At 43.4% G+C, this 66,214-nt stretch overlaps 2 protein-coding genes, 1 long non-coding RNA gene and 1 pseudogene across 4 annotated transcripts; 3 read left to right on the top strand and 1 right to left on the bottom strand.

Moving 5' to 3' along the window:
- The first annotated feature begins 5,519 nt into the window (after positions 1-5,519).
- On the top strand, positions 5,520-8,438 carry LOC134760239 (uncharacterized). The gene is made up of 3 exons (XR_010137296.1): positions 5,520-5,654; positions 8,078-8,203; positions 8,328-8,438. It is a non-coding gene; the product is annotated as an uncharacterized LOC134760239 (long non-coding RNA).
- Positions 8,439-15,718: 7,280 nt separating this feature from the next.
- On the top strand, positions 15,719-23,210 carry LOC129050246 (E3 ubiquitin-protein ligase HERC2-like). 2 transcript variants are annotated; one of them, XR_010137295.1, is made up of 4 exons: positions 15,719-20,159; positions 20,247-20,376; positions 21,743-21,921; positions 22,970-23,210. XR_010137295.1 is itself a non-coding variant. In XM_054532021.2 (3 exons), the coding sequence occupies exons 1-3, from the start codon at positions 20,212-20,214 to the stop codon at positions 23,046-23,048; spliced, it is 423 nt and encodes a 140-aa protein (XP_054387996.1). In that variant the 5' UTR covers positions 20,166-20,211; the 3' UTR covers positions 23,049-23,210. The 2 variants fall into 2 exon arrangements, 1 of the variants encoding a protein (XP_054387996.1); XM_054532021.2 differs by lacking the exon at positions 15,719-20,159 and having other exon boundaries at positions 20,166-20,376.
- Positions 23,211-27,133: 3,923 nt separating this feature from the next.
- On the top strand, positions 27,134-31,063 carry LOC129050531 (uncharacterized; annotated as a pseudogene).
- A 3,667-nt stretch (positions 31,064-34,730) lies between these two features.
- Positions 34,731-52,712, bottom strand: LOC129050245 (golgin subfamily A member 6-like protein 26). Its single transcript, XM_063716328.1, has 10 exons — positions 52,578-52,712; positions 51,384-51,560; positions 47,792-47,932; positions 40,869-40,997; positions 39,545-39,638; positions 39,343-39,449; positions 37,912-37,970; positions 37,440-37,581; positions 35,661-36,800; positions 34,731-35,003 (listed from the first exon to the last, which is right to left on the bottom strand). The coding sequence occupies exons 1-10, from the start codon at positions 52,710-52,712 to the stop codon at positions 34,941-34,943; spliced, it is 2,187 nt and encodes a 728-aa protein (XP_063572398.1). The 3' UTR covers positions 34,731-34,940.
- Positions 52,713-66,214: the final 13,502 nt, after the last annotated feature.

Genomic DNA, 66,214 nt, shown 5'->3' with positions numbered 1-66,214 from the left:
TACCTACCTCGGCCTCCCAAAATGCTGGGATTATAGGTGTGAGCCACTGTGCCTGGCCACATTAATCTTTTCCTAGCATTTTTAATTGGCAAAAATTGTATATATTTATAGTGTATAACATGATGTTTTGAAATATGTATATATTGTGGAATGGCTAAATGGAACTAATTAACATATATATTACTTCATTGGTGCCCTATTTCTTTTTTTTTTTTTTTGAGACAGTGGTTCAAGAAATTCTCCCACCTTAGCCTCCTGAGTAGCTGGGAGTACAGGCATGTGGCACCATGCTGGGCTAATTTTTGTATTTTTAATAGAGATGGGGTTTCACCATGTTGGCAAGGCTGGTCTTGAACTCCTGACCTCAAGTGATCTACCTGCCTTGGCCTCCCAAAGTGCTGAGATTACAGGTGTGAGCCACCATGCCTGCCCCCCATTTCCTTTTAATTAGATACTAGACTGTTTAAACACCATATATTTGTACACTTAAGTTGAGTTCTTGCAGTTGTGCTTCTAGAAGAATTTTTCAAAAGGATGTGCTTAAATATATTATTATTAAAAATAATGGTTCAGTTCTTTTACCAGCCCATCAGTCATCAGTGGAGACAAACTGACTTCTTTCCCTGCACTGTGAGGTGTGGAGGAGGTGAGGTCCAGGCTTTGTTCATGAATATTTAGAGCTCAGAGTTAGACAAATTTCACATTTACATTTTTGAAGCTGATTTTAAAATTGGTGTGGTGATTAGAGATGTCTCATCACACAGCACCTTACTCAGCAGCCTGAATGCAATGATGTTAATGAAGAAGATGCATTTGCCTTTATTCTTGAAGACAGTGCAAAATGGATTTGGAAAACACCTTTTACTTTTAGCCAAAGAAAAAAAAAACCGTAAACAAACTTGTTTGCCTGTGTTATTGCATTTCTCTTCTTGATTGCCCTTAATGTATGAATTATTTTTAATTTTCTATGAAAAATCGGAGAAGCAGAAAGAAGGAGTGACTTGCCCAGCCAGGTTGAGTCAATGGGTGTGTTGGTTCTAACGTTAGATTTACAACTTTTCTCTCCTCAGGTGCAAGAGTATAAGCTTATTAAAAAGAGAAAGGGTCCCTACTAAGTGGTAAAGGGGAAAGCCCTGCTTATTGTCTGCTTAGTTCAAGGTCTTTTTTTTTTTTTTTTGAGACAGAGTCTCATTCTGTCACCCAGGCTGGAGTGCCGTAGCCAAATCTTGGCTCACTGCAACCTCCGCCTCCCAGGTTTAAGCGATTCTTGTGCCTCCACCTCCTAAGTAGCTGGAATTACAGGTGCCTGCTACCATGCCTGGCTAATTTTTGTATTTTTAGTAAAGACAGGGTTTCTCCATGTTGGCTGGGCTGGTCTCGAACTCCCAACCTCAGATGATCTACCTACCTTGGCCTCCCAAAGTGCTGAGATTACAGGTGTGAGCCACCGTGCTTGGCCTTGTTCAAGGTTTTCATAGTCAGTTGAGGAAGGTTTGGGGACAAGTGTAATCCAGGGCTCTACACACATGCCAGAAAAGCAGCATCTTTCATGCTCCGGTGGAAGATTATTGTCCATTTGATATGGAGAACTGGCAACTCTCAGGAGCAAATGAGAAGGCAACCAGAGCTACTGTCAAAATAATTCTCTTTTTCTGAACTGACCTTTAAAATCAAAGAATAAATGCATGCAACCCAGGAACCATGATTTACTAGAATAGGGATTTATGTTGAAGCTTCCCCTTAGAGTACCAGGCAGTGGTACTAGGTGTTTACCATGTGTCAAACCATGGGTTAGATGCTCATAATCACATTTATTCTTCAAGAAAACCCTAAGGAAGGTCTCTTATTCCTGTCTTATGCATGAACAAACTGACCCTTAGAAAGTGTAAAGAGCATACAGTAGTATGTTGTTCAGCTAGTAAACAGTGCAGCTAGGATCTGGTGCCAGGTCTGCTTGATATCAGAGTCATTCTCTAAATGACTTTGCCCTTTGCCTCCCCTAAACCTCCTACTATACCTGGGACCAGATCAGGGTATGCAGGCTCAGGTATGGTCTTGTTTGAAGAGCTAGAATAAATCCTTCTCCAGCCCAGCCTAGCTCCACATCTCAATCCTTGAAGCCTATGGCATATCAATTTACTTAGAGTCAGAAACTGGCCTTTCTCCTTTAAACTACAGGTATATGAAGGAGGGCTCTTCAGTCAGTGCCAGGTTGCTGTGAATATGCAGGCAGATGTCTCTCTTCTGGAATTTAGGCTCCCCCTGAAACAACAGGGCAGGCACTTTTATGGGAAGCCCTGGGCAGCCCAGGCCCAAGAAGAAGTTTATGTCCCTGGAAATGGAGAGAAGACTGAATAGTGCCACAGAAAGAAAGTACAAGTGAATCTCCCCAGTTCACCAGCTAGTTCCTCCCAGGGCCAGGGTTGAGGCAAAAGACCACATGATGATGATCCTGCAGCAGGTGATTCTCACAGTGGGCTTCCTGGACCTGCAGCATCAGCATCTCCTGGGAACTAACTAGAGATACAGATTCTCAGGCTCCACCGCAGACCTACTGAGTCAGAAACCCCAGGGTGTGGCTCATCCTCCAGGAGATGATGGTACGCACTCCACTTTGAGAACCATCGCCTCTTTAAGCCGGTGTCTTTGGATAGCAGCTGGAGCCATATTGCCATCACTATTCTTGCCATATCTGTGTTATTCCTGCACTGTTATTTACTAAAGGATTTTTCTTTAAGGGGGCGTTTACTCAACTTAAATAAACATATTCACAAAAAGAATTTAATAACTACCATAAGTGGAAATCTATCCCTTGTCACAAATAGAGCACAATCACAAAATTCATACAGTGAGAACAAACCAGTGGAGTAAGTCACTTCAAGTTTCTACCAGCTCTGACATTCGTTCAGTTTATTTTCAATTCCCTCTGAATTTTCTTGAATGTTATAAGCATTTTTATAAGGCAAGTTTCCTTTACATCTTTGAGTCACTTATGACTCTTTGGGTACTCTTACTCTGCAGAAAAACAAACATCTCTCTCTCTTTTTTATTTGTTTGTTTGTTTTAGAGGCAGGTCTCACTAAGTTGCCCAGGCTAGACTCAAACTCCTGGGCTCAAGCGATCCTCCAACCTCAGCTTCCCAAGTAGCTGGAACTACAGGCATATGCCACCATGCCTGGCTAATTTTTAAAATATTTTGTAGAGATGGCATCTCACTATGTTGCCCAGGCTGGTCTCCAACTGGTGGGCCCAAGCCATCCTCCCACCCCAGCCTCTGGAGTAGCTGGGAGTGCAGGCATGTGCCACCATGCCTGGCTCAAACACCTATTTTTTAAAAAATTTTATTTGTTTGATCTTACACACAGTCATTCAGAGAGACGTTCACATTTGAATCCATAAGATAAAAGACACTTTCTACTCCAGAGGAGACACTTTATAATGGGATTCAGCTTAATCCAGTTGATTAAATTCTTGGGAAGCAAATAGGTGTTTCTCATACTCGGGTGCCCATGGAAAGACATAGTCCTGCTGGAACTGTAAATGTGCATGAGCACTTAGCAGTGAGATTGTCTTACAATCTCTGTAAGAACAGAAGGGAGATTTTAGGCTGCTTTTGGGGAGCCTGCCATTTTCTGTACACTGGCAGAATTTCAGTACATTTGCTCAAGATACAGAAAGGCACTCTGCCTCATTTCTTTTGCTTTTTGCTATCTCTAAACTGTGATAAAACAGAAGAGGAAAATTAATTGTCTCTCCCCAAATTATAAACACCTGTATATGCCCTGTTTTCATTTAGAAGTCTATTTCTATTTAGAACAAAGATTTTTTTTTTTTCTGACTCAAGGAGCTGTAATCTCATTTTGTACTTGTTTTGGGGAAAATAAAATACACACATAAAACCCACAAGGAAAGCATTACCAAAATTTAATTATATTAGTCATCAAATCTGTGTGATGTGTGTGAATGGATTTTAAAGTGTTTTGGATAATCAAGAAAATTAGTCCATTGGTCTCTAAGGTACTGGGGGTGCTTGGATGGACTTTCCTAGTCCCATCTGTAATCGTCAATGTGAGACACTTGAGATCAATCTGGAGCAAGTACCTAGATTGCCATTGCCATCTGATATCGTTGACTTTCTGGCAGATATTGGCACCCAAGTAACATTTTATTGACTCCATTTGGATTTTCATTCTTGCGGTTTTGACCTTGCTTTTTATAATGCTTACCAGTCCGTCCTTCTGCACTCAGCTTACATCCAAGCCGTGTCTTGTAGAAAGCTGTCTAGTGGTTTATAAAATCAGATTCTTCTCGACAATCAGGACTTTAAATGTATTTTCAGACCTTTAGACCAACTGGCAGACGCAGAGCGCTTGGCTTTGGCCATTTTTTTCTTTCGTAAAGAGCTCATTCTAGTTTTGAAAAATTACCTTTTTTTAAAAAAGTTTAACTTAACAGACACTTATGTAGTGACAGGAAACTTGGAATCAGATCTTTCAGGAAATAGAAGCATCATTTTGTGACTTGCTTTTTAAATTTATAGCACTCATCTATTTGCAATGTTCACTTTCCTCAGAAACTCTACAAATTAGATGTAGTAGAATCAAGAATAAGTCTTCATTCCTTCTGTTTGAAGGCTTGTGAGACGAGGGCTGGGGAGTGACATAGGGGGATGGATTTTGTTCCTTTTTGTATTGACAATGCTTAATTCCCCATTTGGAAAGCTTATTGGTATTGCAGGTGCCTGTGGCATCCCAAGGGAGAAGAGTAAAATGTGGTACTGTGTATGCAAATCACAAAATGTTATGAAAGAAATATTCAACCCAGCAACCACCCAGCGCAAGGGTAGTTCTCAAAAACATGATGTTGAGTGAAAAAAGTGGAAAACAGAACAAGATTTAAAACACATTATCATTCATTAAGCTAAAAACAGATACACAAAAAAACATTACGTAAGATGGTTGCATATTTAAGGACATATCAACAACAAATCAAAATAGGTGTGTTGCGGGGATTGGAATGGGAGCGTCAATAAGGGAAGAAGAGAGATTATATGGAAATGAGGGAAGGGCCTTGCACAGTGCTCTGGTGACAATGAGGAGAAAAGACAATGAACCGAGGAGAATGAATAACTCACCTGCACCTGGGCTGGAAACAGTTCTTAAGAGGAGACTATTGTCATTTTTTAGTTAGAAGTGCTGAGAGTACCACAGTTGGTACTAATTGTCATTCTCAATTTTGGCCACGCATTTTAGTCATCTGAGAAGAACCTGAGAATCTTTTTTAAAAGGTGCTGTTTTCCTGGATCCCGGCCACAGGACTTCTGACTTAATTGGACCATGAAGGAACCTGGGCATTAGAGTGTATTAAAAGCTCCCATGTGGTTCTGCTATAGAGCCAGGGTTGAGAGCCACTGAGTTAAATTTCTTAAAGAGGAAAAAAAAAGTATGTGGCAAGTGGTAACTCTGCCAAGTAAAAATGAATGCAATATTCAGACTTTCCTTTTCTAACACTTTAGGTTATCAGCTCAATTCTGCTGAATGTGTGGATATCCGCTTGAAGAGGGTAGTTCCTGACCATTATTGTCACTACTACCCTGAAAATGTAAAACCAAAACCAAAACTGAAGGAATGCAGCGTGGATCCCTGCCCATCAAGGTTTGTGTCATTGTCCACACCCTCTTTACTTCAAAAAGAAACAAATCAGCTTCACCTGAGACTGATCAATCTTTGCAGGGCAATACATTTCCATTTCCTGACTTTGTCTCCTGGCGGCAGGTGCCTACGTTCACATTTGTAACTATGGTGCATAGAAGTTAGGACACATTCATTAGGAATGAAAGTCTAGCTTTCTCTTGTCATGGGCTATGTGTTCCTAAGTTTTTTTATAATGAACCTTTTTGAACATCTCCTGCTCTCTTCATCAAGTAAAATGTCTAGTCCATCTGCCAATCATAAATATCTTTCACTCACCATTTTAGCTTTTAAACTGGGTCACCCATTATCATGTTTTGGCTTTTGAAGTATTCCTATTAAATTCAGTATAAGTAATGCATTGTGCAAGGAAGTAAAATTTTAATGCCAAAGCAAAAAAAGCTATGCGCAAACTATCCTATTGCGTAATTTAGTACCTGCTGACTTGGATTGCCTGGGGAAGTTTCCTGGCTTACTACAATACCTTAAAATAACAGAACAATATCAAGTCCCAGAATCCTCCAGATACCTGCCAGCTGGCTTAGGAAGAAGTGTGCAAGTGGAAAAGGAAGCGTTCTCAGTGGATTTCATTTCCTGTTACTAAACTGCCCATTTCCTGTAAGCCTGGTTGAACGTAATTATGAATAGAGACCTTTCAGAGGACAAATTCTGTGAAATAAAGTGGTTTTCTGAAGATCCTACTAATACGACAGTGTGTTAATATCACTAATATATTAAGAGAGTAATTATTATAAAAAGGAATAAATTTATTGAAATTGCAAGATACTTTTTTCCTTTGATTAATATACTGCTAGTTTAGTTTTCTATATTTTCAAATAGAACTGGGGAATTTGTGTCATAGATATTCTTGACAAAGAGATGGTGGCTGAATTTTTGGGAATGGTTGATAACACTTGATATTTTTAGTTTCCAATTTGGAAGAGCTCTGTCTTTTGGGATGTCAAATATTATATTCATCAATTAATGAATGTGTGAATTTATTATAGAAATGATATTCTCACAATGATTTCATTTGTAGTGATGGATTTAAAGAGATAATGCCCTATGACCACTTCCAACCTCTTCCTCAGCGAGTGATATGTTTCCTTTTCCTTTTTGCAATTTAAGTAGTTTGCAAGGAACTGTAGCATCTGTAGCAATAGCCTAAAATGTATGAGGGTTAGATATTAGACACTTTATAGAGCTAAGGGAAAACAGACTTCAACTCAATAATAGGAAAAATCTTTCTAAGAATTAGATGGAATTGACTGCCTCAAAAGATGATGTTTCCCATCGCTGGAGCTATCAAGCGTATCTTGGACAACTGAGTATTATAGCAGGAGCTCAAGTGTTGCAATTAATCAGAAATTTTAATCCCCTTTTATCACGAAAAGAGGAGTATGGTCCTTCCTGACTCTGAGGTTCTGTGATTCTCTAATAATATTGTCCATTAGTATTTTACAGTTTAGAGGCAGTTTGAAGATGCAGCCACACTGTATATTTTAATTGATTTAATTTTCACAGTGGTCTGATGAAGGGTAAATAGGGAAGGTATATTATTCCCAGTTGACAAAAACCCCAGATGTGAGGAGCTAAGTACCTTGTGACTAAAATTTGTGTGTGGCAGTTAAGAATAAAGTCTTGGCCGGGCGTGGTGGCACATGCCTGTAATCCCAGCACTTTGGGAGGCTAAGGCGGATGGATCACTTGAGGTCAGGAGTTCAAGACCAGCCTGGCCAACATGGCGAAACCCCGTCTCTACTAAAATGTACAAAAATTAGCCGGGCGTGGTGGCAGGTGCCTGTAATCCCAGCTACTTGGGAGGCTGAAGCAGGAGAATAGCTTGAACCCAGGAGGCAGAGGTTGCAGTGAGCCAAGATCTTGCCACTGCACTCCAGCCTGGGCGACAGAAAGAGACTCCATCTTAAAAAAAATAAATTAATTAAAATTAAAAAAAAGGCCGGGCATGGTGGCTCATGCCTGTAATCCCAGCACTTTGGGAGGCTGAGGCACGCGGATCATGAGGTCAGGAGTTCTAGATGAGCTTGGCCAACATGGTGAAACCCTGTCTATACTAAAAATACAAAAATTAGCCTGGCATGGTGGCACGCCTGTAATCCCAGCTAGTAGGGAGGCTGAGGCAGAATTGCTTGAACCCGGGAGGCAGAGGTTGCAGTGAGCCAAGATTGCACCATTGCACTCCAGCATGGGTTACAGAGCAAGACTCTGTCTCAAAAAAAAAAAAAAAGTGTAAAGTCTTATGACTCCCAGTCCCAGGCTCATTCAGCTGAACCACACCTGATACCTTAAGGCCATACTTTTTGCCACCATCTTTGCAAACTTCAAACAAACAACAAATAAATAATATAATTTTGTTTGCTTTTGAGCTGGGAACATAATCCTTGGACTGCATGTTCCGTGTCCTGTGGAGGAGGGATTTGGAGACGGAGCTTTGTGTGTGTGGAGGAATCCATGCATGGAGAGATATTGCAGGCAGAAGAATGAAAGTGCATGTACGTACCCAAACCCAAGGTTATGCAAACTTGTAATCTGTTTGATTGCCCCAAGTGGATTGCTATGGAGGGGTCTCAGGTAAGATTTGAGAATGCCACTTTTAATTAATTCTCATATTTTAAGGGGTATTTTCTATATGCCCACCATGGTACTAGACAGCACGGAGACAAAAAAAAGTGGTAAAAGAGCATGGTTCCTACTCCAAAGAGCTTAGGAAGACAGTTGGAGGACAAGGTAAGAAAGACCAGAAGCATCAAGGTACGCAAGAATAATTAATATTAAGGACATTAATAATAATATTTCCATGTAATTATCAGCATAATTAATATTAAGTACCGTAAAGAACAAATCTGTAAAGAACAAATGTTGAAGCAGAGTCAATCAGGAAGTATTTGTTGCCCTTGTGTTGCCTAATCCATCTTTGAATAATTTAAACAAGCAAGAATTAAAATTTAAATTGTTTAAATTCTTTGAAGAATGTAAACAAACAAGAACCTGAGAAACATCACTGGGTTAGGGTTAGTGTTAGGGAGATGGCCAAACAGAGATGGCTGAGCAAAGGCAGTAATGACAAGAAGTGACTCAAAGTTGAAGATTTGAAGAGATGACCCATGTTACTAAGAACTGAGAGATGAAGTTGGAAATGCTGACACGACATGAAAGTGTGTGTCCTTGATCCAGTAGCTACTAAGAACCTTCATAATTTTTGTGGAGACATAATATATTTTAAGTAATTGAGGCAAGATAGCCTAACATTGGGAAAGACCAGAGATGGGCAGCCTATTTAGAAATCATCCGTGGGGTCAAGTTGTATGAAAAAAGAAAAGAGAAGAAGGAAAACACTCCAGAGGTATAACAAGGTTCATGTCAAATTAGCGTAGTTTTCACTTTCTAAAGAGATGACTGAGTAAGCCTCCAGAACAAATAAAATGCAGCTGGATTAGTCAAAGATGAAAAATGCAGACATTGATATTTAATAATTTAATCTTAATCCTTTAATTTTCTAGAGAGTGAGGTGTAGTTGACTCAAGTTTCTCCAGCTTTCTTAAGTGATTTCCACACTTAAGTTCAACATATACATGCATTAATATATCTATTCATGTATTTATTCAATGCGTCAGCTACCGTGCTAAGAAGTAAATACAACTTGCTCCTACCACCCAAAAGCTTAGAATCTAGTTGCACAGACATGCATGCAAACAACGTTGTGATACAGTATTGTATTGTGCATGAGTAGCGTCATGTGCCTAGTACTTCAGAGACACAAGGTGGAATGATTCACTCCACCTGAAGGTGTCAGGAAAGCTTCAGAAAGGAGGTAGCACTTGAACTTGAAGGACAAGTGAGTGTCAGGTGAAGACCATATCAATCTTTTTCTGATATCCCCAGACTAAACATCATCACCCTGTAGAACTTTATTCAAACTTGCTAGGGAAGAAGTTATCAATTAATTTTTGGTCACATACTCCCTAAAAAGAAGATTAGAGAATTATGCATTTCTTCACATATATTTAGGTTGACATTTGAAATTTCCTATCACAAGTTTAAATAATTACAAAGAATACCATTTCAACATGTTGTGAATGTTGACATTTTAAAATAAGAGTGTTGCAGCATTCAAAAAAATCTGTCTAGTGGAATTTAAATGCCATGATAATTTCTGTCTTTGCCATCTTTCATTTAAAAAATACCGGGGTGACCTCTTCTTTAACAATTTGGATGTTGTGCATATTTCTCCCTTTGAACTCACATTTACAATCAACTCTCCCCACAGAATTTTATTCTAATATAACGTATTTTTATGCTTTAAAGTCTTTTTTATTACACTATTTTACTTCTCTCCAAGAAAATATATATGATCATTGAAATTAATTTATTTTACTTTCCTGTGGCCATAAGGCCCTAAGTATTTAAAATATTCCTCTGAATTGAGTAAATTTTAATACACAGTCAAAATAACATATATATATATATTTCAAAGTTTGGTAAATAAGAATAACACATAAAAATTGCATTTTCATTTGAATACACACTTAGTTCATCATGTACATGCATTAATATATCTTGATAGAAGATAAGTGGAGCTTAAAAACTAGTCCATATATTCATCATCAGAATGAGCCATGTGTTCAGCAATGATTTTATTGTTAATTTTTACTATTGATTTCTTATTTTGTTTTGTTTGGCTTTGCATGTGTACACTGGGAAAGCTTGTTCACATAAATCAATAGACCGGGATGGAAGGATTTTATTTAAGCAAGGTCGTTTTGTTCTTTGAACTCTTGAGTTATGTGCCAAAATTCATGTGATGGTCTAGCATCAAAAATTATTTTTAAGGATCTTTCTGCTGGCAATTTAAGTCCTCTTTCTATTTTGTTGAAAGCAAAAAATATCATCTCAGCTGCAAAAGGATTTGTTATTGAGACATTAGGGACTTTCACTTTTTCAGCCCCCAATCAACATTATTTGTACAACTGCAGAGCTTGTTTTCAGCTTTCTGAAGTCCTAGCCATATGTTTTATGTTGGCTTTAGAGCTTTTATATCACCCTCCATCCCCATAAATACCATGACTTCATCATTATGCATATTATCAGAGTAGAGGATGTTAACTAGCTCTTCTCATTCACCATACTTCACCCTTAATACTTTTCACTTTTTTCAAAAATCAAATATATTCTCAGTGATGTGGATTTTCCATCATCGAGGACATATGCAGCTCCGCAGAGGAGTTCTGGAACCATTGTAAACACTGACAGTGCCATTGGGGAAGTGTCTAGCTTCCCAGAAGGGTGGTTTAAAAGGAGAGGATACTCCTTTGGATTAACCAGTTGTAGTATAGTTATATCTTGTACTGTTTTCTTTCTCTTTGGGTGAATTTTTTTCTTTCATGGCTAAAACAGCCACTCAAGATTATATATATCTCAAATTGATAAACTTGGGGGTAGGTGAGTCAATTTTCCAAAAACGGTAATCTCAAGCTTCACTGAACTCATTAAAGTATTTGTTCAGTGGTTTCAAGAGTGGCATCATGAACTAGAGAGATTTCCCAATATTCTGCCTGATGTGCATACACTGAGAAAAGTCTCCATATCCTCGAAACATATCTTTGAAACTTGTCCCTAGCAATACACAGGTACAAAGTGCTTAGACAGTCAGAAAATACTTTTCAAGCTTCTTAAAGCAGTGGCTTGGCCATGGCTTTGGCAATAGATGGCTCTGGGAGGGAATTCCACTCTGCCTGTTAGGAACTGTGTGACCTTGAGCAAGATCCTTAGATGGTGGGCCGTTTGCTTATCTGTTCAATAAGCCTGAAGCTACTGACCTGGAAGTGGGTCAGGAGGATTCATGAGATAACAAATGAAGGAGGTGCCTGTCCCATAGCAGGTAACCAAAGGCAACCAAGAACTCTCAGCCCCTCCCTGGGGTGGATCCAGAATGGGTGGGGTCTGAAGTTTGTACAGATTGGAGGGGACTCCTCAAAAACAAGAATATAAAACACAAATATTGAGTATTGAAGGGAATGTTTATTTAGAATCAGAAAGGAAATTATAAGAAATTACGAATTTTAGAAAGATGACAACAACCACATTGTGAACTCTGGACTTAATATTAATATTTAATAATGATATATTAAATGATGTATTAGTTATGTTAATGATGTATTAATACGGGTTCATCATTTGTAACAATGGCACCACACTAAGGCAAGATGTTAATAATAGGGAAAATCATAGGGGGAAAAGGGGGTGAAGGGGAATATTGGGGCTCTCTGTACTGTCTGCTCAATATTTCTGTAAACCCAATATGGTCCTCAAAAAATATAGTCTATCAATTTTTTTAAATGCATACATATATATACTCCCCAACATGCAGATTATATTAGCCCATTCTCACACTGCTATAAAGATACTACCAGAGACTGGTTAATTTATAAATGAAAGAGGTTTAATTGACTCACAGTTCCACATGTCTGGGGAGGCCTCAGGAAACTTACAATGATGGTGGAGGGTGAAATAGAAGCAAGTACCTTCTTCACAAGGCAGTAGGAGAGGGAGAGAGAGCATGAAGGGGGAAGAGCCCTTTATAAAACCATCAGATCTTAGGAGAACTCACTCACTATCATGAGACCAGGAGGGGGAAAACTGCCCCCATGATCCAATCACCCTCTACCAGGCCCCTCCCATGACAAGTGGGGATTATGGGAATTACAATTCAAGATGAGATTTGGGTGGGGACACAGAGCCAAACCATAACACAGATAAATTTGAAAAGCTATTCTAGATTTTTATATGACATGAAAACATTCCACTCATAGGCAAGAGTAACTTTCAAATCATAAACAAATAATCCAAGAAAAAAATGCTGACAACACAAACTTCACAAAAATTCAGGAAAAAATAGCATAATGTTTTTATTAACTTTAACTGTGGCAGTTATAGATGTATCGGGATACATCGATAGTATTTTTTTCTGTAGTGTTTGGCTGAATACTCTTTGATGGCCTCGTTATATGAGAGCAGTTTTGCAAGACTGACTTTTATAGATGGAATAGAAAAATAATCCTCTGGCATAATTCATCAGAATTGTATTATATTTTTATTGACAGTTCAGAAAGGTTTCATTCATCTTCAAAAATTATTTTGGGTAGGGTCATGTAAACTTTTAATCAAACTTGAGAAAACTTCTAACAAGTTTCTTTGATATTTGAGCAGTAAGATTTCAAGGCATTTGTAATTTTCTTGAACTACGATCTCACCTTAAATACTTTTTGAATTGAGAAGTGGAACAAAGTTGTACAAAAGAGGGGCCCTGAAATACAAGCATCACAGAAAATTAGCCTCTGTACCCTTCCTTACATAATATTTGTCTAAAAGTCTTTTGTGTTTAATATTTATGTAGTTCATGGCTCTCCTTTGCATATGATACAATAATGCCTTTGTGGTTGTCTTAAAAGAAATGCATTGGCTTCTCTTTTCTTCTTTGAAGTGCATGGTGACTTGTGGCTGAGGGTTACGGTACCGGGTTGTTGTGTGTATTAACCACTGTGGAGAGCATGTTGGGGGCTGCGATCCACAACTGAAGTTACACGTCAAAGAAGAATGTGTCATTTCCATCCCGTGTTATAAACCAAAAGGTAAGTCTGTGGTGCATTGTAAATTCAAATCAAATGGTATTTCCAGCTCCCATTCCAATATTGTAGCATTTCCCTTTCAACTTACTACTTTCTTATAAAAATTGTTTTATTGACAGATTGCAATAGACCTTCCCATCTAGATAAAGAAGTTAGATATATGTGAATTATTCATCTGGAGGGAAAACTGAGCTCCTGTTGATTCAGTACAGATGGAGTAGCTCCTATTTAGTTTTATACTAACATTTCTTGGTGGACATAAGAAAATTAAATGCAGTCCCTCCCTTGAAGAAAAAGAATGGCGGGGGGGAGATTGAAAAAGGAGGGGAAGGAAAAGTAGAAGGAGGAAAAGACAGAAGAGCAAGAAAAGGAGGAAGAAGTAGAGGAGGAGGAGGAAATTATTCTTTTCCCAAGATTCTCGTTCTTCTTTATAGCTACCTTTCCACTGGAGTGTAAGATTTTTGAGGGAGGAATGATGTCATCTTTATCATGTGTACTAATGCATGGAATGAATGAAAACTTCCAGTTCCCAGTGGGGATCTATGGATGCATTTATAATCTCTCCAGTAGTTCACATTTCTTCCACATGAAAGAGCAGAAATGGGTAGCATCCATGGATAGGAGGATTTGGCATCATCTCTCTGATATATGATCTTCTCTGTACATAATTATTTCCATGTTATTTAATGTTAACCATCCTCATGAAAAGTATCTTCCATCTTGAAATGGGAGAAAAGATTATTCCCAACTATTAGTAAGAAGGACTCCTCCTTAGTACTTGACAGAGGATGGTAAAACTCTCTTGTTATTTCTGGGTTCATTATTCATACAAATAGCCTCTTAGTCATTCAACAAATATTTTTGAGTATGTCTATCTTGCAGAAAAATCACTAGTTGCCATGACAGGTACAAACATTGACTACGTAACTCCATCAGTGAAGTCTTTTTTCGTTCCTTCTGCATTTATGATACTTTCATAGCCACTTTCATAGTGTCCATAGTTTCCTTGAAGCACCCTAAAGTTATTTTTATTTCTCACTTCATAGATAGATTATTCCCTTCTTCACATCAAGGAGGCTTCAAAGGACAGAAAGGGGCAACAGTTTGTTCCTCCATGCCAGATGTAATTGGTAATCATCTCCCTCAACAACTACAACAATAGTAAAAGTTTGAGTAAACTATAACACAGATTCTTTCATCCCCCCCAACTTTCTTAACTTTCATGTTATTTGCCTTTCTCTATTAATTTTTGCATTCCATGGGCAAAAATAAAATGTGACCAAAGATAGCAAGCTGATATGGTTGAAGTAAGAGCTTCAAAGTATCAACAACAGAAATTGGTATTGATTTATAAAAGGCATTTTTATGTTAACTTTGACAGCAGATTCAACTGTATCATGTGATCATTTTGGTTGCATTTTAATAATGTACTAATTTTTAAAAAATACAGCAGAAATGTTTAATTCATTCCAGCAGCCACCTAATGTATTGTACTAAGGAACTCAACTTGCATTTGAAAAATATGACCTCTTTATAAATGAAATCTTCAGCCAATATGATCATCTATCCAACTCCTTAATGATTAATAGTAATTAAGCTCATTCTTTATGTTCTCTTTTTCTTAGAAAAAAGTCCAGTGGAAGCGAAATTGCCTTGGCTGAAACAAGCACAAGAACTAGAAGAGTCCAGAATAGCAACAGAAGAACCAACGTGCTTCTGGGACCTTTTGTGGGAGTAATCAGGGCATAACCAGTTAACATGATATATGTAATTTTTGTACTCATTGGAGTACAGTGATACATTTAATATCCAAATGACCCGGATTTACAGACTCTAGAGAGCTTGAGCTGGCTAGAATTTTTCTTTATTTCACAATTCAGCAGTCCTCCTTTGGCAGTTTCTCTGAGCAGCACAGAAAAGACAGTGTTACTTAACTCAAAGCAGATCCAGTGGTCTGCTACCCTTAAGAGATTGGGGATAATTTCTAGGTTTTAACACATGTGATTTGACCATGAACCGTCATAGTATCATACAAATAATCATTCCATGGGTAAGTCATGGTCAGTCTCTATCAAATCAGTTAAGTTGAAATGCATTAGTCGCCTGAGTGATCGTAGGGAAATGGAAAGAACAAGGTACTAAGAGTATTGGAGCTTAGAACCACCCCTGCTAACTACATGACGTTAGACAAGTCTAATTTTTCTGTGTCTCATTCTCCTTACCTATAAAAGGAGCAGGTTGGGCTTGATCTCTCCAGGGTTCATTCCAACTTAAAAATCCAATAACTACCATCTGCATGTGATTTGATGGATCTGGATTGTAACAGTGCCAGTGGAAATTAAGAATCAAGAGGAAATCAAAGAAGCATTCTGGAGGTAGTTATATAGGGACAAAAAGAGAGCAAGAAATCAAAGGTGCTCTGAGATTTCTAGTCCAGGAATCTGTAAGAAAAACAGCACCAATGATAGACTCAAGTAATTGAACAGAACGGCTGGTTCTATGTCAAACATGTTAAGTCTTTCGTGCTGACAGGCTATCTATGAAGAGAGCAATTCCCAGAGCATCAGGGGAAAAGGGGTCTCAGCAGTAATCTGGCCACTTTCCCTCTCGGAGCAGGCATTTCTTCTTCAACACCTTCAGCAATGAGCAGAGTTCACTGCATTAAGAGACACCTCATTCTTGTGTTGAGCAACACAAGTTATTTGCAAGATCTTTTTCTTCTGATGAGACAGAATAGACCTCCCAATTTGTGTTCTCTGAAGCAGAAAAAAATACATCTATGCCCCATCCCATGTGACAAATTTTCACAAATATGAAGAAAGCTGCCATGGATCCCGAGAGCTTTGTCTTTCCCAAGTTCATCATTCTTAGCCTTTTCAGCAGTCTTCATGCACTGTTGTTTTTAGATCCTTTCACAACCTCCTGTGCTTTTCAGAACCCACTCTCATTTGTCAATCTCCCTTTTAACTGTGGTCCAGCCCAGTGGTGAGCCCCAGGGCAGTGTGGGTTACTTCTCTTTGAGAAGGCACATGTGGCAAAGTGATGTGGGCCAACATAGCTGACACATCACACTCATGACAGGCACAGACTTCTCCACGGGGACCACTGTCAGTGCTGGCTGTGACCACAGAAGAAACTGTGGACCATGTGAGGGTGAATGGCTTCACAGTATTTGAGTAAAAAGAGAAGAGTATTGGGCTCCTGAAAGAAGCTTGGAGATTTAGAGGAAGAGGGGGAATCAAAAGAGGAAGATGGTGAGGAAGTAAAGTAGTGAAGAGAGGGAGGAGTATGATCCAGGGAAGCTTATTATTCCAGAGACCAAAGGAGGAAGGAGTTTAAGGAGGCAAGCAGCAGATAGGATTCAAATCTCACAGAAAGACAAGGAAAATCCATGAGGAAAGAGAAAAGTCTGCTTTGATTAACAAGAAAGACTTTTTCAGTGAATTTTAGAGTAGTAGCATTCAAAGGGTAGAGAATAAAACATTGTGGATATTTCAGAAATAAATTTCCAAAAAAGAAGGAAATGGAGCAATGGGTATTTGAGTACTAAAGAAGGAGCAAAGATTGGTAGTCAAGCTGATGGAAAAGTGTATATGTATGTGTTTGTTGTTTTTCATTTTGAAGTTAGGGCAGTCTTAAACAAATTAAAAAGATAGGGTTTTGCACAAGTCAGTTAGTATCTGTAGACCTTCCAACTGTACAAGGAAAGCATGAGGCTAAATGCTGCTGGAACCTTCTCACATCTCTGATCACCTACAATCCTGTAAGGGAAGGAGTCTATAGAAAGAAAAGGGTTTGAGACACTTGAGAGAGAGTGTGTGTAGTTGTCACAGAAGGCAGGTCACAGAGTCCTCTGACTAGAATGATGGGTCCTACCAAGATCTTTTGTTTTCAAAACACAGTTAGATGACAGTTGATAGTCCTTCTATATGTCCTCTTTCCGTTAATAGGATTGCAGTCCATCCAGTTCCCCAGACTAGAAGTGTGGAGTCTTTCTTGGCTCATTCTCATTCTTCTCTGATGTGTAATTAGCCACTGAGTTGTGCCCACTATATTTACTAAAATCTTTCTTGGTTCCAGCTCCTCCTCTCCATCCAAACTACCATCCTTGTACAGGTCCTGAAATCAATTCCTAGGACACCTACAACAGCTTTCTAATTTGCTCCTGAATTGCTTCCCTCAAATCCACCCCTACACAACACAGCCACCAGAGCAGTCTATCTAGGTAGGGCACAAGTCTAATTCTTTTTGTTTTTTTTTGAAACAGAGTCTCACTCTGTTGCCCAGGCTGGCGTGCAGTGGTGTGATCTCTGCTCACTGCAACCTCCGCCTTCTGGGTTCAAGCGATTCTCCTGCCTCAGCCTCCTGAATAGCTGGATTACAGGCATGTGCCACCACGTCAGGCTAATTTTTTGTATTTTTAGTAGAGACGGGGTTTCACCATGTTAGCCAGGATGGTCTCGATCTCCTGAGCTCATGATCCACCCACTTCGGCCCCACAAAGTGCTGGGATTACAGGTGTGAGCCACCGCACCTGGCCAAGTCTAATTCTTTCTTTGCAGTGTTCAGAATATCCAAATGTCTCCCCATCACTCAAAGATTTGTGTGGGTTCATACGTCCAATGGGACTTGGCAGGGTATTACTTTTCCTGGTCCCCAGCCTCATGTCTGGCCACCTCCTTTTTTTTTTTTTGCCTTGAGTGGGATGCTCCAGGTACACTGACTTTCAGGCTGTTTCTTGCCCACAGCAAGCTGCCTCTTGCTTCCTCTTTAATCACACTCCCCTCTTAATTGGGAGTGGCCCCACCTGTTAAGTCTTTTTCTGCAACTTTATTTCTAATCATAGAAAATTGCAAACTATTTAAAAGAGGAGAAAACAGTGTAATGAACCCCCATGTCATGTCCATAATCCAGTATCAACAATTATCAACCCAGGGCCACTCTTGTTTCATTGAAACCATCACCACTGCCACTACCCCCTGAGCATTTTTGAAGCAAACACAGACAGCACATCATTTCATTCATAATTATGTATCTCTAAAAGAAGTCTTTAAAAAAATAATCAAAATACCATTTTTGAAATGCTATCCTGAATACTTCTATGCTATTCTAATATTTCTATCCTGAAGTGTTTGATCATCATCTTTTGTCTTTGTAATAAAACCCTCTAACTTAATGACAGGAACTACAGTTTTCTTGACATAGTAATTTTTCCCTTTTATTACAATGGTTTCTGTGTAACAACCCGTCATGTCCGTCTTCCAGCCCCTCCCCTTTTTGCCCTGCTTCTAGAATATACAGAACTGAGTGTAGTGTTTAGTTGCAGTAATGAACTGAGCAGAGGTCTGAAGTGTGCTTCTCTAGTCCTCTGTAGCACTCATTTATCACCATACCTGTGGCATCCTGGCATTTGCGTGGGTGCAGCCCAGGTGTTTGCTGCCCCTCCTGGTTTTCAGTGATGTTTCTGTTCTGGTCGGTGCTGTGGGGCGTGGCCTCGTGTATGTCTTAGGCTGTCAAGGTGTCCCAGCGTATGGTTTTGCATTTGCCTCTCCGGGGTCCTGAGGGTTCTGTAGGTTTCACAGACTCTAGGTGAGTGTCGGTGGTCATTTCCTGACCTGTGATATCTATACCTAGATGAGTGGTGTGCTTTTGATTTCACTTCTACTCCCAGGGCAAGGCCGGGTCTCTGATTTCTCGTGGGGCCTCTTGCTACCCAGAGCCTGGGACGGGCAGTGTGTTGCCCCCTGGCTGTGGTTGGCTGGCAGGCAGGTGATCCTGAGTGGCTCCCAGCCTTCTGCAGGAAGCTCGGGTTCAGTGGGTCGTTGTGTGCATTCCCGTGTGGGAGGTTGTGCTGAAGCCTGGCGGCTTGGCTCTGCTTTCAGAGCCCGGAGCCTCTTGATTCCTGCTGTGCGTGCCCATGTGAATTTCGGTTTTGCACTTGAGGAGTTTCCTTGTGTACTCTCAGCTCCACAATCTAATATTTAGCAGATTTTTTTTTTTTTTAAGACAGGGTGTCACTTTGTCACCCTAGCTGGAATGCAGTGGTGCAGTCTTGGCCTGCCAGGTTCAAGTGATTCTCCTGCCTCAGCCTCTCAAGTAGCTGGGACTACAGGTGTGTACCATCACACCTGGCTGATTTTTTTATAGAGATGGGGTTTCATCATGTTGGCCAGGCTGGTCTTGAACTCCTGATCTCAAGTAATCTTCCCACCTTGGCCTCCCAAAGTGCTGGGATTACAGGCATGAGCCACCGCCTGTGGCAGCTTTTGTGGTTACATTGTAGCCATTATTTGTGTTTGGTGCAGATGGTTGGGGTGGGGTGGAGGTTGCTGTTGCTAGTTGTTTAGCTCTTCTGCTGATCTTGAGCTTTTCCATATATGTGTTCATAGTGGGGTTACAAAAATTCCTCTAGAAAATACTTCAACTATTGTGGGTAAGAGTTTTTTTAGTCCAGTTTTTAAAAATACATAAGCTGAGAAGTTATTTTGTCTATTTAAATAATACTTCAAATTGAGTTTTATTCGGTGTTTAGTAAGACTTTGAAATTCACTCATTTTTAGGGGTTCTAAGTGAAAATTGTTTTTCTCCTTTCAGTTGCATGCTGCCATTAGTCACCAGGTTGACCCGGAATTCCTTGGTTTAGGTCTGGGCAGCGTCCTCCTGAACAGCCTGAAGCAGACGGTGGTGACCCTGGCCAGCAGCACAGGCGTGCTGAGCACCGTGCATTCAGCCTCCCAGGCCATGCTGCAGAGCGGCCGGTCCGTGCTGCTGCCCACCGCTGAGAAGCAGGCCCGGGCGCTCTCTGCTCTCCTGCCCTGCGCAGGTGGGCTCGGGGAAGGAACAGGAGACGGCATGGGTCAGGGTGCTGGGAGGGGATGGCGTTTCACTCAAATTGGCACACACTTTCTAGTTCAGTTTCAGGCAATGAAGTGAACATAAGTCCAGGTCGTCGATTCATGATTGATCTTCTGGTGGGCAGCTTGATGGCTGCTGGAGGGTTGGAGTCAGCCTTACACGCAGCCATTACTGCGGAGATCCAGGTATGGCCTTGGAGGCACACGTGACCTGGTGGTGCGCTGAGATCGGAAATACCACACTCACACATGTGAAGAATAACTGAAAACAGTAAAACACTCAACTTTTATCATATCCAAGTATTTTCTTAAATTAAAATTCTTTTATGTGCTAATTTTAAAAATTATTGAGATGATTTAATTGTGATAAAATACTGCATGTTGCCTGTTTCAGTGAAGTTAACAGATAACCTGTTACTCAGGTAGACCATTCCCGTCACTCGGAAAGATCCCTGTGCTCTTGGCACTTGCAGCCAGGATACTCCCCTGCCCTCAGATGAGATGCATTTCGCCTGCTCTGAGTGTCGCAGCAGTATAACTGTATAGTATGCACTCGTTCCTGCCTGGCCTTGGAGAATGATTTTCAGATTCACTCACTGATGTGTCTATTGTGACTTCGTTTTTATTATTGGGAAGTTTTCCATTTTCTGGGTGTAGTACTCTTTGTTAGTTCATTCTCCTATTGAAGGATATTAAATTGTTTTTGGTTTTTGTTTTCTTTTTTTTTTTTTGAGACAGGGTCTTGCTCTGTCACCCAGGCTATATACAGTGACCTGATCTTGGCTCACTGCAGCCTTGTCCTCCTAGGCTCACAGGATCCTCCCACCTCAGCCTCCTATGTTGCAGGGACCACAGGCATGTCACCATGCCGGGCTAGTTTTTTGATTTTTTTTTGTAGAGACAAGGTGTTACTGTGTTGCACAGGCTGGTCTCCAACTCCTGGGCTCGGGATCCCCCCACCTTGGCCTCCCAAAGTGTTGGGATTACAAGTGTGAGCCACCACACACAGGCTTTCTTGTTTTTGGCCGTGTAGAGCTGCCACGATTGTGCTGTGAACAAGTACTTTAGTGGACATATGTCCTCCCTTTGGGTAAATACTTGGAGTGGAATTTGTTAGGTCCTGGGGTCAGTGTGTATTCATAGTTTCCCAAAGTGGCTCTGCCATTTACATTTGAACCACGACTTCTGTGTGTGAGAATTCTAGCTCCTCCTTGTCCTTACAGAGCAGCTGGATGCTGCGTGTGTGGGGCAGATCACATTGGGTTTTGTGAGAGCCAGTAGCAGGGTTAAGGATTTTAGGGACTTCACGGAAGGAGGCTGGAGAGCATCAGCAGAGGCAGCCTGGACCTTGGATCTGTAAAAAGAAGACACTGTTTGAAACTGCACAACTGAGTTGGGGTTTCCAACAGGGCAGGTGGAGGCCTGTGGGTAGGTGTGTGCGGCAGCCACAGAGGCTGGGATAGCTTGGCACTGGGGTCAGGGCTCAGCCAGCCTGTGTCTTCACACCTGGTAATGAGATCACTTGTAAACAATTTCTGTTTATGAATTACAGGATATTGAAGCCAAAAAACAAGCACAGAAGGAAAAAGAAATTGATGAACAGGAAGCAAATGCCTCAGCATTTCATAGAAGCAGGACTCCATTGGATAAAGACCTTATTAATACGGGGATCTGTGAGTCTTCTGGCAAACAGTGTTTGCCTCTGGTTCAGCTCATACAACAGCGTCTTAGGTAAATCGTATTAGCTGTATTGTATTGTGTTTTATTTATTTACTTTTTTTTGTATTTTTGAGACAGAGTTTTGCTCTTGTTGCCCAGGCCGGAGTGCGGTGGCACGATCTTGACTCACCGCAACCTCCGCCTCCCAGGTTCAAGTAATTCTCCTGCCTCAGCCTCTCGAGCAGCTGGGATTACTGGCGTGCACCACCACGCCCCACTAATTTTGTAGTTTTAGTAGAGATGGGGTTTCTTCATGTTGGTCAGGCTGGTCTTGAACTCCCGACCTCAGGAGATCCACCCACCTTGGCCTCCCAAAATGTTCAGATTACAGGCATTAGCCACCACGCCTGGCCTATTTATTTTACTTACTAGCGTTTTTTTTTTTTTTTTTTGTGATGGAGTCTCTCTCTATCGTCCAGGCTGGAGTGCAGTGTCAATGATCTTGGCTCACTGCAACCTCCACCTCCTGGGTTCAAGCTATTCTCCTGCCTCAGCCTCCCAAGTAGCTGGGACTAGAGGTGTCTGCAACCACACCTGACCGATTTTTGTGTTTTTAGTAGAGATGGGGTTTTACCATATTGGTCAGGCTGGTCTCAAACTCCTGACCTCAGGTGATCCACCTGCCTTGGCCTCTCCAAATGTTGGGATTACAGGCGTTAGCCACTGTGCCTGGCCTGTATTGAATTTTAATAGGTGATTATTGGTTTTCATATTAAGATAGTGAAATCCAGCACGAGGATCTCAAAACTTTGTTTGGTGATTGAAGGAATATTCTGAAAATTACCTAGTATGGATTTTAGGGTAAAGAGCAGACCCTTTTAAATATAGGTGAGAGGAGAAGTTGGAGGGCGAGGGCATGATGATGTTCAAAAGTTTTTCCAGAACAGAAATTGGGTGTGCAGTAAACCTGTAAAAAGATTCTTGCTAATAAGCAGGTGGATGTAAATGAAAATCATCATGGAAGGTTATTTTTAAAACTGGTTGTATCATTGCCTCACTTCATATATTACAGAGTTATACATACTACTTTGTAACATAACTTTTCTTTTCAAAACCAAAGTCAATGTGAAAGAATGGTGAGCATTGTTTTGGAAGGCCCGACTAGGAGGAGGTGGGAAGAAGTCAGACTCAGCCTGTGAACAGAGACTAACTTTGGCAGAAGCCAAAACAGTCAGACAGTGTTGTCTAAAAATGATCATTCAAGAAGAGTGAAAAAACAAGGTGATTTGTGAGAGAGATTTATTAGAAAATGAAACACATTTGTACCTCTGTTTAATAAAAATCTGCTTTTTGTCACATCATGCTCCTGGTTTTTTCTTTCTACACATAGAGAAAGCAGAGCCCTGGCAGGTTGGATCAGGCAGCTGAGCACAGAGCAGGGAGCCCTGGGCAGTGGCCACAGCTCTCAGCTGGCCTGTTCATGGGGGGCATGGTGCATCTGCGGCGTGTGGTGGGCCTGCGGCGTGGGATGCGTCTGCGGCGTGGGGTGGGCCTGTGTCATGGGGTGGGCCTGTGTCGTGGGGTGGGCCTGTGTCATGGGGTGGGCCTGTGGCATGGGGTGGGCCTGCGGCGTGCAGTGGGCCTGTGTCATGGGGTGCATCTGTGGCGTGCGGTGGGCCTGTGGCGTGCGGTGGGCCTGCTGTCCACAGCCAGAAAAACTAACTTAGTGGACACACAGTGAAATTTTGAAACAGGAAGTTTTAGAGCTAGTTTCTATCATGGAATTTAGCAAATGCTATTTTGCAAAATATTTTTCTGATGTTTGTTTTGTTTTTCTAATCTGATAATGCATATTTCACACATTCTGGCCTTTAAGCAATGGAAACTAGAGAACTAAACTTAATACAGTTTGTGTTAATGGAAAGAGCTGGAGATCTGTTCTCAGAAAATTTCAGTTGCAACAGCTTGTTCACATAGGTGAACTTCCAACACAGTAACTATAGGAGTAAGAATAAAAGCTGTGTTTACTTTCACAGAGTTCAGAAGACATGAGAAAATGGATGTTAAAAACCTTGTAATTAAAATGTAAAGTTACGTGCAAAGTTTTAAAGTGAGCATTTTCCAGGAAGAGGTGATTTTCTAAGTTCTTGAATGCCTCTCCCTTTTGTGAGGAGGCTGCGTCATGGGCTGTTGGTGTCTTTGGGAGGGGGTGAGTGCAGGGTTCCTGTTGTGGGTCCTTTGTTCTCACGAGGGCAGCGCCCGTTTCCCATCTCCTGCCTGCCCAGACTGTTCCCGTGCGCAGAGAGACTGGCCTGTTTCAGCTGCAGCGGTGTAGCCTGCGTTGGCTAGTCTGGCCGGCACTCACACCGTTTGCTGATCAGCACTTGAAGTGTGTCCGTCGTAGCTGAGACACTGAATATTTCATCTAATTTTTATTAATTAAAATGCAGGTTTAAAAACTTGATTCCATTATTAGAAAGCATTTAAGAATGTCACTTGGCCACGTGAATCTACTTTGTCAACTATATATTTTATGAGTCTAAGTGCAGATCAGATATTTTCAATGCAAATTTCACTGCAAATTGAAATGTGCTACATATGTAAGCTATGCTGATGGTTTTTGAGGACTTAATATGAAATAACCTATGTAAAATATCTCAATCATTTTTCTTATATTTCATGTTGAAATGGTAATATTTTCAATCTGTTGGGATAAGTATGACACATTATTAAAATTATTTTTATTTTTGAGATGGAGTCTTGCTCTGTTGCCCAGGCCAGAGTGCAGTGGTGCAATCTTGGCTCACTGCAACCTCCGCCTCTTGGGTTCAAGTAATTCTTCTGCTTCAGCCTCCCGAGCAGCTGGGACTATGGATGTACACCACCACGCCCGGCTAATTTTTGAATTTTTGTAGAGACAAGAGTTTTACCACGTTGGCCAGGCTGGTGTCGAACTCCTGATCTCAAGTAATCTGCCCACCTTGGCCTCCCAAAGTGCTGGGATTACAGGCATGAGCCACTGCACCCGGCCATTATTACAATTAATTTTATGTGTGTGTGTGTGTGTGTGTGTGTGTGTGTGTGTGTGTGTGTGTGTTTACTTTTATTAATGTGACTAAGAACAATTTTTTTTTCCCCCTGAGATGGAGACTCACTCTGTTGCCTGGACTGGAGTGCAGTGGCACATTCTCAGCTCACTGCAGCCTCTGCCTCCCAGGTTCAAATGATTCTTCTGCCTCAACCTCCTGAGTGGCTGGGACTACAGATGCATGCCACCATACCTGGCTAATTTGTGTATTTTTAGTAGAGATGGGGTTTCACGATGTTGGCCGGGATGGTCTTGAACTCCCAACCTCAGGTAATCTGCCCGCCTCAGCCTCCCAAAGTGTTGGGATTACAGGCATGAGCCACCGCACCTGGCCATGTTTATTAATACGAATAAGAACATTTTGAATTGCACCTGTGGCTCCACTGGTGTCCTGGGCAGGTGGCTCTGTGGTGTCCACACAGGTTGTCTGCTGTGTCTTCATCTTCGCTGCATGTGACTTTTTGGTTCCTGTGGCACGTGGAGTCCTGTATGGGACATTGGTTCTACAGTAGATTTATAATAAGGATGTACCTACTAAAAAATACAAAATAAAAAGAATAGAAACAAACATAGAAATAAGTATCACCTCACAAAAATTTTGGAAAGTAGAAAAAGGAAGATACATTCACAGATTTTCAGTAGCCGATATCCAGGCTGTCTTCATAAGCATGGATAACGTGTCCCTCTCCTGCATGGATAGACACCGTTTTCTCACCTTAAGTGTTTGTGATTGAAGGATTCTTGATGTGTTGACTTGGAGGATGCAGTTGTTGAGCAGTAGTTTATCTAAAGATTGTAAGAAACTTTTGGAAACATTTCATGTCCTTTTTTCCCTTGGAAAACATGGGTTGAAGAAATCGCCGCTTGCCAAAAATAAGCCGTGAAACGGATTTCAGAGTAACTAGTTACATGCTGGCGAGGAGCCACGGAATACCATTTACATTTGAAAATAGAGGGCTGTGAAGTTTTTATAAGTAGTGAACCCCGTCAGAATTACACATTTTGATTATGGCTCTAAATTTTATATTAAATAAAAATTTTATCGTATTTATTACCGTCTTTTGCTCCTTCAGGTGTAGCATACATGCTAGATTCTAGACCTGTTTCTTGTGTTACAGTGGTGTTACCCAGGCAGGTTATCAGGTAGTGAAGGTGCTGTCTGGTGGTGGTGGTGAGCCCAGTGAGGGCACATCCTTGCTGTGTGTGATGAGGGCCCATGGGTTGCTGTGGGATTCCCACACCCTGGCTCCTCAGTCTCCTGCTTCTGTCCTTACTCACACTGCTGGTGGTTTTCTGGTGCGAGCCACGGGGGCAAGTGGGATTGACAAGCCTGCTGTCACATGAGGAACCTGAGTTAAAGTGGAGCTGAAAGCATGTCCTCGCTCTTGATGTTGTGCAGAGAACCACTTGTGCTTCTGGCCCAATGGGGCGGGTGGAACCAGGCCCTGGTTTTGCTCTCCTCCCCTCCATGTTCCCCTGTCCTGTCTGATTTTCTTTCACACTGACATAAGAGTTACTTTCCCTCGGCCTCCCAAAGTGCTGGTATTACAGGCATTAGCCACTACGCCTGGCCAGCATCCTTTCAAGTACTGGGGTACACCCGAGCTCCCAGCTTCTAGCTAGGAGTCATTTGGTCCCTCTTTATCCCAAAGGACCTGCCACCATCATTGGTTCCCAAAGCCCAGCAGGGTCCAGGCTCTTCAGCCTCCAACCACTTTGCATTTCTTTTCTGCTTTTCGTTCATGGAGATAAAGATTAACTTATTTTTCAGCCTGGGCATGTCTTTTTTATGTACTTTATTTTTTATCTTATTTTTTTTGAGATGGAGTCTCACTCTGTCACCCTGGCTGGAATGCAGTGGCGGGATCTCATTTCACTGCAACCTCTGCCTCGCGGGTTCAATTGATTCTCCTGCCTCAGCCTCCTGAGTAGCTGGGACTACAGGTGTGCACCACTATGCCCAGCTAATTTTTATATTTTTAGTAGAGACAGGGTGTTGCCATATTGGCCAGGCTGGTCTCGAACTCCTGGCTTCAAGTGATCCTCCTACCTCAGCCTCCCAGAGTGCTGTTATTACAGGATTACAGGCGTGACCACCGCGTGCGGCCTTTATTTACTTTGTATATCTCATCTATTACTGCTGCAGTTTGCAGAAGAGAGGATGCCCTCAAACCTAACTTCTCCAGACCATCCCAAATGGGAAGTCTGCTCCACGTCAACAGTGTTGTTGCTTTTAAAGACTATATGTCAACATGCCAGATTATAGCAAAAGGATGTCGAGGGCGCAATAGGAAAGCAAGCCTGAGAGTCCTGGAGAGAAGGTGGCAGAGCTGCGTTTCGAAGGTGGTTCCTTCTTCAGACCCTGCCCTTCCTGCCTTGTTCCTCCAGTTGCGAGATTTGCTGTTGGAGCTCCTCCACGGGCGAAGAGGTGAGGCTGGACTGAGAGGGAGATGGAGAAGCTGCCAGAGGTTCTTTTGGATCTAGAATTGAGACAGCAGTTCCAGCCAGGTCTGGAGGTGGGTGCTGTCACCCAGCCCCCAAGGGAATGCTACTGATTGAAGAATGTGGCAAGAACTCCCTGGCCGGGAGAGGGAGGTGCTCGCTCCTTTGAATCGCCTGAGCCCAGGCTGGAAGGCCCAAGGGGGAGGACGAGGCCAGCTCACTCCAGCTCCATCCCCTCCCTTTAACCCTGAGCTAGTCACCCTCCCAGACTCCAGTCCCTTTTCCTAAGTGCCCTCCCTGCAAAGTCTGCACGGAGCAGCGCTCCCTCGTGCCAGCTCATCCCGCACTTTCTTGTCTTTCAGCAACCCCATGGGTTTGAACCTGAGATGATTCATTTTCCTAAAAGCCTCTTTGGGCTGAGGGAAGGCGTGGGTGGCTCTGCCAGTTTTGGAGTGGGGGCTGCCTCTTCTCAGAGCCGCTGCGAGGGCCAGGGCCACCCTCCCAGTTGGGTGTCTCTGGGCTGGGCAGCAGCTTTGTGGGCAGCAGCTTTGTAGGCAGCCCGGGCCATCCGCACTGGTCTGGGAGGCTGGGGGTGCACCGGCTCCTGCTCCTGATAGAGCCAAGGCACCTTCCTTACCTGAGAGCTGACTTCCTTGAAGAGTGGGCACAGAGAAGCCGGCAACATGGGTGGTGTAGGCACCCAGGAGAAAATCTGTGGCTCAGTCTCAGGGAGAAGTCTCCACCAGCACAGCTGTTGTAGAGATGGGGAAACTGGGCTGAGAGGGAAGGGGGCTTGCCCAACTCACCAGCCCTGGAATGTTTTGAGCTTTGGGGGTGGATCTCCCAGGAAATGTGTTTTATGGCACCACCACCTCTGGTCACCCACCCTGAGGTGTGGCGGGCCTGGACAGCCAGCTTGACTGAGGGCCAGGCTGGTGAAGTCAAACATACCACTCAGGAAGGAGACCCAGCCCTTCTCCAGACAGAGTTCAAATGTGAGGACTGCCTTCTTTGGGCCTCAAATTCCCCACATGAATTCCAAGGACCCCTCTAGCTCCTACACTCTGGGCCAAGGTTTCCTCTGAGCCCCAGTCAGCCTAGAGGACCTAGGATACATCTTCCTTGGACAGAGACCCACCATATGGGCAGCAGGAGGTAGGGGTGGGGGTAGGCAAGGTTCCCGTGGGGAGGTGGAGCTGTCATGAGAGATGGTGTCTGCAGACAGTGGGTGTATCGTGGCTCTGCTACTACTTGCTGGGTGGCCCTGTGATGTTTCTTTCCCCACTCTGGACCTCAGTTTCCCTATCTGTTCTGTGGAGATAAGATGCCTGCCTGCATATTTGTGAACTGGGATGTGTGGGGGCCAGTTGCAGTGTTTCTTGGTGTGGTCCTGGGGCAGCCTGCACCACCCCATAGAGATTTCTGGGCCCCACCCTAGGCTCACAGGACCAGAATCTCTGGGAATGAAGACTGGGAATTTGCATTTCCACAGGCATCTGGCTGATTCTGACATGATTGAAAAGCACTAATAGTATATAGTAAGCTCTTTATAAAAGGTAAATTCATAGCTGCCTTTTACTAAATATAAATCTCACCTTCCCTTCCTCAGTTAAGGACACACACCGCAGTTGAAAATCACTGTGCCTTTCCAGATGCAGAATCTGACCTTTCCGATGAGATTCTGTTAACTGTTGCTTTCTGTAGTTTGTATTCCAAAACAAGGGGAATATCTTTCCATTTTTTCAATATAAATGTTTAGGTCAGATACGCTTTTTCAAACTGGACACACACACTCACACAGTTTAGGGTTTCAGCTATGGCTTCCTCTCAAATTATTAGCCTCTTTCTGCCAGGGAGCAGTTTTTCCCAGACAAGACCCTGGACAGAGGCTGGTGGGGCCCCTCCTCATCAGAATCACTAGATCATGACTGACTCCTAGAGGTGGCTTTTTCTGCTTAAGTGTCAGCCCATGGGCTGGGATGTGACCCCCAAAGTTGCAACAGAAGCTTCCACCCATCTTGGGGCCCCCCTGCCATCTATGGGGAAAGGCCTGTCCCTTGTCTTCTGGGCCCAGCCGGCCTCACAGGCATTCAGCAGATTGGAAAGTCAAAGCATGTGCTGTGCTTGGCTGGGGTCCCTTGCGCCCCTTTTTGGGGTGAGGTGGAGTGCATCCAGCCCCCAGTATCCCTGCCATTTATTCCCCCCCTCATCCCCACCCCCATACACACTCACAAGTACAAACACAGGTGCAGTCACTGTCGCACACCACTCTGGACAGCACCATTTCCAGCCTCAGGGGGGCAGTTTCCTTACAGGGAAGTTAATGAGGCACTAAAGAAGGCTCAGAGGACAGGGAGAAAATCTATCGAGAAGAGGCTCCTAGACCTGGTTCTGCCTCTGAATTGCTGGGGGTCCTTGAGAAAGTTGCTTTCCCTCTCTGGTCTCAGTTTCCTCAGGTGAGAAATGGGGGGCTGGCCAAATGGTCTAAGGTTCTGGGAACCTCTAAGTCAGAGCCTGTAGCTGGTGGTCAAGATGAGGGAGAGGCCCTCAGGCTCAGCTGAATGCCTGAGAGTCAGGACAGGCCCAAAGGTGAGAAACCTGAGCACATCAGGTGGGTTCAAAGCTGGTGCATGAGCCCCACAGCCTGCAGAGCAGCTCTGGACTCGGGAGCCCGCTTGCACCAGCCCAGTGGGACTTCAGAGATGTGGGGTCCAGCCTCTCCTACTGTTGCAGGGCTGGGGGCTGGGATCTGCAGATTCTGACCCCACAGCTGCCTTAGACATGCCAGATGGGCTGGGGCAAGACACACCCCTCTCTATGAACTGAGCAGTCAGTCCAAATAGATACACTAAAGAAGGGCTGTGGGATGGACCCAGCTGTAGCCTGGGGCTACAGACTAGCTTCCAGGGTACTCAAGCAGCTGGCCTCTGGGGTAGCAGCCCCGGGTATGAGAGGCAGGACTCAGAATCTAGGCCAAGCCTCTACAGGAATCCCCTCTGGAGAGCCCAGGCACTCTGCAGGAGGGGCAGCAGGCAGCAGGTGCACCAGGAGCATGTTTCACAAGGTGCTCAATATTGCATCTGCTCAGATAGGCAGCGAGTTGGAAAGTGGTTGCAGTAGGCAGGGTGACGGCTGCTCCCCAGAGCCAGGAGTCCAGCCCAGCACCCACCTGAGTCCGCCTTAGTCCTGCTCAACTGGGTTATCTGTGCTCTTGGCCCTCTGGTCCCACCCACAGAGAGAGGGCTTTGGGGCAACTAGGTGAGCTGGCCCTTGTCGGAGGATGTAACTGACTCCTGAGCCTGGCGAGCCAGGCAGCCCCTCACCAGCGTCCCCACCCCCACATCTCCAGCCCCCCTCATTCCCTGATCCTCCCATCCACTCCCCTGACCCAGCGGTTTCCTCTGCTCACTCTCTTTTCCTGCTCCCAGGCTCGCCTGGTCACGTGTCCTTCACTCTCCTCTGAGTCTCCCTCTTTCCAAGCCGCCTCCACTCTACTTGACACACTCTCCCTTAAGACACCAGAGTACACAAGCGCAAGTCCCCGCACCTCACCTTTACTCCCAGATATGGGAGGGAGATGACATGAAGACCCAAACGCCCCTTGGCAAGAGATCTGGGGTATGCAGAGGGGCATATCTGAGGCTGTGGAAGCTCCAGGGGCTCCCTGCGGGAGGCTGCATGTAAGCTGGCTATTGAATTTGGCTCTGAGCTGAGACCCCTCGTTGAAGCTCCAGACCAGGAGCCAGCTGCTAGCTCGACCCCTCCATTTGGTGCCTCAGAGAAACCTTGCACTCTGTAGGTCTAAATCTGAACCCAGAAAATCCCCCCATGTCGGCCCTGCCTCTTCATAGGGAAAGCACCACCTCAGACCCAGTTCTGCACCAAACCCACATTTGAGTCATGGGGCTCCTGCCCTGCACTGTGAGCACTCTGGATAAGCCAGTGCCGAGGGGGAAAGAGCTCTGAATGCCAAGCCAGAACATGAGCTTCAACTCCACCTCCAGCCCTGAGAGCTGTGGGCGGGGAAGGGCCCTAGTCCAGCTTGCTGTAGAAAGACCAGTCTGCCACTGTATGGCACATGGATGGCAGGGGCAGAGTGCAGGTGGAGAGAATAGAAGGTGGGCAGGGCAGGGGAGGCAGGGACATGGCTGTAGCCTTGGAGATGGGAGGACAGACAGGACTTGGGGGCTACTTGGATGAACCAAGGGGGGAGTCAGGAAGAGACACCCAGTTTTGTATCAGATGTGTAGAGCGTGGGATGCTGTTCACTGATCGAGGGAGGGGGAGGAGGAAGAGGTATGGCATGGGGAGGAGGTAGCTGAGCTCTGTCATTAATGTCATTTGAAGTCCCCAGGGAAAGAAAGGCCCACCAGCGCCTTCACTGCTTCAGCCAGCTCTCAGGGTGACTGTGCTCCCTGGCCCTCTCAGCTCCTGCTTCATAGCTGTCAGCTGCAGTGGGGGACAGCTGCAGCAAGGGCCCAGCATATCTGTGTGTTTACCCAGGGGACTGCCGTGTGGCCCATGCCGAGCAGAAACTGATGGACGACCTTCTGAACAAAACCCGTTACCACAACCTGATCCACCCAGCCGCCACCTCCTCACAGCTCATCTCCATCGAGACGGAGCTCTCCCTGGCCCAGTGCATCAGCGTGATAGGTGCAGAGGATAACTGTGGCTGAGGCTCAGGTGAAGAGGCAGCTCATGCCCAAGCCCCAAGCAGTCAATGTCCAGAGGAATGAAATGACTAGAGTTGACTTAGACTGACCAGTACACGGTGGGGAGGCTGGAGGAGGGTCCATGAGGTTTATAGGTGTCCAGTATTTAATGAGGTCATGGTTTTGTTAACAAAGAAGAAATGAGGGTGGGGGCGGGATCACCACTGGCTAGGCAGCCAAGGGGCCTGCAGAGACTCTGCTCAGCTGAGTCTCCAGCATGACCATGAGCTTCTCCTCCTCATCCTCCCAGCCCCACCCTACTCTCTCCCCCAGCTTGCTCAACAGGTGTCCTTACAGGCTCCCTACTTGTTGGGGAAAATAAGAACCAGACTGGGGGAACTGACGGGCACAGAGGCCCAGGTGTAGGCGCAGGACCACAGGCGGTGCAGAGTCTACTGAGCCAGGTGGGTGAGGGTCTGGAGAGTGGACATGGCTGCTGCAGGCATGGAAAGGAGGCGCAGATGGCGGCACTCCCAGGGCCCATTGTCAGGGCCTCCATATGTGGATGTGTGCAGAGGTGGGGGTGCTGAGGGAGGAGGGGCCAGGGAATTTCTCATCTTCTCTCTACTGCCTCTGAGTTGGCGATGTCAGAGGGAGCCATGGCCCACTGTAAAGTGACACAATGTCCCCACCCACAGGGTTAGAACCCCTCCCCTGGAAGCAGCTCTGAGGGGAACAGTCACATGTAGAGAGTGCAGGACGCTGTGTCCAGCTGGGGGAAGGAGGTCACCAAGGGGGTTGACCCTCCTCTGGCCAGGTGGCTGCCTTCTGACACACCAGCCTCTCTCTCTAGCACGGTGGGCCCCACACACCCAGCCTGTGAAACCTACAGCCCTCAAGAAGGCTTTGGCCAAATTAATTAGCGGCTCCCTCTCCCAGGAGGAAGCACAGCTGAAGGATGCGGAGGGCAGTAGAGTTGTGTATGCTCCGCCCCCTCTCTCCAGAGTGGGATGGAAAGAAGGGGGCTTTCAGCCAGGCTGGCCCAGGCTGGGGTCTGAGTGCCACTGTCCAGCTATTGGCTTCTGGCTTAATGGGTGAGCCCAGCTGCTCCTGTGCAGCTGCCGCCCTAGTGAGGGTGAACCGGCAGGCGAGTTCCATTTCTGAAAGCCTGGGAATACCATCAATATTAGGCTGTGGGCTGCTGGGCCAGGAAGGGGAGTTTATTTTTCAGGGTTTGTTTATCTATTGAGTTGATGAGGGAGGGTTATAGGTACAACCAGCTTAAAGATGGAAATTTTGAGAGAGCAGGCAGGGATTTAGTGCTGGGTAAGCCTTCTCAAAGCGGCTCTTTTGGGGTGGCCAGAATCCAGTACCAATGTCCTCAGCATGTTCATCAGCTGCTGGGGGAGTGGCGGACAGGATGAAAGCACAGGAACACTTTCTGGATGATAGAAATACTCTGTATCTTCAAAGGAGGTAGGTTCCATGGGTAATGTTAAATGAGTTAAAACTCATCAAAATGTAAACCAGATCTGTGCATTTCACTGAATATAAATTATACCTCCAATTAAAAACATTTTTTTAAAAGACAGATGGGCTGGACGCAGTGGCTCACACTTGTAATCCCAGCACTTTGGGAGGCTGAGGCAGGTAGATCACCTGAGTCAGGAGCTCGAGACCAGCCTGGAAAACATGGTGAAATCCTGTCTCTATTAAAGGTATACAAAAAAATTAGCCAGGCATGGTGGCACACGCCTGTAATCCCAGCTACTCGGGAAGCTGAGGCAGGAGAATTGCTTGAACCCAGGAGGCAGAAGTTACAGTGAGCAGAGATCGTGCCACCGCACTAGCGCCTGGGCAACAGAGCGAGACTCCATCTCAAAAACAACAAAAAAAGGACAGATGAAGGTTTTCAACTTTCACTAAAGGCAGAGGAGCTTGTGACAGATTCGCCTCCCCACAAGAGCAGTTAGAAAAACTGGACAAAAGTGTGCCCTGCCCCCAATCAAAAACAATTGTTGGAAAGTAACTGAAAACCTCAGCCAGAACTTGAGTGACCAGGCCTAGGAGGTGACCCTGACAGTCTGTGGTGCTTTTCCCACATTTGGTGATTGGTCAACAGTAGAGGGCTAAGAGGCTAAGAAACTGAGTATGAAGTAGTACTTAAGGGGCTGGAGAGCCTACCTGAATGTTTGGCACTCTCACAGGGCTGAAATGATCTAATGAGAATTTGGGTCCCAGGAAGGAGATGGGACCTCGGTGGGGACCCTGGAAGGGCCACCCCTAGGAGTCCAAATGAATAAAACATAGACCAGCCATCATAAAACCTAAAACTTGCTTTGAACCAGCTTAGTCCCAAACTAGATGAAGGCGATGTGCCCTTACTCCAGTTGTGTGCCATAAAGTCAAAGTCAATACTCTCTGGAGACAGAACAAAGTTTATTAGGAATGCCATAAGACAACACAAGACTAAACGAGAAAGACCAAGAAAAAATACAATAGAAACATACATGTAAGGAAGAAACTTTTTTTTTTTTTTGAGACAGAGTCTCGCTCTGTCACCCAGGCTTGAGTGCAGTGGCACGATCTCAGCTCACTGCAACCTCTGCCTCGCAGGTTCAAGCGATTCTCCTGCCTCAGCCTCCCAAGTAGCTGGGATTACAGGCACGCGCCATCATGCCCGGCTAATTTTTGTATTGGCCAGGCTGGTCTTGAACCCCTAACCTCAGGTCATCCATTCACCTCGGTCTCCCAAGTTGCTGTGATTACAGGCATGAGCCACCGCGCCTGGCCAGTATTTTGCCACAATTTAAAATAAATAAATGTTTTTTTTCAGGTTTGTGCTCAGACTCTATTCTAAACAGTCACGTGGCGGCTTACTCTTCTCCAGGCCTTGCTGCCGGCTTTTACATGTTTATTGTTTGTGCGTTCTTGTCATCTGCTCGGTAGATGGCAGCTTCCAGGTGCTCCTAAGGGGCCAGGAAAGAGAGTGAGAAGGCACGGAGGTTGCCAGGTCATCCCGCTTGGGGCCCCGCCCTCATCACCTCCCTCAACCGGGTCTCCTGCAACTCTTGGTGGGCCACCTCGGCCACCGCTTCGCCCTGAGCTTCCTGCTGCTGCAGCTGGGCAGTGCCTCCTTCTCAGAGGCCAGCTGCTGATAGGTGGCCACACACTGCTGCAGGTGACCCAGGTAATGGTCTCGCTGCTGCTGCAGACTCTGAGCCTCTTGGCTCTTCAGCTCCACCTGCAGGATAGGCGTCAGGGTAGGTAGTGGCTGGCTTCCAGATTCTGGGCCCATAAACAGGGTGGCGAGGGCACTGCGGGGCTCTGTCGCCTGCCCAGGCCCCTTGCCCTGGCCCCTTCCTCCAGGCCTAAATGACTACCTCCCTTGCCTAGAGGCCCATGCCTCCCTCCCCAGCCTCAAATCTCACACCCTTCTTCCCACCATTTAAACTGTAGGCCACAGACTGGTGGAAAAGCAGAGGGAGCCAACCACCATCTGCTAAGTTGTGGTGAGGTCGTTCTGTATGATCTCCAGGGTTTCCACGCACCTTCGTCTGCTCCCCCCAGAGCTCGGCCTTCCGCCCCAGCTCCCCCAGCCTCTCCTCCAGCTCCTGCAGCCTCACCTCCAGTTCCTGCATCTTCTCCTCCTGGTGCCGCAGCCTCACTTCCTGCTCCCACATCTTCTCCTCCTGCCTCCGCATCTTCTCCTCCTGTTCCTGCATCATCTCCTCCTGCTCACGTATCTTCTCCTCCTGCTCTCGCATCATATCTTTCTGCTTCCGCACCTTCTCCTCCTGCCTCCACATCTTCTCCTCCTGCTCCCGTATCTTTTCCTCCTGCTCGCGCATCTTCTCCTTCTGCCTCCACATCTTCTCCTGCTCCCGTATCTTCTCCTCCTGCCTCCATATCTTCTCCTCCTGCTCCTGCCTCTTCTCCTCCTCCCGTATCTTCTCCTGCTCGTGCATCTTCTCCTCCTGCCTCCACATCTTCTCCTCCTGCTCGTGCATCTTCTCTTCCTGCTCCCGTATCTTCTCCTCCTGCCTCCCCATCTTCTCCTCCTGCTCCCGTATCTTCTCCTCCTGCCTCCACATCTTCTTCTCCTGCTCCCATATCTTCTCCTCCTGCCTCCACATCTTCTCCTCCTGCTCCCGTATCTTCTCCTCCTGCTGGTGCATCTTCTCCTTCTGCCTCCACATCTCCTCCTGCTCCCGTATCTTCTCCTCCTGCCTCCACATCTTCTCCTCCTGCTCCTGCCTCTTCTCCTCCTCCCATATCTTCTCCTGCTCGTACATCTTCTCCTCCTGCCTCCACATCTTCTCCTCCTGCTCCTGTATCTTCTCCTCCTGCTTGTGTATCTTCTCCTCCTGCCTCCACATCTTCTCCTCCTGCTCCTGCCTCTTCTCCTGCTCGCATATCTTCTCCTGCTCCTGCCTCTTCTCCTCCTCCTCCCATATCTTTTCCTGCTCGTGTATCTTCTCCTCCAGCTCCCGTATCTTCTCCTCCTTCTCTCGCATCATCTCCTCCTGCCTCCGCATCTTCTCCTCCTGCTCCCGTATCTTCTCCTCCTGCTCTTGTATCTTCTCCTCCCGCTCCCGTGTCTTCTCCTCCCGCTCCCGTATCTTCTCCTCCTGGCTCCACATCTTCTCCTCCTGTTGCTGGTTCAGGCGGTTCCACAACTCATTCTCTTCCACCTGGGCTTGGAGCTTTGCTGACACACTCTGCAGCTCCTTACCCAGGTGGTCAGCCTCCGCCTGCAGCTGCTGCTGGAATAGTCAAAGTGTTGGTTTGAACCTCAGAAGGAAACAGACTCATGAGCTAGCCATATAAATGTAATCTATAGGCCAGGCACGGGGGCTCATGCCTGTAATCCCAGCACTTTGGGAGGCTGAGGTGGGCGGATCACGAGGTCAGGAGATGGAGACCATCCCGGTTAACACGGTGAAACCCCGTCTCTACTAAAAATACAAAAAATTAGCCGGGTGTGGTGGCAGGCACCTGTAGTCCCAGCTACTTGGGAGGCTGAGGCAGGAGAATGGCATGAACCCGGGGGACAGAGCTTGCAGTGAGCCAAGATTGTGCCACTGCACTCTGGCCTGGGCAAAAGAGTGAGACTCCAACTCAAAATAAATAAATAAATAAATAAATGTAATCTATAAAATAATGGTTTTCATCCAGTATCCTTTAAAAAAATATTTTAAGCACTAACCCTGAGATTCTGATTCCCCAGGCAGGGCCCCAATTTGTACATTTTTAGCACACTCTAGAGGATTCTATGGTGGGACCAGAACAGGGACCCAAATTTTCCAGCTCTTGGCTGGAGCTTCCCCATACCCTGCATGATCCCTAGACCATGGTCCCAGCTGGGTGGGGCTCCCACAACCCTCGGGGCTGCAGCCGCTCACCTGTGGCAGCAGGAGCTTGGCCCTCTCCAGCTTTCTTTTTAGCTCCTTTACGTTGAGCTGGATCTCAGACTTTTCAGATTCTACAAGTCGAAGTTTTTCTTGTAGTTCGGCATTTTTCTCCTTCAGCTCCTCATCGGTTATGCTATGGCCAGAGGCAGTAGAGAAAGGAATGAATGAAGAACAGAAAGGACGGCTTTGGTGATCAACCCTCTACTTTCAGCTCACAACCACAGAACCGTGGCATTGGAAGGGACCCCAGGAATTAAAAGTCACAGGTGGCAGGCCAGAGAGAAGACATGAGTTGCCTGAGGCTACCCCATGAGTCAGTGACACAGCCTGAACTAGAGCTTCCCTGTGCACACATGAAAACCTGCAGGAGCCTCTCCCCATGCTCACCTGTACCCCCCACCTCCCAGCACACCACCCACGCTAAGGGCCCCCAGACCTCCCATTCCACCTTCCCCCATCCTACGTGTTCCTGTACAGTTCCAGACTCAGGGTGTCCCTCTCCTTTGTTAACTCCTTGATGTACTGCAAATAGAGAAAGGTTAAGTCAAGACAGAGCAGGCAGAGGAGTAGCTGGATGACCAGGAACAACAGCTACTGTGACTACTCCACAGTAACACTCCCTCACTCTCAATCACACCTGACATGTTCTCAAGGCATTTCCAAGCCCATGGTCTCATTTGTTTTTTGTTTGTTTGTTTGTTTGTTTGTTTTGGCAGAGTTTCATTCTTGCTACCCTGACTGGAGTGCAATGGCGTAATCTCGGCTCACCACAACCTCCGCCTCCTGGGTCCAAGTGATTCTCCTGCCTCAGCTTCCCGAGTAGCTGGGATTACAGGCGTGTGCCACCACACCCGGCTAATTTTGTATTTTTAGTAGAGATGGAGTTTCTTCATGTTGGTCAGTCTAGTCTTGAACTCCTGACCTCAGGTGACCCACCCACCTCGGCCTCCCAAAGTGCTGGCATTACAGGCATGAGTGAGAGCACCCGGCCCTCATTTGTTTTTCAAAGAACTCAGTGAAGGTGGAAGGGACAGGGAAAGAGACTGAATTTAGGGCTGGCTAACAGGGGCCCAGAGAGATCAGATAATATTGCTATTGTTATTATTCTTATTACTACCACTGTTGGAACCTTTATTGAGTGCTTCACCAGGCACTATGCTAATAATCCTATTTAATCCTCATAACCTCCATAGGAGATGGTTACCATTATTATCTCTATTGTGTAGATGAAAAACATGTGGTATTAAAGGTTAAGTGCTGCCTAAGATCACCTACAGCTGGGATTTCAATACCCAGGTATATCTGATTCTCTAAGCCCATTCTTTCGCTGGAGGTAGGGGCACAGTTAAGAAGGAGGAAATTAATCCTTTGTTGAATTTTTGAAAGGGTGATACGTTCACATAGTCCAAAACTCAGAAAGTCCAGAAGGGAAATATCTCCCCCCCACACTGTGCCTCTATCCTGAGTTTTTTTTATGAATCCTTACAAACATTTTTTATGTATATTACCATAATACATACACACACACACATATATACCTGCTCCCTCTCTCCACACAAATAATAACATACTCAAGATACTCTTCTGTACCTTTATGGTACAAGTACCCTAACCGCCACTTAGGACTTGGCCAAGGCCACAGCCAAGGATGGGCAGGGCGGGCACTTGGCCTCTGAGTTCTATGTCCAGTGCTCACTCCCCACAATGCTCCCCAGCTCATCTGCAGCAGCCCACTCAGCCCCAGTCTGCCTCTAACAACCACACACAAAAGCAGCAAGAAATGGCAATGCTGCCTTCTGGGCAGGACACCTCCATCCTACAGAAGGGAACTTTAGGCTCACTCCTCCATCTGCGAAGCTGGGCTCCCAGGGTATGGGGCAGTGGTTGGACTCACCTTATCCGCCTTCTCCTTCTGTGTAGTGACGGCAGAGAGAGCCTGCTCTAACTCTCCTGCAAACTTCCATGAATCATGCAGGCGGTCGATCAGATCCCTGGCCTCTCCTGGAATGAGAGACATTCAGATGTGGCCCAAAGGACTCCCCCTAAAGGCCTGTCAAAGTGCCAGGTTCAAGGATGACGGGGTGCCAGATTCCCACCTTCCAACTGCTTGACAGCTTGCTGGCTGTAATAGAGTGCCGTCTGAAGCTCGGTTTTCTGACATGTAAGGATTCGTATGGTATGAACCTGGGCCTTTGGGAGAAAAGACAAGCAAATGCTGAAAGAGAAGCAAAGAAACATTCCCCAGAGGACAGGAGGGAACTTCACACCCTCCACTCACCTCTAGCTCCCTCCTTAGAGCTTCCTGATGTTGGTGGTTTGCCTTCTTTTCCTATAGAAAGAGGAAGACAGAGCTCTTGCTAGGAGGAGGCAGAGATGGCACAGCAAGAGACATGCCCCCAGAATGGCACCACTGCCCGAGGACAGGCCCACCCATGGGACCAGTTTATCAGGGACCCTGTGGGGATGGGGTGGAATAAGGGGGGTGAGCCTTCTTCCCCAGGCTAGGAGTGGGGGAGATGAGACTGGGGCCTCTACATCTGAGTGCCCCCAAACCCAGCGGTCATGTCGTGAGCAAACAAAGAAATCGCGTTACTTCTTCCAGCTGAGCTCGGTTCTGTTGTTTCTGTGGGGAGAGTCAAAGGAAGGTGACTGAGGGTGGCCTCCTTGACTCTATTCCCCAGGCCAGGAAGCGGTAGGCAGGGGTCAGGAATGGATTTAAAAGGCACAGTTCTCAGACCCAATGGGAACACAAACTGGTAAACTCTCCTCAACTCCCAAAGAAGAAGGATTTGGGTCTTTGTTGGTTTTTGCCCACAGCCACGGAACTCAAAGTCTGAAACTAGATTCTCTTGAAAAGACAGTAACAGAAACCTTCAGAGATGGAGTGTGAGAAAAGCCCACCCTTCTGCCAGCTTGTGATTTAGAAAGGTGGATTCGTTCAGCAAACATTGAGCACATACGAGCCAGGGACAGTTCCTCACAGTGGGGATAGAAGTTAGAAAAGGCAGACAGGAGTCCTTGGCCCTGAGATTTCCATTCTAGTGGGCCTTTAACTGTCAGGCTCTCAGAGCTAACAGAAACCTCTGATACTCTCTAACTCTACCTCAGGAAATGCAAGCCCAAGAAGGAGAGTTTACAGCAGGCCCTGGACTAGGGATTAACATAAAAACACAATGACAAATCTCATTTAAACTTCACAAATACAAGTAAAACAATACCACTCCTGTTTTACAGATGTGAAAAGAGAGGCCCAAAGAGCTCAAGCAATTTGCCCTAAATCATATCCCTAGCAGATGGAGAGGTAGGATTCAAATCCAGAATTCTTAACCAGTACCTGGCAGTTCTTCCACAATCTTAACAATTACCCTCCACCACCCCTTGGGCCCACTGTCCCCAGGAGCCTGGCCAGCCAAGACTCACATTCTCAGGTGAGTGGCAACCATCAGAAGTGGTTGTCTCAGGGTTAGTGCCATTATTTATTTTCTTCTTTTTGGTGTCGCTTGCTCCTGCACCAACACTAGGGTTGGTCTGGGCATGATGGTCTCTCAACTGTGGAAAGGAAGAGCAGTGATACTCATGAGAACTACAAGCTCCTACAGTCACATCCTGCTTTACAGTTTATACTAAATACTCTTATAGACCATCTGATTTAATGCCACCAACTGTAGGAAATGTTGTCACAATCACTTAGTGACTGAGAGAGATTGATACCATGGCTGAAAAAAAAGGCAGTAATGGAACTTAAACTCAGTTTTCTGACTCTGAGCTCTGGGATTTTGCCACAAATCAGCAGCTGCCAGGGACCAAAACCAGAGGCAGAGGTAGAAAAGCAAATATTAAGTAGGCAGGAACTGTACACCCTCACACGTCTGTTAGTGTTAAGAAGTACACCAGTACCTCTCAAATCTTTACATCAATGTATCCTCATGGCAGAAGGCAGCCTTTCTGTTAAATCCGGGAATTTAGCAGAAAGAGGACAACCCAAGCCTCATTTCAGAGAGAAGTTTTGTATACTCTTATAAATCTATGTGGCTTTCATCCCTAAGTACATTAATGTTTCATCTCTCAATGGAATCAAGGGAAACTGATGCTTCAGAAAGATGCCCCATATTTATCCTGTGGCACTCAAAGTACCCCAGGTTGAGATGAGATGAGGAAGACTCAAGCTGTCAAGTCCAGTTTCCCAAGATCTGTTCCACAGAAGATAAGCAGATCTCACTCCAGAAACCAGTGACTGAGGGGCACTCTGGTCCCAGAACAATGGAGAATTCAAATCTGAGGTGCAGAACTCAGAAAAAATGTTAAAGTCTCTCCGGAGAGTAGAAGCCTGGGAGAAAACCAAACCCAACCCGTTCTCCCATTGCCACCCAGAGACACTGTCAACATGTGGAGCTCATGGGGGAGGTGTAGGCTTTTCACACTGTCAACGTCTGTGGTAAGGAAGTCAGGCAGCCTGAAACCTCTCTCTTCTAGGTCCCACGGTCCCCATTCCCCTTCCAGCTGGAAACCTGTGCTGCAACCAGAGGAAACAGAAGTGGGCAAGAACACTTAGGGGACTGGGTCCTAAGACCAAAGGCCAGTCTTGTGGTAGTAATGACAGTTTGTAGAGGGACTGTGACATCACTACATTCCACTCCTCGGTGCAGTGGTGGGGGTGGGGGGGACACATGAGTGCAATGCCCAAGTTGCCGCTTTGAGACTGGGGAGGGGGGTCACAAAATTGGGACCCAGGTCCTTGGAGATGTGACCCCAAAGAGCCCCGGGAGGTCAGGCTTGGGGCGGCAGGAGGTGAGGGCCAAGTAAGGAACAAGGAGCCCCAGGAGTCACGTCCCCAAAGTCACCCTGTGGCAACTGGTGAGGGCAGGTTCTGGGGCACCCAGGTCCTTGGAGATGTGAGCCCAAAGAGCCCAGGGAGGTCGGGTTTGGGGTAGCAGGAGGTAAGGGCAGAGTATGGAGTTGGAAGCCCCGGGAGTCACCTGCTCAAAGTCACCCTGGGGTGCCAGGCAGGGCACGGGCAGGACTCATCTGGGGGTTGGGCTGACTGACAAGATTTTGGTGTGGGGATCCCAGAGGTACTGGGGGGGCCCAGCCCGGTGTGCCTCGGGAGTGGCACAGACTGGCAGCAGTTCGGCTGTCAGAGGGAGCCTCAACTTTGGTTGGGGTGCTGGTGCGTTTACCTTTTCCTTGGCCTCGGCCAATTTGTTCTGTCGGGTTTCTTTGTACATCGTGGGTTGGGTAGGGAGGTGGGGGTGGGTAGGGGGGCGGGGATGGGTAGGGAGGTCAGGGTGGGTAGGGAGGTGGGGGTGTGTAGGGAGGTGGGGGTGGGTAGGGAGGTGGGGATGTGTAGGGAGGTGGGGCTGTGTAGGGAGGTGGGGCTGTGTAGGGAGGTGGGGGTGTGTAGGGAGGTGGGGGTGTGTAGGGAGGTGGGGGTGTGTAGGGAGGTGGGGGTGGGTAGGGAGGTGGGGGTGTGTAGGAAGGTGGGGGTGTGTAGGGAGGTGGGGGTGTGTAGGGAGGTGGGGGTGGGTAGGGAGGTGGGGGTGGGTAGGGAGTTGTGGATGGGTAGGGAGGTGGGGATTGTCAGGGAGGTGGGGTTGGGGCCACATCAGCATGATCCAGGTGAGGACAACTATACACCTCCAGTCACCTCTACGTCGCTGTGTGACTGAGCCAGAGGAGGCGTAACCAGGGCTGCACTAGAATGCAGAATAGGGGCGTGGCCTTAATGCTTGAAGCCCATTGGCCAATGAGAAAGATGAAAGGAAAAGGAGGTGTGGCCAGACAGCAGCGTGTCATGAAGGACCTGTGTTGTCACAAGGAAAGCTGCCCATGCAACTGCTGTCCCCGCCCACTCCAGGAGAGGGGCGGGGCTGGCTTTCACTTGAAAAACTTTAAAACTTTATTACCTCAATTGAGGTACAAATCCTATTAAAATGGAAATTTTATAGTGTGCTTGATGATTGATAAAGCAGACTTTAGTATCCAACATTCCAATAAGATAAAGTAATCACAATGTTTTCTCTTTTTTAGAAAAACTTTCTCTTATTCTCCTACATTAGTGTTAAGTTTAAAAAAAAAAAAAAAAACAAGAAACATGTCTAATATCTTTAAAAACACAAAGGTTTTGAGCCCGGCGTGATGGCTCATGCCTGTAATCCCAGCACTTTGGGAGGCTGGGGTGGGTGGATCACCCGAATTCAGGAGTTCAAGACCAGACTGGCCAACATGATGAAACCCTGTCTCTACTAAAAATACTAAAGTAGCTGGGCATGGTGGCAGGTGCCTGTAATCCCAGCTACTTGGGAGGCTGAGGCAGGAGAATCCCTTGAACCTGTGAGGCAGAGGTTGCAGTGAGCCAAAATCATGCCACTGCACTTCAGCCTGGGTTACAGAATGAGACTCTGTCTCTAAATATATACATACACACACACACACACACACACACACACACACACACACACACAAAGCTTTCTGTTTAATAAGCACTCAAAGTTCTTTACAGGGTTAAAGCAAATACAGGACCCTTCTAATGTAAGGCTAAATGGTGTAAGTGATGGGGGAGAGAAAAAGGACATAAATAACTCCCACTCTCATGAGGTTAATCACTAAATCCTATTTTTCTAGAATCACCTGGCCTCTAAGCCCTGAAAATGAAACTGAATTTCTCACTAGATACTTGGCTATGACTTGCAATCATGAAAACCAAGAATTGTGTTTTGTCACTGTGTGTTACTTGTTACCTGGGATCAAGGGTTGACTTTTTCATGATTTGCTCCATTACCTGTGTGCTTCTTATCTCAGACCAAACTAAGCTTTTTTATAGACTTCTACAATTTACAGTTAGTATGTAAGAGTGGCTCTCAAACATATAGTCTCTGGACCAGGAGCACCTGGGAACTTCTTATAAATGTAAATTCTCAGGCCCCACCCTAGACCTGATGAATCAGAAACTCTGGAGTAGGGCCCAGCAATCCGTGCTGCAATAAGCTGTCCAGGTGTTCAGGAACCTCTGCCATACAGCAGGTAGAAAAATGTGTTTCCTTCTATAGGTCCAAAGCCAGGGATACTATATGTTCTGTCTCGATATGAAACAATGACATGCAATTAAAAGACATAAATCTCCTTCCTACTTCCACCCTCCAGCCAGTGTGTTTTATTTTTATGAGTTCAATAAGAAAACGTGTGGCAATCAGAGATTTCATCTAAAAAATATATTTACAGGTATCAGTTCTCATCCAGCCTGATCTCATCCAATATCATTTCTATTCTCTTACATCTAAAGTTTTAGAAAAGGATCTTCACAATATAAGACTCCGGCGCACTAGGAATTCTATGATAAAAGACAACGTAGATCTGAATGTCCAAACTTACTAGAGAAGAAAAGTGGAGTCACTGGCTATATTTTCAGATTGCATTCAACAGGAAATTAAAGTTTTGAATTTTTTTCACCTTCATCCTTCCAAGTTAATAGAATTAAACCAGAATACTCCATTCTTCCACAGCCTGTAGCCAGGCATACTTCTACTGTGTTACTTCTTGCTTTTCAATGGATATAAAGCAAAGTCCTGGTAGGCACATTTTGTATACTTGCAAAGGTGCAAAACTAAACAGTTCCCTCTATTCAACATTAAAACAAAAGTCCTGTAAACCTCAGATGGTGAGTGTAATACTTCAGCACTAGCACGAAAGCCTCAAATATAAAAAGATACCAAGAATCTCACTAGCAAACACAAGTAAGCTCTTGGCCGGGAGCAGTAGTTCACGCCTCTACTCCCAGCATATTGGCAAGCCAAGGTGGGGTAAGTCAGAAGTTCAAGACCAGCCTGGGCAGCATAGTGAATTCATATCTCTACAAAGGAAATTTAAAAATTAGCTGGGCTTGGTGGCACACACCTGTAGTCCTAGAGCTACTTGGGCGGCTGAGGTGGGAAAATCACTTGAGCCCAGAAGTTTGAGGCTGCAGTAGCTATGATCATGCTACTGCACTCCAGTTAGGGTGACAGAGCAAGATCTAGTTATTACGTTCTGTCCTGCTCCTGTTTCCACTAAAATCACTAAGTTAAAATGTGTTCATTCAGCAGGATAAAAATTAAGTGAAATTTGACTTTGGTGCTTTGCTAGCAAAAAATAAATAAATAAAGTGAAATGACAAATTACTTACTGGGAGAAGGTCTTTGTAACCTCAATGACAGATTAAAGGTTTGTATCCTTAGCCTATAAAGAAATCTTTAAAATTACTCAGAAAAAAAAATGAATGATTTCCAGCAGAAAATGGACAATGGAGAAACCGGCACCTCCCACAAGAATAAAGATGGCCAATAAGCAAATGAAAAAGATTCAAAAGCGCTAGAAATCAAAGAAAGGTAATGAAAGCAATGAGATTTTCTGCTTAAAGACCAGTGAAGATGACAAATGGAAGGGGGAACCTGGAGCTCTGTCCCTGTTGGTGGGAGTATAAACCCAACCAATTTTCCTATAGGATGATTTCAACATTTCTTTTAAAAATCCTAAAACTGTTTTATATTATTTTCCTGTAGAAATTCTACTTCTATGAATTCAGTGTAAAAATCCTCACTCAAGTCCATTAAAATATATATAGAAGGAAATTCACCTCTGGGGTGGCAATCATTCACTTACCATACACCCAGCGATTAAAAGTGATGATGCCAGGATATATTTCTCCCATAGAAACATGCTTAAAATATAGTAAGTGACAAAAGACCATGTACTATGATTCTACTTTTTAAAATGTTTATAGCATAAAAAGTGTGAAAAGCAACAAACCAGAATGTTTTGAGTGGCAAAATTAAAGATTTTTCTTTATATTTTGTCATCCAAATTATTACAAAAACAATGTGATTTCCTTTATAATCATGGAGAAGTGTTATTTTCATTTATTTATATTTACATTTCTTTTCTTTTTCTTCTTTTTTCTCCTGTATGTATCCCATGTAGGCTACAGAGCTTAAATCCCTGCCTCTTGAGAGAAATCAGCCCATTTTTGGGACATGCAGTACACAAAGCTACCCCATCTTCCCTTTATTTTTATTTTTATCTCATTTATTTATTTTGAGATGGAGTCTCACTCTGTTGCCCAGGCTGGAGTGCAGTGGTGCATCTCAGCTCACTGCAACCTCCATATCCTGAGTTCAAGCGATTCCCCTGCCTCAGCCTCCCGAGTACCTGGGACTATAGGCATGCACCACCATGCCCAGCTAATTTTTGTATTTTTAGTACAGAAGAAGTTTTACCATCTTGGACAGGCTGGTCTTGAACTCCTGACCTCAAGTGATCCATCTGCCTTGGCATCCCAAAGTGCTGGGATTACAGGCATGAGCCACTGTGTCTGGCCTGTCATATTATTTCTAAACTTTTGAGTGACATTTCAATTAAGTTAAATTTAATTCTTACTGACCTGATCTGTTATCCTCTGTTTAATGATATCTTCCAGTTGAAAGGTGTTTCCTCTGTAATCACACGTGCAAAAGGAAATACAACATGTATTCATTAGGTGGATATCCACTAAACCACGGGTTCACGCATTGTATTCCTTAGACCCTCAGCATCAGCAACACGTGGGAACTTGTTAGACATGCAAATTCCTGGGCCAGCCCCACACCTCCTGAATCAGAAAGTTGGGAAGGACAGCTATCTGTGCTTTAATAAGCCTTGAGATGCTCCCTGAAGTTTGAAAACTACAGAACTAGAATACATATGGTAGTAAGTGCTCATACTTTATCCAAGGTACTAGGGACTCTTCCCCTCTTTTCCATTCTCTTTTCTGTAGAAATAAAATGAGAGCTCCTTTGGATTTAATGGGTATAAGAAAGAAGGCAATGAGATGACCAGGGTTTCAAGTTAGAGTTCAAAATTTAATCGGTGGACAGTGACAGGATGCAAGCCTTCTAAACAGATTACTGCCAGAAAGCTGATTATAATCCATACATTAGATATCATTAGTGTATTGAAGTTAAAATTTTTGGGTGGATTAATGGCATTGTGATTATATAGGAGAATGTCCTGGTTCTTAGATGATATCTGCAAAAGTACTTAACAGTGAAATGCTCTGATACTGCCAACTTACTTTGAAATCATTCAGGGGGAAGAAGGGCACATATACAATCTTCCATACGTGGAAGAGAGAAAACAAATATGACAAAACGTTAACTAGTGAATCCAGTTGAATAGCATACATATGTTCACTGCATGATTTTATCAACTTTTCTGTGTTTGCAAGTTTTTAAAATAAAAAGTTGAGGGAAAGAAATATCACCCCAAATCTTTCTATGAAATGGGACCATAGAAAAAGCAGAGAAGTGAACACTCTGCAGAAGAGCGCACCACACCCATCCGGACAGCATGGTCAAAGCGCAGCTCTCCTCCAGGAGGCTCTTCTCTGGTCTCTTCTGTGTTGTCACTTCCCCCACACGCAGCCAAGGCTTTTTTCTAACAACTCTTTTTCTAAAGATGTAATTTTTGTCATTCATCTAAGAAAGAGAAAAAAGAATTAGTATTCATTTAGAAAACAAAATTACACTTACATTTGTGAAAAAGCAAAAAATACTTTGAAAAATGGGGAAGCAAGAAACGTACTGTTCTACAATTGTTCTGTTCTTACCGTCTTTTTATTCTTCCAATGACTTCCTATTCCTGCTGCCTATGGTGGGGTGAGCTGCAAATGATTTCTTTTCCTCATTGGTTTAAAATGTCATGTTTATAATATACTACACTCCCCCAGAAGCATTTGGGTTTATTTCTGGGTTCTCTTCTATTCAAGTGATTTATCTCTTCACAAACCACTATCAATTCTGATTATTAGAGGATCCTAAAGTTAAGTAATTGCTGTTTTTGTTTTTGTTTTAGTTTTTGAGATACAGTCTCTCAGTCTGTCACCCAGGCTGGAGTGCAGTGGCGTGATCTCGGCTCACTGCAAGCTCCATCTCCTGGGTTCATGCCATTCTCCTGCCTCAGCCTCCTGAGTAGCTGGGACTACAGGCACCCACCACCACGCCTGGCTAATTTTTTGTATTTTTAGTAGAGATGGGGTTTCACCGTGTTAGCCAGGATGGTCTCGATCTCCTGACCTTGTGATCTGCCTGCCTCAGCCTCCCAAAGTGCTGGGATTACAGGCATGAGCCATCACGTCCACTTAAGTAATTCTTTGATTAGAATATTAGTATTTGATGGAGGTTGACCCTTTTGACTCTAAACTCAAATTCTTATTATCTCTAACTTCTAAAAGACAACAATTATGACTTCAGTGTATAAATACCAGCTTTTTCAGCTATCTTACAGAATGCTCTTATTTTCCTAATGTCAATTCAGTTTATCCATTCAGTTTTCTCTCCAAACACTAGTGTTTTCATTTTAGTATCCCTAATCTTTTTTTTTTTTTTTTTTTTGAGACAGAGTCTCACTCTGTTGCCCAGGTTGGAGTACAGCTGCACAATCTCAGCTCATTGCAACATCTGCCTCCCAGGCTCAAGCAGTCTCTCACCTCAGACTCCCAAGTAGCTGGGACCACAGGCACATGTAACACACCCAGATAATTTTGTATTTTTTTTACAGAGATGAGGTCTCACTATGTTGCCCAGGCTGGTCTCAAACTCCTGAGCTCAAGTGCTGGGAGCTCCTGAGCTCCCAAAGTGCTGGGATTACAGGTGAGAACCACTGCTCCCAGCGGTTTTCCTAATCTCTTATCTTTATCTTTTGTAGCTGCACTGGCTTATTTGGTTATTAACTGTTAATGTTAATTAACAGAGGTAACAGTGACACTGGACATTTTGTCTTGTTCCTGATCTTAAAGGGATGTTTTTAGAATTTCACCCATCATGCATGATGGCAGCTTTTGAATAGATGTATTTATAATCCACTAGGAGTAAAAAAAAATTAGAAATAAATATTGAATTTTATCAAAGGTCTTTCTAACATATATGGATGGAACCGTGTATTCTCTCCTTAACATCTTGCCAGCAGGAATCATACCAGATCTTCTAATAGTGATTCAAGAGAATAAGGCTCATGTGGTTGTGTGGCATAATTTTCCCACTGTGCTACGTTTGCATCACTAGTCATGAATGAGAGAGTGTGTGTGTTTTAATGCTCTGTTTGTCAGGTACCTTTGTCAGGTTTGGGTTTTCATGCTCTAACAGTTTCAAAAGAAAAAAGTTTGAAAGTTCTACTTTATTCTTTATATGTGGAAATTGCAATAAATTACTTGTGATTTACTGAAAACTTCACTTGAAGCTCTGATATAATTTCATAGCAAAACCAAACCTTTCTTTCTTTTTTGTGGGGGAGGGTGGGAGGAGCAGGATGGGAGGACACTATCTCATTGATACTTTATGTTTCTTTTTCTCCTTTAGAATTTATCTTCCAGGGACAATCTGACAATGATGAATTTAACTTAGATTCACAGATTTTAAAAATAATTCTTTTGATATTCTTGGTATCGTTTATTTGCTTATTCTCCAGCTCTGTTGCCCAGGCTGGAGTGCCATAGTCCAGTCATAGCTCACTGCAGCCTTGAACTCCTGGACTCAAGTGATCATCCACTATCAGCCTCTCGAGTGGCAGAGACTATAGGCTCACGCTACCACACCCAGCTAATTTTTTACATTTTTAGTGGAGATGGGGTTTCACCATGTTGTCCAGGCTGGTCTCGAACTCCTGGGCTCAAGCAATCCTCCCTCCTCAGCCTCCCAAAGTGCTGGAATTACAAGTGTGAGCTACTGTGCCTGGCACGATTCTCATTTTTATTATAATAAAATTTTAAGATTGGATAAATAATATAGCCCAATTATTGGAGCCGGACTACATCTACTAAAATTAAATGAAATTTCACTTGTCTGAAATCATGACATACTTTGGAAGATATCTTTTTCATGGTATTAATTAAAATTATGACTATTTGGAACTCATCAAAATCTGTGGAGCACCTTAAAGACGTAGGCGGCATCCTCCGGAGCAGTCAAAACAGTTTCAAGAAGAGGCTCTCAGGACAGCTTTGTCAGGAGAGATATGCTATGCATATAAAGACATAAGGGAGACAGAAAAGAAACAATCATTTTACACACAGGCCCCAAGTTGAAAGCTATAGGCTGGGTAATGCGGGCACTGATTTTTGCAAATCACATGCTTTCCATATGGCAACTCTATATACTGTGCTTTTGCATTAGAGAGTAGCAGCAAGATTTTCAGTTTTCTGTTTCTTTGTTTGTTTGAAGACAGGATCTTGCTCCACCACCCAGGCTGGAGAGAGTGATGTGATCATAGCTCACTGCAGCACTGAACTCCTGGGCTGAAGTGATCCTCTTGCCTCAGCTACCTGAGTAGCTGGACTACAGGCCTACACCACCGTGTCCCACTAATTTTTGTATTTTTTGTAGAGACAAGGTCTCACTATGTTGCCCAGGCTGGTCTTGAACTCCTGAGCTCAAGTGATCCTCCTGCTTCAGACTACCAAAATGCTAGGATTACAGGTGTAAGCCACCACACCTGGCCAACATATTTGTTTTCAAAGGATGGTTACTAGTTACCACAAGAAAAATAGGGAAGGCTGGGGCACAGTGGCTCACACCTGTATCCTCAGCACTTTGGGAGGCCAAGGCAGGAGGATCACCTGAGGTCAGGAGTTCGAGACCAGCCTGGCCAACACGGTGAAACCCCGTGTCTTCTAAAAATACAAAAATTAGCCAGGCATGGTGGCATGCACCTCTAATCTCAGCTACTCAAGAGGCTGAAGGAGAATCACTTGAAACCAGGAGGCGGAGGCTGCAGTGAGCCAAGATCGTGCCATTGCACTCCAGCCTGGGTGATAGAGCAAGACTCCGTCTCAAAAAAAAAAAAGAAAAAAGAAAAATAGAGAAGATTTGTTATTAGTCTGTGAGTTCCACAATCATGTCAAGCATATTAAAAATTCCTCAAATTCCTAACTACCTTTTCCTGCCTTTTTTGAAAAGAGGATTTATCTTCATCAGAATTTTTCTTTACATTTAAAACACCTGCATCTTCAGTTGCCTCATCATCCGGTGAAGCAAAGGTCACTCTTTTCAAGCTTTCTTTACATTGTTTACTGTCTTCACTTTCTTCCAGGTCATCGTCTCCATCCCTGCACTACCAAAACTCTTACAAAAAGAAATATACTGCTTTCCATTAGAAAAACAAAAGGAAACATATTTTCCCTTAATAAAGTTCTTCTTTTATATGCCTAATGCCACCAAATGCTCAGAACTTCCAAAATCTTTCAGGTATTAAGGAAGAGAAGGTATCATTTAAGTGAAATGCTATGTAAGAAGCAGAACAAAAAGTGTCCAATATATAGAAAATAAATTATTCATCAATCTATAATACAAACCTCCTATCTCACAAAAATAACAGGGTATTTTGGGCACAAAACCAAATCAAAGTTCCTGGTAAGAAAGATTTGATTGCTACTGCCAGTAATATTTTTCTTCATTAAATGATCTCTAATGTCCCTTTAAATCCAGACTTTCCTCTGGCTATCTTGAGAATATCTGATAGGAGAGAATCTAACTTCTTAAAACAAACATATGTGAAAACCACAAGCACCCATACATGATTGGGCAATTCCAGCTAACAATGTAAAGGATGGTTCTAAATACATTTCAGAAATGCTTAGTTCTTCTGCTGCTTCTTCAGCAATTTCATCATCTTGTTTGAACCAGATCATCATCGTGATCACTTGCTATATCTTCATCACTTTCAACTGGATCAAAAAAATCTTTGTACTTCATATTTCTGGAACTTTTATCTGACAAAAATAAAAAGTTTTTAAAACTATTAACTAGGAATAGAAAAATACATCATTAACACAAGCATATATATTTGTGTGTATACTGTATGTCTACATTACTTTCTAACTTAATAACACTACAAACCAAAAATAGTTATTAGGTGAAATTGGCAACTAAAAACATTACCATAAAACTGTTATAAGAACAACTGGAACACAAACTGAATGGAAGTACAGATTCATTTATAACTGATAAGATAGAGCACAACATTTCTTAGCTTCAAATCTTCTAACTACAATTACATCTCTCCTAGAAAAACAGAACAAAAGCTAATTTGAGGAGGAGGAAAGTGCTCTCTCCTCTCTCAAAACTTTACCTGAAGTTTTTTACTTCCAAACAGTCCCCCTTCATCTTCATCAGAATCAGTATCTTCAGAAAAATCAGTATCTGCCACCTCATCATCATCTTTTCGTTCCTCTTCTTTTTCTCTGTTTTCTAAATAGGCCTCCATTTCAGAGAGTTGGAAGAATTTCTCATCTACTATGGACTTTTCTCTTGGTTTTCCATGTTCTTTGCTTTGCACCTTGCTCTGCTGTTCCAATTTGTTGATATCAAAGTCAAGATCAGAATCCTCATCACTGAGAACTGGGCTTTTCCTCAGATCGAATTTGCTTGAGTTTTTTGTTTTGTTTGGTTTTTTCGAGACAGAGTCTTGCTCTGTCACTCAGGCTGGAGTGCAGTGGCGTGATCTCGGCTCACTGTAAGCTCTGCCTCCTGGGTTCACGCCATTCTCCTGTCTCAGCCTCCCAATTAGCTGCGACTACAGGTGCCCACCACCACGCCAGGCTAAATTTTTTTTGTATTTTTAGTAAAGATGGGGTTTCACCATGTTAGCCAGGGTGGTCTCGATCTCCTGACCTCGTGATCCACCCGACTCAGCCTCCCAAAGTGCTGGGATTACAGGTGTGAGCCACTGCACCTGGCCTCAGTGTCACCTTCTTTAACATGTAAGGGCATAAATAAATGTGAATGCCTAATCCAAATTCATTCCTCTCCAAAAAGCATCCAACTCTGGCCGGGCATTGTGGCTCATGCCTGTAATCCCAGTACTTTGGAAGGCCGAGGTGGGCAGATCATCTGAGGTAAGGAGTTCGAGACCAGCCTGACCAACATGGTGAAACCCCATCTCTACTAAAAATAAAAAATTAGCCAGGCATGGTGGTGTGTCTGTAATCCCAGCTACTCAGGAGGCTGAGGAAGGAGAATCGCTTGAACCCAGCAGGCAGAGGTTGCAGTGAGCCTAGATCTCACCATTGCACTGCAGCCTGGGCAACAGAGCAAAACTCCATCTCAAAAAGAAAAGGCATCCAACTCTCTGAAAGTTGGTTTTGAAAGAGGCTTCTCTCCTACTCATACCCAGACCCTGCCCCTGAGGACCCCTCATCCCTAAAAGGTGAGGTGTCCAATCATCTGGGAGGAAAAACAGCTTCAATTGCTGCCCAGCCCTACAACCCAGTTCTTTTTTTAACTCTTCGTTCTGTGATCTTTGTAACTCCATCTCTTTAAAAGCTGTGTGCTGTGGGGTTTTTTTTCTTTGTTTTTATTTTTGTTTTTGTTTATGACAGGGTCTCGCTCTGCCACCCAGGCTGGAGTGCAGTTGTGTGATCTAGCTCACTGCAACCTCTGCCTCCTGGGCTCAAGCAATCTTCCCACCTCAGCCTCCTGAGTAGCTGGGACTATACGTGCATGCCACCACACCCAGCTAATTTTAGTATTTTTTATTGTAGAGATGGGGTCTCGCATGTTACCCAGGTTGGTCTCAAACTCCCGGGCTCAAGCAATCCTCCTGCCTTGGCCTCCCAAAGTGCTGCGATTATAGGCGGGGATTATGGCTGGCAATAGCTGTGATCTTTATGGGTTGGGAAGAACATGAAGAAAATAGAGGCTTGCTTGGCTGGCTAGATCTTGGGAGATTTTGTTGCCATCCTAGGTCTTGGGCCTCTCTTACCTGGAGCTGCTGCAGATATTTCAGTCACAGCTCACAATCCTGATTTCAGCTCTCCCCTCCCCCATCACAAGACAACCGGGAGCTTTATCAGAAAGCCTAAGCCTGACATTGTGATCTGTACCCCGTGCCTCTCCTGGGAGCCTCCACCCTCCACTGGCCTCTGTTTGTGACATTCACCTTGATGTCTGAGTGCCAAGTTCCTCCCTTTTGGTGTCCCGCAGCAACAAATCAGATGAATACCAAAAATTACATAATTCCTAGGAGCCAACCAGGGGAAAAGTGAAGACCAACCATCCAAGGAAAAAGGGTATAGATTATCTATCACCCCTGGTTCAAGTTAATTAAAGAAATGCAGGCTGATCATGGACTCAAATACAGCCTGATCCAGAAGTGTGGGGGAAAAAATGCCAGCTCCAGCAGCTTTGTCCTTAGACCCTGAGGTGGAAGCAAAGTTCACATCTACTGTCTCCATTCTGATGGAGGCCACCTGTGGTCGGCGGGTGCATTGGTTCGCTCTGTGCATGCATGAATATAGCCTCAAGATCTTCCCAGGCTTCCCACCCATCCTTCCTGCAGAGGTCACTATATGTTTGGATAGATTCCAGGGTGTCGTGGGGCCACGTTTGCCAATGGGCGGGGTGGGGGGGCACTACCATGAAAAGGCTCTGCACTTGGGGCCCTCAGGGGTACCCCTGTCTCCATGAGCCTGCTTTGGCAGGACAGGCTGACCCTGCTGTGCTAAGCCTGGTCATCTCACTTCCACTCCTATTCTGGGCCAAGCACTTCTGGTGCCTCAGGCTCCTGCCCTGTGCCAGCCTGTGGGTGGTAGGATTCTGAGGTCCACGTTGGGTTAGAGCAGTAGATCTCAGCCAGGAGACACTGTCACAACTAGGGAGAAGGTGCTGCTGGTATCTAGTGTGTCGAGACCAGAGATGCTACTAAACATGCTCCAGTGCATGGAACAGCCCTCAGAACAAAGGTCTATCTAGTCCCAAACATCAAAGAGAAGCCCTGGCTTAGGGGAAGGGGTGTCCTCCCGAGAGCACGGCTTTAGGCTTTCAGCCCCTCTAAGAATGAGGGTTCTTGCTTTTTTTCTCCATCTCTCATCGGCCCAGACATAGGGGAGGGAAGAGTTACACCAGGGTAGGATCCAAGTACTCCTGAACCTCTAAGCCAAATGTGGTTCTCCAAATAGCACAATTTCCCCTAAAAATGCAGTCTGAAATGGAATGGGTGAGAAACATGCTTCCTTCCATCTTCTAGTACGTTGGCTCTAAAACTCATCTTAAAAATATGACAAGGCATTCATTGTAGCACAGTTCATAACTGAAAAAGATTTTTTAAAACCCTAAATGTCCACTTATAAGGGCCAGATAAATTATGATGCATTCATGCAATGAAATTATATGCAGTTGTTGAAAGACTGAGGTAGCTCTAAATATAATGATATGAAACAATCTCCAAGACATATTATTAAGAATACCAAGGCCAGGCATGGTGGCTCACACCTGTAATCCCAGCACTTTGGGAGGCCCAGGTGAGAAGATGGCTTAAGCTCAGGAGTTTGAGACCAGCCTGGGCAACATAGTGAGATCACATCTCTACAAAAATAAAAAATGTACCCAGACATGATGGTGCACAGCTATGGTCTCTGCTACTTGGGAGGCTGAGGTGGGAGGATCATTTGGGTCCATGAGGTCGAGGCTGCAGTGAGCTATGATTGTGCCACTGTTCTCCAGCTTGGGTGACAGAGCAAGACCCTGTCTCAAGAAAGAAAGAGGATGTGGCTGGGCACGGTGACTCACGCCTGTAATCCCAGCACTTTGGGATTAGCCAGGTGTGGTGGTGGGTGCCTGTAATCCCAGCTACTCGGGAGGCTGAGGCAAGAGAATTGCTTGAACCTGGGAGGCAAAGGTTGCAGTTAGCCGAGGTCGTGCCATTGCACTTCAGCCTGGGCAACGAGTGAAAATCTATCTCAAAACAAAACAAAAACAAAAACAAAACAACAATGACAACAGCAACAAAAAAAGATTCTGTGTTTTAAAAAAAGAAAAGAAAAAGAGTATCCATAATATATTATTACAGAAAAAAAATGAAGCTGAAAAAAATAAAAATAAAGAAAGTTGCAGAACAATGTGATTTGGGGGAAAATTTGCATGCAAATGCAAATAAATTTGCAAAGAAAGAAGACTAGAAGGATACACGCAAAAGCAGTCATACTGGCTACATCTGAAGAGTGGAAGTAGAGGTGGGAGCGGGAGTGCACTTTTGCTTTATGCAAGTCTATAATGCTTGATTTCTCTTTCAACAAATGTGTGTATTCCTTTTGTCATAAAAAGAAATTAATCGGCCAGGCACAGTGGCTCATGCCTGTAAACTCAGCACTTTGGGAGGCCGAGGTGGGAAGATCACCTGAGGTCAGGAGTTTTGAAACCCGCCTGGCCAACACGGTGAAACACCATCTCTACTAAAAATACAAAATTAGCTGGGCATGGTGGCACGTGCCTGTAGTCCCAGCTACTCGGGAGGCTGAGGCAAGAGAATCATTTGAACCAGGGAGGTGGAGGTTGCAGTGAGCCAGGATTGTACCATTGCACTCCAGCCTGGGCAAAAAGAGCAAAACTCTCTCTCTCAAAAAAAAAAAAAAAAAAAGGAAAGAAAGAAAGAAAACAATTAATAACAACTGCAACCTTAAAGCATGAGAAACCAGAGCGGGAATCACTAGGTCATTTAGTCTTGGAGGACAACGATATACATTAAACACAGTGTTGGAGGGCCACTGTGGTGAGACGTGAGAATAATGAACAAATAGTGCCTGCAGCACTAAAGGCTCTGGCTGATTTAGAAGGAAATGGGATAAACTGAGTCAAACACAAAGCAGAAAAGAGGGAACTCCCTTCCATATGCAATTGATCTCAGGACATCATTGAGTCTACAGCCTGGCTGGAAGTCACCCCCATTGGGATAGACGTCAATGTGGCCCCTGGGCATGTAAATACCAGTGCTCAAGCTGAAGGAATGCATGTAGGTGTGGGGGACATCCACAAAACCTGCATCATCAGGGGAGAGCCTCTTGTGGACGTCTGTCCCTTCAGAAAATTAGCCAGGGGTAGTGGCGGGCACCTGTATTCCCAGCTACTCGGGAGGCTGAGGCAGGAGAATGGCGTGAACCCAGCGGGCGGAGCTTGCAGAGAGGCGAGATCTCGCCACTGCACTCCAGCCTGGGTGAAAGAGTGAGACTCCGTCTCAAAAAAAAAAAAAAAATTCCTTCAGAGATAAAAATAATTTCTTATGTTTTTACCAGATTGTTGCAGCCTAGTCAAGCTGCTGTAACAAAATACATCAGCTGGGTGACTGGGTGGCTTATAAACGACAGAAAAGTATTTCTCACAGTCCTGGGAGCTAGGAAATCCAAAATCAAGGTGCAGGCATGTGCAGCATCTGGTGAGGGCCCATTTTCTCACAGATAATGCCTTCTCCCTGCGTCCTCATGAGGTGGAAGGAACAAAGGAGCTTTCCTGGGCCTGTTTTATAAGTGCACTAATTACGTAAGAGGTTCTTTCACCTCCCAAAGACCTCACCTCCTAATACCATATCTATATGAGTTTTAGTACCTAATTTACACTTAATATGAAATTTAAGGGAGCACAAACATTCAGGCCATAGTATATATATCAATATCATTTTTTGTATCTTCTCTATTTAATATTTATAATCAGTATTGAACATCACAATGTCTCTCATTTCCATTTTCTTCTGTCTCAAATCTTCTTTATTGTGACATTTTTGATCATTTGTATTTGATTTTTTACTTCTCTTCAAATAATCCTATTTTCTTATATAAGAAGTTGGTTGCTCCATTCTCCCCTCATTAATTTTGTTTGTAACATACTAACCTTACTCAGTGCTGTAAGATAAACGCAGCTTTCTTAACTGGACCATCAAATAGGCTACCTCTTGTAAATAACTATAAAGCTGTTCATACAAGGTCTAAAACATAATTCAATTTGAAAAAAATTAAAAATAGGTATTAAATATCTATCCAAAAAAGAAAAGTATAACCTAATATTTTTATGAATTTTGAATCTAAAATTAAATGCTGGTCAATAATGAATTTTTTTATTGTGAAACAAAATATTTAATGGAGGTGTTTTACTGTGATATATATTATTTATAATTTGATAACCCTTACTCTAGTAAAATGCACAGTGGATTAATAGTTCAGAAACCGAGGGATGTTTTCAGTTTCTGCTATTATTCAGCTATTTCACTTTGGGAGTCACCTACATCTCCAGGTCTAGTGCTTTTCCAGTGGCTTGAGTAGGAAGACAGCCTGGATTATGTCTTGGCACCCTCAAAAGCAATGAGACAATGAAGACTGTCAATGCAAATATAATATTTATCTGTTTATGGAATCCCTTTGTTATTTGCTTTTATATTTGGATATCTCACTTATACTAGAAATCAATAAAATAATGAACTGCCACTCTGAAGATTCAGAAATCAATCTTCTTTCTGACAAGTATAAAACTACTCCATGTAATCCATTTTGTGCCTCATTTTCTTTGTTTGCTTTTCAAATAATTACAAAGCTTTCTACTAAGAAATGTTCTCTTTCACATCCCCTTGAAATGGAGATGTTGAGTAAGTCTTTGAGATACCCAGGACTCTAATGGAATGGCAGCTGTTCGATATATTGTAGGGTTGGTTGAGTAATTAAATAAAACATTAATTTTTTTTTTACATTTTATTTTACCTAGTACTGTTGCAGAAGTAGGGGGTGGTTATACAAAGAGACTTATGAGCCGGCCTCCTGCCTTTTAATCACTCACATTCTAATAGAAAGAACCCACAGATATTTAAGCATGCTTGAAAAATCATGGAAGACTCTGTGTAGAAGGCAATGTGTGAGTTATCAAAAAGCCAATTAGCATATAATCCATTTAAGACAGAATGGCCATTTCAGGAAGAGGCTATAATGTAAGCATTGCACAAATGACTCAGGTGAGAATAACACCAGAAGACATATAAATAGCTTTGCATGTCAGGGGCATGGGGATAAGTAGGAGATATGATGAGAGGAGATGGAGGGAACAAATCATTAATGACATTTTATATCTTGCTAAAGTTATTGAATTTTATCCTGGGGATTTTAGGTGGAGAAGTGACCCTACCAGGAGTATGTCTGAAAAACATTCTTGTATCAGCAGCATGAAGGATAGATCTGACAGGAATCTGAAGCAGGATGAATATTTAATAGATGAGAGAGATGCATAGAGCAGCAAAGACAGTGCACATTAGTGAGCCTTCAAAAATGTTTATTGAGTTGAAATGAATGGAAGACGTTTGTTGAAACTTTCCTTTCTCACGTCTTATTTTTAGAAAATGTCAATAATAGCTCTTCATTGGGTTGCTTCAAAGTTACTCAGCTGAACCCCAGTGAGGGTGTGAGATAGTTGGAGTCTGGGTGAATGACCCATGTCATCACAGGTGCTTCAAAAATGTCATCAAACATTCATCTACAGATGGCCCCATTGTTCTGCATGGTCTTTACAGGTCCTGAGTCTTATGCTGCAGTCTGATGCACAAAATAGTATTCTGCTTTTTGCAATGAAATCAATATGCACCTTAATTATTCCCTTCATGTTTGGACAAAGGACATGTCAGCAGGGATTGCGCTGACTTTGGTTGTCATGCACACTCCTTGGTTGCTAACTCTGTTTAAAGATTTTGTTTATTTTTGCGTCTGTGTCATTTTCAGAAAGTTTTGCCAATAAAATAAATCATTTAGAAGTTTCCTCAATAATTCTCAAAGGTAGGATATACCAAAGAAGAAGCTGCTTTCTGATAATTAAAAGCTGACTGCAACATTTTAATTTTTAAAACATTTTCACATTTTTATAAATGTGTCATCATAACACTGTCATATAAATAAAAAGAAATATAATTTTTCCCATGTTGGAAATGAATGGTTTAAAGATTGACTTTGGAGGAGTGGGTAAAAAAGTGCTTGGTTCAAAAGGAAAAAAAAATCTCACCACTAAATATCACTATTTCAATATCCATAGTACATTTATTGGTGGTAATGTTTTGTTAGTTTGGCTTTGGCAATAAAAAATATTATACACATAAAATATTTTATCTTTTATATTCATATGTTTCCAAGCCTCATATTCTAAAAAGCCTAAAAACAATGACAAGCCCAGTAACACTGATGACCTTGGCAAGCAGACTGTAGCCTCTTATGTAGCATTTTACATTAAAACAAATCAGGGACCCCAAATAAATGATTAAATCTGGATACGGTGCAAAAAATGTACAGAATTGGTCTGAAGCAACTTATTATCCTAAAAATGTAAGGAAGATTTCAAAAACTTCATATCAAAAACTCTCATGGTACAATTGGAAGAGGATTCTATTGTTAGGATGAGGCAATTTTAGTAGCAAAACAAGTGGAAGTTACTGAAAAATTGATTGACCTTAATTAGTGATAAAAAGTGATAATTTTTTTACTTAATAAAAATTCCTTAATCACATTTGGTGAATACTAGGTAACCAATGCATTCTGTAAACTGAGAAAGAAAGGGAAGAACTCTAGCATTCATCCTAATATTCTTATACAACTGCAACTAAATAATTGATGAAATATTTTTTAAATTAAGAATTCCAGCTGATAAAGAAAAAAAGATTAATAGAATTGTAGTATCAACATATTGCACCACGAATGAAATTGTAGACACAAAAAATTATTATCAATGGCTGCCCAAAATTACGAGAAATGCTGCAGAAGATTAGGCTAACACTTGAACCCACTGTCAATATTAGCATTTTTAAAAAATGGAAAGGAAAGTGTACACAGTATTTACATTATAGGAAATACAAATATTTCACTATAAATCCCATAAAATAATTCAATATATTTCTTTAATAATAAGAGGAGCAAGAAGTAGCAAGAGGGAGTTTGCTACCTGGGAAGGGAAGGTGTTAAATGACATGGGAAGTGAGGTGTGGTATGTCAACCAGCTGACAAAGTTCAAGACCCAAATATGTCAGAAGGCTCTAGGTAGCAACAATGGATCAAAGGCTGTTCCATGAATAGGACATAGACTGAGACTAAGCATACATTTTGTGTGTGTATGTGTGCTCTGGGTTGTGATGGAGAAGTCTGGAAGTTCAAGATTTCGGCAGCATAGTTACTGAGGGAATAGATGAGCTATGGAGGCTGCCTACCTGAGATATGTTAGGCTACATACATCCAAAAGCATAGAGATCTCAATCAAAATTAAAGCAATTTGTCTAAATTGGGGAGAAAAATAAGATTAGGTAATTGCCTCATAACTGTATATTTCAAGAGCAAAGTTTTGGAATCAGTTATATAGAATCAGTTTATATATATATATATTATATATATATATATATACACACACGCAAACACACACATACATATACATATAGTGGAGATATGTGTCTATAGAGGTATCTATCTATCTACCTATATTCAAGTTTGAAGATCTATATGTCCAAGTTCTAACATTATATAGCAGTATGTTCTTGGATTATTTACTTCATTTCACTGAGGATATTTCTCAACTGTTTAAGGAGAACAAACTGTATATATCACAGTAGAGTTGTGACAGTTAAATAAGATATTATATAAAAATGAATATTAAAATATATGTCATATTTTAGATACTCAATATTTTCAATAGAGAATAGAAAGCTACTTATTTGCTTGTGCCGGGGAAAAATAAGAGGAAGAAAAATAGGGAAAACATACACTCTGAGAAATGATAGGGAAGACTTGAAAGGAATAACTTCAGTGTTACAGGAATGAAATTGGAGGCTCTTGGTTTATGGTTATCACTACTTGGTTTATGGCAATAAAGGAACAATGTTGGAAACCAGAAATCCACATTGGATAACATAGATTTGGGGTCCGGGCAAGATACAAAGTCACGAGACAGTTTCTTGGATATAATTATGATTTCCCACAGTCAAAATATACTCAGATACATAAGCATGATTAATCCTGGAGCTGGAAAGATTCTATGGGCCAAGATGACTGGAGCTGATGAGAGAAAACTGGAAAACTGGAGGTGTGCCACCAACAGATGTTGCCGATCCTCCGACGTTGCCTCCAGCCCCCCTCTTGTTGCTTATTAAATTCGTCAATATTCATTGTGTAAAGGCTGCTGGTTTCTCCTTTTGTCTTGAGAGAATCACATGTTCTGTTGGCTTCCAAACTGAAGATTTGTCTACATTAATGTTCCACCTGAACTTTATCATAATTGATTTAAACAACATTATCTGGAATCATAGAATGGCAGAATATTAGAAACAGAGCCATCCACAGACATTACATAATCAACAACACACATTGTACCAAAGAAAAAGTGGATCCAGAATCATGATTTTACTTACTTGTAGTGGGTTAACAGCTTTGAATAAGACCTCTTACTCAATTCTGATCTCTTAAAATGTCTCTTATATTACGTAACTACTATTAATGCCTGGTAGGAGTGTCTGTGAGAAACACTTGTGGTTTTATGTGATATTATTTTATTCAGAAAACAAAAGAAAAAACTAAAGCATTTGGTTAATTTGACTAAATGAAGATTATCTGTCCCACTCTGTAACTCGGGGTAAATTTAAATTTATATGACATTAACAAACAAAAATAGATTTTAAAAAATTATGTACCAGAATTTCATTGTCTCCACCTTGTTCTAATATGAGTGTTTCATTTCTACAATAATTCCATTAAGAAAAACTCTCCAAATAAAGGACAGGTAAGGTTTCCTTATTTAGTATTTCACTGTATACAGGAATTCAGACAAATAATAATCAGATTTTATCAAAATTCTCGTTCTCATTAAACAGAACACAATTTAAACTATATAAGAAACTCAACTTTACAAATGAATGTTTTTCAAATTTGAATTTGAATGTTTGCAATTTAGAACTTGTGCTATATTTTCTTTTGAAAGAAAATATATTTTGAGTATATGCTATGGGTGCTGCATAGATTGTATGTCTGTGCCCTTAACAGCAAAAGAAATCAGAAAACTAAGTTTCTTATTTATATCTTGGAGAAGGATTCATATTGTAATGAGCTCCACAGTAAAGAAAGTGTGTTTATAAATATTGGCAACCTGTGATACATGGCTGCTTCCAATGCCCACCCAAGGAGCAGACCAGGCAATGTTTACAATTTTGGTAGAGACTTTCACTTGGAAGATACAGGTGACATGCACTGCATTCTTTAGTGGAAAGGGTGGCTTTTTGGTATCAGTGGCAGTTTCTGGAATCCAGTGCTGTGTTCAGTGCCACCAGACACTGTGTCTCTTACCATAGCATCATGAGTGGGGTCACTGCTGAGAGAATCCTTCCATGCCTTTGGTGGGAGTCCCAGATAAACAGATTCTGAGAAACAGATACACCCACTAGAGTTTACCTGGGAGTACTTCAAGAGACCCATTTATAAAAGTGTGAAGGACACAGGATTGGACAGAAAGACAAGTTGTGCTTTCCTCAAGTTGCATCAGAGTATCCCATGGGACAATCAAGAGCTGGGACAGCAATTCATTGTTTTTTCAAATTGAGAAAAGAAGCCCAGATTTTGTATCCATCTTAACCAGTCATCAGATGTGGGTTGGTTCTAAAGACAGGGCAGAATCTTAGATGAGGCACCTTCTTTTGGTTGAGGGCAATTTCTTGAGATAGACTCAGCCTTGAGCCTTCAGTATCCAATAATTCTGGCATCTTAGTCTTGGGAGGAAATTCCAAACAAGGTACCAAAGCAACAAGTCTACTGTGTGGTTTGGATGTCCTTTCTGGCTGTGTATCCTCCAAGCCTAGTGTTCTGGCTCTGGACACTGTGAGACTTAAAAGACTGAGTCACATGTCTTTTGATTTACTAATTAAAACAGGTTATATTTTATGCAAATAATATCTCTGGCTGATATCACTTTATATTTTCTTAATTTATTATAATTTTTACATGATTTTTTATCATGATAACTGAAAATTAGAATGTCTCATCAGACATCATTGCATGCAAATGACTTTTAAGATTTTCTAAGGGTTGTTGCTATGAAAATAGGGAGCAGCAATAAACAGTCTTCATATGTGTGTTTCCCTTAATCTGTCTTCATATTAGAGATTATAAGTAAAAACCAGGTAGCACAGAGGCAATAAATAGCTTATTCTAAGCATTTATATTCTAAGCACTATTTTAAGATGGAGCTTCTGCAACAAGTTCCATCTTGGCCAGCTCTAGAATGAAGTAAGAGTACCAGAGCGGGAATGCATTAGTCATTTCTTCACACAAACAGAAGGAGGACAGAAAGAAAGATGAGCTATCCAAATGGCAGCAGCTGGGATAAAATTGAGATACTTGATTTTGTCTTGCTATTTCTGCTAAAAGACAGGTATAAATTAGGTGTAACTAAGCCAGGACTACTCCTGTGGGTTAAACTTGCCAAAATGATATGATATAATATACATAAAGACTGAAAAATAAGGTGAACCGGTGAATTTTTTAAGCTAGAAGCTACTTCCTTTTGCTCATTGTCTTCTTCAGTCTTGTGGCCTCTCTTTCTCGAATTCTGATGTGTGACTATTAAGATGGCAGGAATAATCTCTTAGCAAGAGTTACACAGTGTGAGAGCCAGGAAAAAAAAACACAGAAAATAGTTTCAGAGAAAAACTAACATGTAGAAGACTGTTCTGGAGAACCTTGAGAGGAATCTAGTAGTCATCATGGAGGAAGCGTTGACAGGGAGCTTGGATGCTCTGAAGGCCTATGGAGTATAGAGAGCACTACTGATTTTCAAGTGCTGTGGGCTGCTGATAGAACTCTTAAGCTCATGAAGAAAATCTATGCGGCTCCTGCTGATGATCCACCTGCAGGAAGGTTCATATACCAGTTTTCTTAATTAGGGCGCGCAGGGAGAGACACCTGCTGAGACGAAGTCCACAGCACAGTAAAGGAAGAAACTGTTTTTCTTATTGAGCCGCTACCAAGAAATGTGTTAATGATCAAAACAGAAGAACACTTTGTAAATGTGGTAACTGCAATTCTTAACAAATGCAAATATTTGAGGTATCTTTGGAATTTGTATTCAATAAGAATGAAAATGCTTATTGAATAAAAATGCCTATTGAACTAAGTATATTTATTTGATCTCTAACCCTGATTTATCTAGAATTCCACTGTGCCACTGTGTGCTGGGCCTTTTCCTTTTCAGCCAAAAAAGGGCATTTATATTATTTTCAACTAGACAAAGATACATTCTTTAATTTCATTAAAATTTATGCTTATGCTAGAAATTGAAAAATGTTTTGAAATATGAGAATCTTGTAAGGATGGAAAGTTATGGGTTTTCCACATCATAAGGATCACAATCGACACTCCTACAGCAAGAGAAAAGCATAGCAAGTTTGTTTAATCAAAGATTTGTGTGACACAGGGGCTTTCAGAAAATGAAGACCCAAAGATCCAGAGAAAACTGTCTGTTGTGTGATTAGGTTTGATGAAGAATGGACAATAGTGTAGAAATGTGACTGGACAAAGGGTAGGACTCATAGTGATAGACTAAGTGGGGAAGCCCAGTGAAGCCTGTCTGTTGAGATTTTCCAGGCCTTTCTGGGTGGCATTCCTTACTCTTAGGTACAGGGTAGGACCCTCTGGAATGAGGATCTTTAAGGGAGAAGGGAAGGAGTGAACTTTCTAAGTTTTATGGCTTAGTTTGTGGGAGACGGGTTCTAGTTTCTATGACTAATTTTATGAAGAATTCTGGTTTCTATGATGCACTTCAGGGAAGAAGGAGGGGCAGGAAACAGGAGGACAGGAGAAGGTGCAATCTTGTTTCTGAAGTCTTCCAGTTCCTCCTGTTCAAAATACTGAGCATGGCAAGGCTATGTGCTTTGGGTTATTGCGTTCTGAGTCCCAGAAATCTGTACTCTCAAGACAAGAAATGTCCAATACCATGGTATCAGATATA

Source organism: Pongo abelii, chromosome 16 (genome assembly GCF_028885655.2).
Source record: "Pongo abelii isolate AG06213 chromosome 16, NHGRI_mPonAbe1-v2.0_pri, whole genome shotgun sequence".
Classification (NCBI taxonomy): domain Eukaryota; kingdom Metazoa; phylum Chordata; class Mammalia; order Primates; family Hominidae; genus Pongo; species Pongo abelii.
This window is presented reverse-complemented; position numbering and strand designations above follow the sequence as displayed.

Excerpts from the sequence above, each read along its gene's own strand:
- LOC129050246 (XM_054532021.2), top strand. The coding sequence starts at position 20,212 with ATGGCGTTTCACTCAAATTGGCACACACTTTCTAGTTCAGTTTCAGGC. Across the intron at positions 20,377-21,742 it reads CCATTACTGCGGAGATCCAG|GATATTGAAGCCAAAAAACA; the intron begins GTATGGCCTTGG and ends TATGAATTACAG. Across the intron at positions 21,922-22,969 it reads CTCATACAACAGCGTCTTAG|TCAATGTGAAAGAATGGTGA; the intron begins GTAAATCGTATT and ends TCAAAACCAAAG.
- LOC129050245 (XM_063716328.1), bottom strand. The coding sequence starts at position 52,712 with ATGGAGGCCTATTTAGAAAACAGAGAAAAAGAAGAGGAACGAAAAGAT. Across the intron at positions 47,933-51,383 it reads TTCAAAAAAGGCAGGAAAAG|ATGAATGACAAAAATTACAT; the intron begins GTAGTTAGGAAT and ends TCTCTTTCTTAG. Across the intron at positions 35,004-35,660 it reads AGAAGATGCAGGAACTGGAG|GAGCACCTGGAAGCTGCCAT; the intron begins GTGAGGCTGCAG and ends CTGGCCCCTTAG.